General features: G+C 38.0%; 2 protein-coding genes across 2 annotated transcripts in view; both read left to right on the top strand.

The window, feature by feature from the left end:
- KERA (keratocan) overlaps positions 1-1,695 on the top strand; it is a 6,306-nt gene extending 4,611 nt beyond the window's left edge. The window contains exon 2 of the mRNA XM_009987295.2: positions 1,523-1,695. Coding sequence (XP_009985597.1) covers positions 1,523-1,695 — 173 coding nt within the window. The remainder of the gene's footprint in view (positions 1-1,522) is intronic.
- A 31,881-nt stretch (positions 1,696-33,576) lies between these two features.
- On the top strand, positions 33,577-55,587 carry EPYC (epiphycan). The gene is made up of 6 exons (XM_086610364.1): positions 33,577-33,744; positions 47,824-47,977; positions 50,674-50,832; positions 52,438-52,640; positions 53,785-53,880; positions 55,417-55,587. The coding sequence occupies exons 1-6, from the start codon at positions 33,577-33,579 to the stop codon at positions 55,585-55,587; spliced, it is 951 nt and encodes a 316-aa protein (XP_086466490.1).
- The last annotated feature ends 16,502 nt before the right edge of the window (positions 55,588-72,089 follow it).

Here is a 72,089-nt window from a genome sequence, read left to right as displayed (position 1 = left end):
TAGAACACACAGGAAGCCATCTTGTCCCCTAAGGACAGTAGTACTCTTTGAAACCCTATGTGACCTGAAAGGTAGATATTTTCTGCCACATAGTGTTGATTCACTTGTAAAACTTTAATAACTGCTTTCATAATGAAACTTGACTCTCAAGCTTACTGCTTCATAGCTTCACACATAAAAATAAGTTGCAGCTTGTTTCTTCCAAGAATATCAAATGCTTTACAAACATTAATCAAATTTTGCATCACAGGCAAAAGCGTTTTGATATTATGGATATGATAAAAGTTTTAGGCCTTGGCCAACTTGATATGTTTATCTAGTTTCCATGAGAAAGATAAAGTCCCTTTTCAAGACGTTGAAAACATCTGGGCAGTTTTTTTAAAAATGGAATCATAGGATTTTTTTTCTCATCATAATGTTTAGCCAATTTTGGGCATTGTAATCAAAAGACGTGCATATTATCATTGCTAAGTATAAGGGGAGAAAAAATTTGGTAGAAATCTTTTTTTTTTCCTATTTCTGGGCTGCTCAAAAGATTGTGCTCAAAAAAAAATGGTACGCACACATTCTCCATTCAGCCACTTTTTGCAAGTGTTCTGGGGCCAACAAGATCCTCAAGCAGTAAGACCAATCAATAAATACCAAAATTTGGTCAAAGGAATTTGACATCTTTGATAAACAAACACCACTTCAGTGTTTTCTGGACTAAGGCCATTTTGAGGCTTAAATAGGGCAGCGGCAGCCTCACTATTCAACAGTTGAAGACAAGATATGGAAATAATTTTAGCCAGGTGACAATGTAGAGGTAATTTAGGGGACACAATGTAAAGGACCCAAACTATTCAACTCTTATGAAAATGGGTGATGATTTAAGCTATAGTTTTAAATTTTATCTCAACTGAAACAAGCTATTTCTGATTTATAAAGAATTTTAAGGACTTGTTTTTTTTCAGGTTAGGAAGAAAAATATTCCATTGCAGAAGTTATATTCTTGCAATTAAACCCAACTATACTGAAGAATTTGAGAAAACAACAAAGCATAGACGTTAAAAGTGGCAGACATGATACAAAATTCTTCTCTGATTCAATACTGTTATCTTTCTGAATGCAAGATCATTGGGGAACATAATCAGCTAAAACCAATGTATTGCCATTGCAGTAAGTTGTTCAAAATCCATCAGCATTAACCTTGTTCTGCTCTCTTGGAGTGTAAAGAGCTATTTAACCAGTAGTTTTCCAAGTTAATTTCTTCTCTAAGGTAAAATTATGCGTCTAGTGGCCTTTATTCATAATTGCAGCACATTAAATACATGATTTGCTGATCTAGATTACATTAAGATGCTTTTTGCTTGATCAAAAAAGCAGTTAATTGTTAATTAAGCATTTTCCAAGTCTGATAAGAGCAAGGGACTCCCCCCCAAATATCAGTGGAAACCTATTTTATTTGTTTTCTAAATTAATTTAATCATCTCCATGAAAATTTCCCATGGAAATTACCTAACATGTTGATCTACATTTTCAGGTGTCAATGGTACTCAAATATGCCCAGTCTCAATTGCTGTAGCAGAAGATTATGGTTTTTATGGCAACATTCCTCGCCTTCGCTACCTTCGCCTGGATGGAAATGAAATTCAGCCTCCAATTCCATTGGACGTTATGATATGTTTCCGACTACTTCAAGCTGTTGTAATATAAAGATATTGCAGTGTTACTGTGAGAGTGCTAAGATACAAGTTTTGCTGGAATGAAACTTGTTCTAACTCATAAATCAAGAAGTAACAGCTTTATTTTGACTTTAATTTTTTCTTTGCTTGCATCTTTTCTACATCTGAAAAGATCGTTCCTCTTTCAAAAGAGATTTTGGATGGACGTGAAACACGTGCTTAACACTTTACCTGAAAATTCCTAATGCGAATATATTGAAAATTATCTGTGTAAGATCTGAAATATTCCAAAGCAAATTCTTGCTTACTCCATCTTCCTTGTCAAATGCTACAATGTCTATCCTGCTAACATCTTTGCTACAGACCAATTATATTTCCTTATTTTGTTACATAGTAGCTAACATAAAGACTTTAGGTGCACTTGGATAAACATGTATGCTAGAAAAATCATGAGTTGCATGACTACTAGTTATTAGAACTGCTCCACTGTCTTTTTAAGACAGTGACTAATGGCGAAAAACCACTTAACATGTAAATAGCTCATAAATTGCTGTCATCCTTTGAAGACTGATACTTTTAGGGCATGAAGCATATGAGGCTCAGGATCCAAAGCGATATACTGAATACATATTGTTGTATGGATTCATTCAGTGTACGATTTCAGAATTGGAATACATTGATCCAACTCAAATCCAGGCACAAGGGAACATGAGATGAAATCTTGATCTATCAAAGTGCCAATTTTCCACTGTTTCGCTCTTCAGTATTCCATTTCTTGTTTTGGCACCATTTCTTTCTGTAGCTTTGGGATAGTCATTGAATATTTGGTCCATTTTAGTTTCCATAGAGACACAACCAAGAACAGTAATGATTACATGTTTCACAGACTAAGTACTCCACAAAAATTGGAATGGCTAGTTAATATAATGATCATAAATAGAAAATTAAGAAATTAATACATCCCCCTTCCAATTATTTACTGAACTAGACAAACATTTGCATAGAAATCATATCAGTTTAAGCAAATGCAATCGACTCAGAGCGGTATTTAGATATCTGCTGACTCACACACACACACACAATAACACTGAATTTTAAAAAAGTCCAGATATTTAGAACACAGCACATTCACAATTCACTAACAAGGGAGATATAAGCGGGCATCTTTTCATGAAATCTGGTTGCTTTTTTTCTATTTTTATAAGATAATATTGGCATTTCAATACACAACTTGAATATTAGAGTCAACTATTCATTGGGGGATTATGACATTTTTATCTCTAAAAGCCAGCTCAACAGACTATCCATCAGTCATATTTAGTCTTCTTGTATTTGTAGATAGAAGCAATTAGTTACTTTTTGATGTCTTGCCTCTATTTCCAATCTTTTAAGACTGGCCTCAGTAACAAGCATTTGAAGACTATGCATGTGCTATAATTTTTTCTTTGAAGATGAAATATTTTCTTAAAAGTAGATTTTTAAAAGGGTTGAGAACTCCAATTTCTAACATTTAATCTCTTTTTATCTGAAAATCAGGCCTTATTCTGCTCAAGTGCACTTGCAAAAATAACTCAGTATAGAAATACAGTACAGAAATAACCCATTCAGAAATCCTATCACAAAAACCTTTATTTTTATGGTTCTTTTTATGTGATTGATGAGAAACTTCTGCCCTTCTAGCAAAAATATTTTCTGTACCTCTGCATTCACTCTATATGAAAAAATATAGATTTAAAAAGTCTCTATGTATGCATGTTTACTTATGTTCTTTACTCAGTAATAGCATAGTAATTTATTTTTTTTTTGGAAAAAAAGTGACAATACTACTAATTAAATTATGACAATGATTATGCACTTATATTTGGAAATTAATTTCTACTTTAAAAACCAACAAATATACATACTCCAAAGTGAATATTCACAGGCATATATGCCCATTATTAACATTATTTGCAGCTCTAACTGTTCCTATAGCAAAGCATCTCGATATTCCAGCCAAAAATTATGACATTCTTAGGCACTATATATATATATTAAAAAAAAAAAGAAAAGACTAACCCTTCCCCAAAGAGGTATCAAGCTAATATATGATAAGGGATGATATGTAAATTCATATAGGGACACTGGGGCTTCAAGGTACTCCATTTTGTGATGAAATCAGAGACATATAATCTGATGAAATAACTTTTTACAGTTATTTTCCACCAGTTGGCGTGATATCAATAGATTTTTCCAATCTACTGTACAGTGGGAAGACTTACAAATTACTTCATCAAAGGTCAGCACTATCTCATGGAACAATCTTTGGATACATGCAGATCAATGCTCAAGACTTGTCTCTGTCATAACCCAGTTAACCTGAGTGAAGATAAAAATTCTTGATACATCCTTGGACAAACAGTTATTGGGCTGAAGAGCTGATGCTGCCAAGTGCTCTGTGTTCTACACCTTTGATGCAACTTGCTGATTCCACATCCGGGAACAGTTTCATAAAAAAAAATTCTAAATATCTTCATTTAGGCTAATTTATCCCATCTTGATTCCCTTTTTCAGAACCAGCAGTATGAAGTAGCATGAAAAATAGTTATATACTGTAGTGACCTTCACAAGATAAATCAACCCTGGTTGGGGACTGAGGATCTTTACTGCATGCATGTCTCTATTTGCAACAGTCTTCATGTTCTTAAATATTCGGGGAAAGTTGGCAAAATTTCCCCTCAGATTACAATAACAGGCCTAAATTGCAGTATTGCGTGGATCTAAACAATGTAGGCTTTCAGCCACACCTCATCCAATCCATTCGTTATGCCAGAAGACTATAAAGGAAAATGTAAAACATAATGTCCTTTTCCCTACGAAGAGGGTCCCTAAAACAATGTCAAAAAACATCACTGTGTTTGAAAGTCTGATGTTAATTCTTCATAATCCAAGATTAGTCTAAGACTCCCCACTGATATTTCCTGATTCATAAAAAGTCGCGTTCTCTTCCACCGCGAGGAGGGAGGAACGGACCTGTCTGAACCCACAGCTGCCTTCATAAAGCTGACGCTTGTTTCACTTGATTGTCAGAGCACAACGCAAACAGTTTTGAATGGAATATCGTGTACAGAAACAAAGACATTTGCAAGTATGAGAAGTTGAGTACAAAGCAGGTCACCTTAAGCACACCGCAGTTGTCGTCAATCGCTAACCAAACCACAAACACCTACTGCTTTGCCAGAAATGCTTGTTATCTATGAGTTAATTTTGAAATGATGGTAGTTAACACAGATGTACTATCACCTCAGCCCAGGGTACAGGCAGCTGCTCTGTAAAGAAAAGCATTAAAGCAAAGTGAGATTCTCAAGAACTGAGAAGCACCCAGGCATTTTTGCCATGTCTGCCAGCTTGACTGGAGGCTGCATGCTGGATCTATCAAAAGACTGCTTGGTTTTATAATGCAGCTGGCTCCACAGGAAGAAAGTCCTTTATAGATGCTGGCAGCACAGTTAAAAATTCAGCCATGTGCATGAGACTCCCTGCTCTATACTCTGACATTTTCTGTTTCTTTCTCAATATTCCAAGGAGTTTGCCACCGCTTTCTTCAAAATTTTTAACGAAAACCACCACCACAACAATCATCTGCAGAAATGCCGGTGAATGCAGCAGCTCGTATGACGCTTGAAGGAAGAAACACAAAACACTAATAGGTAAAAATCTGGAAGACAACTAGAAATCCAATTTGCATGTTTGCAATTAATAACTCCAACACATATGACTGAGGGATTTTCATTCACCTTTGTTGCACCCAAATAGTTTCCAATGTTTGCCACAAATACTTACTGTCATTTTTCCAGCCTAGAAAAAAGTATTTGCTGATATTATATTGCAGCTACCTTTGTTAGCTGTCTGGAATCAGATTACTGTAACATCTAAACTGCTGTTAGTTGTTGAACAGCTAATATCCCACTTCTGCCATGTGTGGCAGACAACCTTTGTGATTACTGAAGTCAGCAAGTGAACATCCTCCGCTTGACTGAAAGTCTCCTCCATAATTGCATATTCTTCCCTAGAATTGCTTACTCATTTAAACATATAGGGTGGCTATACAAGGCACTGCACTGCGCAATGATACTCAGGAGCAGTGCTAACCACTTCAGATCAAGCATCTGAAGCAGTATGCATCATTTGCATCATGGTCTGCCTTATCTAATTTACCTTCTTCTGCATCAGTTGAGGTAATATTGCTTCTAATCCTGAGCTTGCTCTGTCAGTCCTAGTTCAAACCCTTCCCAATACAGTTCTTTCTCACACTCCCTGCACTGTTGCCAGTGGTCTGGGTATTCTTCTTACTGTTTTTGTCTTGGTTTCCAAACCATATGCATTTGATCAACCTATCTGCCCATCAGCTTGATTTAGTTTTGTTTCTTCAGTGTTTTTCAGCTTAAGCACGTTTACGCACGCTGCACTAATGGCCGTTCTGATTTCATCTGCATCTGGTTTTCTCCAGGGGAAGCACCGGCCAGGCTGACACACACATATGGCAGCAGAGCAGCGTGCCCATCTGCTCACAGCCTTCACACCTCCTCCTACACACCTGCACAGGCCCAGGCTGATGCTGTCACCTAGCCTATATGGTATACCTGGAAATCTCTTTTCCAAGGCTTCCCCTCCCCATCCTCAGTCTTTTTTTTTTGGTAGGAAAATTAGTGAAGAAACTGGAATCACATCTTCCACAAACAAAAGGTGTTCCTGATTAGGGGTTGGTGCGATGAAAGTTACATATGGAATCAGAAGCTCTCAGTGAAGCTAGGCTTTTTCTATAAATCATTTATTCATTCACAGTTTTTATGAATTATTAGCAAATTCAGAAAAAATATGCAAATAGGTTCAACCACAGGAAAAAAAAAGTATTTAAAACAGTGTTCATGCTTCTTATTTAATAATCCTGTAGCTAAGACATCCATGTAGCACGAGATGCCCTTCTCCAGGTAATGGAACCCTAGAATTTGACTGAAATCATGTTCCAACTACTAGGAAGCCTATTTCAAGGAGGGTAATCCCCTTGTGATACTCTGCTTTGTTTCAGGACTTGAAATAATCACTGATTCTCTATCCTGGCATTGAGGACAGCCTTCATGGTATTATAGGATCTAGGCTCAAATCCCTGTCTAAATCAGAAGCAGAGTGAATTGGAGTGTAGATTTTTTTTCTCTGAAGAGGCTGTTCAGAGCACCAGACTAGAGGTTCACTCTCTTCTTTGAATCCTAAGATTTGTTTCTTTTAATGACTGGAACTGCTTCAAATGAAAAAGAATGATAGCAACTCTTCCCAGCACTGCTCAACCAGCAGAATAGGCAGGAGTTACACTCAAAACCTCTTCTCTGAGAAAGCTGCCAGGCACAGGGTCCCCAAGTTCCCTGTCTCTGAATTACTGGCTAAATGGAGAAGTGAAAGCTGTTGGTGAAGACTTTCTCTGAAGGTCATGTTGTTTTGTGCTTTTAAAAAGCTAGTCATTTATGTGTTTGTTTTTGTTTGATGCAAGTCCTTTAACATTCAATTTAAAATACAACATATGAGCATGGTGTGAGGTTTATTTTCCATTTCAATAAGAAAAGAAGATGAAACTATTTAATTCTTAGTCAAATAAACATAAATATTTTTCTATTTGTCTGACCATCAAACAAACAGAAAAGCCAATTTTCTGTCCTTCAGCTAAGACTTCCATGCTTTCCTTTTTTCCTCCATTGTTTTTTTTTACATTTGCATTCTGTCTGGGATCACGTAATAGACTTATCAGGTATTGAAGAATATTGAGAATGATTTCAGCTGCAATATTACGCATGGTGCTTACTTTCCTCAAACCATTAATAAGATTTGTGCCTGTATTTTCCTACTTTTGTGAGCTCTGTGTATAAACCTATTTTGTACTGTTTCAGCCACAGTTATCGTTAATGTTTGTGCAAGATGCCTGTGCAGGAAATACAGCACTTCCAGGGATTCAAGGTTTTCTGTGGTGCCTACTTTCCTCATATAGAGACATCCACTGCCTATCTCCTGAAACTCTCCTGGGGCTTATTCCTGGTAGTTTAATACTGCCTCAATACTGGGATTTTCCCTAATGTTGGTACTGTGAAGGATGGAGCAGGATGAGTCCCATTGCTGCTGGGCTGCTTCTAAGACGGGCCATTTGGGCTGATGGAGGAATGACAGCCTGTGGGCCTTGTGTCTGAGCAGCTGAAGCAGGTGACCAGCAGCTCAGGCTTATGAAGAGGTTGGACTGAGTGGTAGGAATCGAGGCAAGAAAGGAGTTCAACAATTAAGTGAAAACTATTTTATCACCAACTTGCAGAGCAGAAAATCATCCAGTGCAAGACAGACGGTGATGAAGACGTAACTGGGGGAAACTGTCGGACTTGCAAGTATGTGCAAATACTTGGATAGATGAGAAACAGAGCGAGAGGCAACAACTAGCTCTGTCTGGCTGAGCATCAACAATGATGAAACAAGCCTCTATTTAATCATAGAATCATAGAATTGTTAGGGTTGGAAGCGACCTTAAAGATCATCTAGTTCCTACTCCCCTGCCATGGACAGGGACACCCTCCACTACACCAGGTTGCCCAAAGCCTATCCAACATGGCCTTGAACACTTCCAGGGATGGGACATCTACAACTTCTCTGGGCAACTTTTTCCAGTGCCTCGCTACCCTCAGAGTGAAAAATTTCTTCCTTAGATCCAATCTAAATCTGCCCTCTTTCAGTTTAAATCCATTGCCCCTTGTCCTACCACTACATGTCCTTGTAAAAAGTCCCTCTCCAGCTTTCCTGTAGGCCGCCTTTAAGTACTGGAAGGCTGCAATAAGATCACCCCGGAGCCTTCTCTTCTCCAGGCTGAACAGCTCCAACTCTCTCAGCCTGTCTTCATTGCAGAGGTGCTCCAGCCCTCAGATCATCTTCATGGCCCTCCTCTGGACCTGCTCCAGCAGCTCCATGTCCTTCTTGTGTTGGGGACTCCAGAGCTGAATGCAGTATTCCAAGTGGGGTCTCACGAGTGCAGAGTAGAGGGGCAGAATCACTTCCCTCAGCCTGCTGGCCACACTCCTTTTGATGCAGCCCAGGATACGGTTGCCTTTCCGGGCTGCAAGTGCACATTGCCGGCTCATGTTGAGCTTCTCATCCACCAGCACTCCCAAGTCCTTTTCCTCAGGGCTGCTCTCAATCCATTCTCCACCCAGCCTGTACTTGTGCTTGGGATTGCCCCGACCCACGTGCAGGACCTTGCGCTTGGCCTTGTTGAACTTCATGAGGTTCTCACAGGCCCACCTCTCCAGCCTGTCAAGGTCCCTCTAGATGGCATCCCTGCCCTCCAGTGTGTCCACAACACCACAGAGCTTGGTGTCATCTGCAAACTTTCTAAGTGTGCACTTGATCTCACTCTCCATGTCGCCAACAATGTTGAATAGCACTGGCCCCAGTACTGACTCCTGAGGAACACCACTCGTCACTGGCCTCCACTTGGACATTAAACCATTGGCCACAACTCTTTCAGTGTGACCATCCAGCCAATTCCAATTACATCCTTATTTTCCATGTGCCTTAGTATAGTCGCCAGGAGGATCTGCTCCATGATCTTGCCGGGCACAGAAATGAGACTGACTGGCCTGTAGTTCCCTAGGTCTTCTTTTTTTTCCCCTTTTGAAAGATGGGGGCTATGTTTCCCTTTTTCCAGTTAGTGGTAACTTCATCAGACTGCCACGACTTCTGAAATATAATGGATAGTGGCTTAACAACTTCATCTGCCAGTTCCCTCAGGACCCACAGATGCACCTCATCAGGTCCCATGGACTTGTCCACCTTCAGGTTCTTTAGATTTCTAAAATTTGTTTTGGGCTTGGAGTATCCTAATACTGACTGAAATCCAAAAGCCCACCTGATGCATTCTGCTTGACACATTAGACCTCTGTAACAATTCTATCAAATTTAGAAAAAAAAACTCCTAAAAAACTCCTATACTAAATCCTTGGTATATCAGACATGCTTTTTGTCAGCAGTTATACAGAACTGTTCCCTGAAATACATTCTTTTACAGCAGACCTTAACTTTAAATGTGTCAAGAGGAAATTAGGAGGCAAGTCCACAGCCAAATCTGTATCAATGTCAGCACACAGTCCCCTTTAGGTGGGAGCTGCATGCACTCTGGAGGGCAAATATAGGTGTCAAGTAATTGCCTCACTCCTTCTCATGTGAAGTAGCCATTCTCTCACAAGTAGCCATCCACAGAGTGAACTATCTGAACGTTCATGAACTACCTGGAGAAAAGACATCCTGGTTCTTGCACTTCCATTCCTGCAAAGGAATCTGGAGGCTGGATGAGGAACAAAAGGAAGGAAGGATTCTGATTTGACTGAGGAAATCTTCAAGTAAGCCCATGGTGATGGGAGACATGAGCCAGTCTCTTAGAGTGGGATGTCTAAACAAAATAAGGGGGAAAAAAAGGCAATCTAAAACCAGAGGATTCTTTTTAATTAATTTTTGGATTTTAAGCATTCATAGGGTTTATAAAATTATTCTTTATCCATGTGCATTTCACTGTTTTTTAACCAACGCTAAATTCTCCATAGTCAGTGACTTGAGGAACAGAATTTTAACATCGTCACTGCCTGAGCCTCCCCTGGTTCAGTGCCATTTGCCACTGAGTCCGTGTAATGATCTGCCACAGATACTCCTTGAGTCATGCTAGCTCAACTCATCGGTGCAGACAGGAGAGAGATCTTTGGAAACCTATGGATGAAGCATGGGCAGCTTGCTGCTAAGGCATAAAACCAGAAGGACTTCAGAGAGAAGAAACAGGAGAGTTTTGAAAGCTGAAATGAAAACTTTTTTTCCCCCCTAAACTGACTCTTTTGATTGCACTGACTGACTTAACGTTTTCAGAGTTTCCTGATAATGTGTAATGATTTGTCCCTTCTTGTCTACCTTGTCAGAGATAAACAGTAGGTTGGTGACATGCATGGATATGTAACTATTTTTTTTCCATATTGACCACTTTGATCCGGTCTAAACAGTCATCAGTCAGCTCTTCCAAGTCTCCAGAAACTGTTTAAACATAGCAGTTCAGGCTCAGATCAGCAGTTATAAGTGCTGCTGAAAGCTCATGTAAACATACTCTGTTTCAAAAAAAAAAAGCTGTTACTGTTTTCAGGGAGAATGTCAAATACTCCTACAGTTTTCATTAACTTTTCCTCATTTCAGAAACCATTTCCATAACAGTTCTGATGAATTCATGCACCTTATTTAAAAGAAAATAAACTTTGAACAAGCATATCTTATCATTAGCAGACAATTCAAAATGTTTCTTATAAAACTTTTCACATTGATCTGCTAGAAGACACATTTCAGATTGAATATTTGCATCCCATTGAAGTGAAAACACTTAAAATTTCTAAATTGTCCATGTTCTCTGTGTGTGTAGAGACACATATTTTAAGACTGTTTTCAAATTCAAAAAAAAACCTGAAGAACTGGCAATCGCCTGAGCTTGTGACTGCAGTCTACTTGCTTGCTGAGAATGGAAATTCCTATTCTTTCAAGAGAGTAAGCCCTCAGATCCAAGCCTCCTAACTTATTTAAAGATGAGTGGGACATGCTGAAGCTTTGTGCTTTCTACAGCTGAAAAAAAGCTGAAAGCACTGAAAATTAGCTAGCTTGTACAGCCCTTGACCAGGAACAGGTGGTGCTTCCTCCTCTGCATCACAAGATCATGGAGTTATGCTGCCAGTTGTTGCTGAACTGTGAGCAGATACAGGGTGGAAAGGGAAGTGCTGTGATAAAGCCTGGTCATACGAACAAATGGGAAATCAGTTAAGAGATTACAGCCAAAGTGGCCATGGATGGTATTCTTTACTTGGAAAGGTATGTAGCTTTTGCCACATTGATGGTCTTTTGTACTTAAAAAAAATGCCCTTTGACAGTAATTTAATTGTGGAAAAACTGCCTGCTTAGGGAGAATTCTTACAGATCTCAAAGATCCATGCAGGAGCTTCAGCTGTAGTTGGTATCAATTTTACACAGTACTTCCAGACAAATAAAAAGGTTTTTGCTGAAGACAATATCTGGCCAAGGAACAGAATAACTGTATTTGTCATATGTTGTGTTGTTGCTCACCAGCCTGGGCTGCAGCACCAAGGACGCTGTTGCATCTTCCACAGCTGGGAAGAAATGGCCTGCCTCTTGTAGGCAGGATTGATACCTTGAGTTAATTAGTTAACTCAGTCCAGCTGGCTAATAAAGATTGGATGCCATAATTCCCCTTTTTTGTTTTACCAAAGGTTTTTTCACAAAGGCTTTAAGGTGAGCAGAGACCCAGTCCATTCATCCAACTCCAGCACACTTCCCTCCCACAAATACCACATCAGGGCTTGCAGCTTTACCTTCTTCTCCAAAGGACTCTCACTCAGGCTCCCAGCTCCAGCTCTTTCAGCTCAGGCTCTCAGCTGCAGCAAGGGAGTTAGGGCTTCTCAGGGTCTCACCAATGTATCACATCGGGGTCACCAGTTATTACTCACCAGCCTAGGCTGCAGCACCAAGGACACTGTTGCATCTTCCACAGCCAGGAGGAAATGGCCTGCCTCTTGTAGGCAGGGTCGGTACCTTGAGTTAATTAGTTAACTCAGTCCAGCTGGCTAATAATGATTGGATGCCATATCGTGTCACCAAGATAACCATTTGAATGGGGGGATAAAAGAGGAAGAAGGAAAATAAGGCTAACTTGGAAAAGAAGGAAGCTTGAGAGATGCCTTTTTGGGCATCCCTTTGCATGAGAGTAAAAGGAGGGGAAGGACACACAAAAAGTTCAGATGCTTTTTGGGAGAAAAACTGAGAGCCTGGAAGCTTGGAAACTACTGGGCCACAATGCCTCTTGCGCAGTACTGTGGTCTTTCCTAAAACCTGAGACTTATAATGCCTCAGCTTAGTCTAGCGTTACTTCTTTTGGGAACTGGCAGGACAGAAACAGCTAATAGTAAGTGTTTAATATTTGTAATGCTGTCTAAAGTGCTGTGATTAATACGTAATCCAACATTTGAGCCCTGTCCAAACACAAGGAAACTGTGCCGATGTGAAACACCCATGAGCTTTCTTCAGATCATACATTACTATATTCTGTGCACAGTTTCATGCTGATGTGGACTTGCCTTTTAGAATGAATTCCAGAAGGAATATGGTAATATGCCACGACCATGATTTTCATTAAAGATTTGTTGGAAACCACATGAAGAGGCAATGTCAGCCGGCAAATCAACTCTGCAGTGTTCTCAGGCTTAACCTTTATCCTGCAAACCATATGCTTCTCCATGTGTTTAGTTTCCTCAGCTAATATTTCAGACACTGGCTGATGTAAGATCCATGGTCTACTAATTTTCAGTGGCACTCTAACTTGTTAGTTTTTTCAGAAGTGCTATGGCCCCTTAAATACTTTCAGGTGTTGAATCATAGCTCAAAGGTACTACAAGCTCAAAAGCAAGATTTTGCTGCTTACTAGCCTCCACTTACCATTATGCAATGTAAAAGTCCTCATATTTTCTAGCAATACCAGAAAAAAGAGTGTCCATGTTGAAGGAGAAAAGTCAACATTGGATGATTCTAAAAACAATGTTTAAAGAAGTTCTAAGTACAGTCTCAACACTGATCCATGATAAAATCTTTGACATCTCTACTCTTGTAAACAGGATGGCTTTGTAAATTCATCTTATTAATGACAGATAGATAACTGAATACTTAATCTTGACTAATATGGACCAAATTCAAATTTAAATTCAGATTGCAGAACATCAGAAATCCAAATCGTAGGATTTTTTTCACTGGAGAACAGGTTACCTTTCTAGATAAACATTTTTCAGCCTTTTTTTTTTTGTTTTAAATGGCAGATATACATCTGATCTTACATTCTTTGGGGTTCCAGGAATCTAAGAGTGAATTGCTTATTACATGGGTAAATTGGGTTACTTTGGTCCCAAATGGATTCCGTTCAACAAATTGACAGTGAAAGCAGCAGCACTGTTTTGAAATGGTCTTGACAGTAATAACAACAAAATTCAGCTGTTCCCTCACCCTGGACTATAAAGTCAGTGAAGAAGTCGTTCCCAGACGGTGAGGGTGACCTTATGGACTCCTATTAAAAGATTAAGGGAAAAGAAAGGGGTAAAAGGAAAATTCTGAGAATTTCCCTAAGTCTTTATCTGCTTTAACCATATCTAGAACAGTGCAAAAAAAGATTAATTTTGAAGGCTGAATTTTAGTGACAAACAGGAGGGAAAGTTGAGAAGCAAGGACTCAATAGCTCTTGCATCAAACTCCCCTACCCACAGTATTGCTTTTTGGCTCAACCTTAGCAGAACAGAATTTTTATTTCAATACATAATGTAGTTAAGGAAAATAAAAAGGTTGTTCTGGATTATGCACTCCCTCTCCACATCTACATATCTTCTTGCCAGAATCCCACAGTGGTAGGGTTGTTGTTTGTGTGAATAGCACATGATTGAGTGATATGTCTGCTCATTTCAGTATGTTATTTTCCAATTAAATATATGTGTAGCACACAAAAGAAACCTACTGCATACACATAACACACAGGGTAGAGGAAGAGGCACAAGAGTGAAAAAAAGATATTATGACATGAAGACATTCATGAAACTGGTTTCAGTTAGAGAAAAATGAAGCTTTTAGCCATAATCAATGCTTCAAGCTATTCCGGAAATAATCCGAGAGAAATGAAATGAGTTGAGGTACATGAAAGCGTCTGAGTTTGCAATAGTAACAGCTGTGTCTGGAGAACCTGGGGAAGGGGGATGTTGTTCAAATATGTCTGGTTTAAATGGCGTTTTCAATTCAAGCATATATTTCTGTTTATTAAAACAAAGAAAAAAATCCAGGGCTAAGAATACAGAACAAACACCATGTGATCTTCAATAAACAGCCTTAAAGACTATGCAATTAGTGCAAGAATTGAATGCCAAAAATACATTGTGATTCCATGAAACGTACCCTTAAGGATTTGTGAAAAAGAATAGATATTCTAGGACCTGTGCCCATTTATCCCATTCTGTTCCACATGAAAGAAATTATATTAAATCAACTGAATATCTGGAAAGAATTAAATCATCATCTCTCATTGGCAAGCATAAAGGAAAAATTCACAAGAAAGCACAGTTTTATATAATAAAAGTTCTCATGTTTCATGGAATTAAAGGGAAAAAAATAACTGCCAAAGGGAAAGTTTTGTTGCCTTTGGTTATTCTTCTTCTCAGACAATATATTATGGACTTCTCCTCTGCTCCTTTTTATAATCTTTATTCAATGATCTAAAGTTGCAGGCATAGTGCCCAGCGTTACTTAAATGAAAGCATTTCAAACTCTATCGCAGAAAGTCCTACAGGAACAAACTTTTCTCTCTAGCAGCTGATACGGTGACAGTCATTGGCACTACACAGTAGCAACCGAAACAGATCGGTCTCCTCAGCAGGATTCTTTTTAATGATAGAAATGTCTGGCTTTTTACTGCCCTTGGGTTGTGTTTAAAGTAGCATGTGGGCCAAAATCTGCCTTTGTTAATGGTGTTTCAGAGGTGTAAATGAAAGGAAGGTCTTTCTCCACCAGCCCAAGCTCACCATGGGCTCCAAACAATTTACCTCAGAGATGGCTTTAGTTCAGTAACGGAGTTTTACAAGTCACGTTGCACTGTTCTTTAATTTATGTTTAGTTTTGGCAAATCATGCTTGTGTATTAGCTATCATTAAACCACCATAAAACATTCAGGGCTCAACTTCCGTTTAATCTGCACTCTGATGTGAAAATCTGATTAATTTCACCAGCTGGGGCTGTGTCCCTCAGACTTTACTAAGGAGAAGACATAAACTATGAATACTAGAGATTACAAATGAGATGCATACTTATATGCCTGAATAACAGAGATAAACTGAAATTTCTATTTTTCTTCCAGAAAATGATCGTATGAGCAACTGGTGGTTTAATATCTTATTTATGGATTTAGCAGCAACAACCATTCCTGGGTGTCATCTTACATGTCAGGTCATTCTTCAGTAGGCCCTTCCTTCATTCTTTTCCATGCCCTGCTGATCTCTCATTGCTCATTTTCCTTAGACAAGTCAGTTTATTCACACTACTTGATCTTTAACCTTTGTGGTGAGGATTCCCCCAATCTCCTGCTGAAGGCTATATTAAAGAAACTAAAATTTTGAATGGGAAAACAAGGAGCTTACTTCTTTTCTTCTGTCATTCTCCACAATGCTATCTATGTGTCTTCCTTACTGCTATTAATTTCTCCCACACTCTTCTTTTGGACACCTCCTTCTTCCTGCTGTGGTCTGAATTTTGTCACTACATGCTATACATATATATATCCTATGCCTGAACTGTTATTCCTATGCATGGCTTTATCAGTATTTTTATAAAGCTCAGTTATCAGGATCTCTTACTTCTGGTCTCTGGTACAGCAATTCCTGTTTTTTTTCCTTCTCTCTCCTCACATACACTTCATACATTAAAAATGTACAGTTTCAAATCATCTTTCTTGCCTATCATTTTGACCATATTGGGCTATATCTGAACATTTCCACCTACTCCCTTTCCCAACTGATGAAATTCAAGCTTCTGATCTTCATGTAGGACTTGTTCATTTGGAGCAAAAATCCTAGGTACTTGCTATCACATAATCCAATTCATACATTTCTGTGATTTTATAATAAAAAAACCAAAGGTTTTTCACCATCACTGGATAGTTGTTCCAGAATATATTGCTCTTATAGTTAGAAAACTTTTAAGTTCCCATCTGAATTTATATGTGGCTGATGTAGGCCCTTTTGCCGTGGTGCCAGCAGATTATTTTTTTTCTGGTTACTTACAGTGGACCAACTGACTACCAAAAGCAAAACAACTGTGGCCACCTGGGCAAACAGCACTATAATCACCACATTGCTCATCAAAGGACAGAAACAGAAAGAAAGCACCATTTATACAATGAAATTTAACACTGTTTTCCATGTGCTTGGATGGAGAATTTTTGTCTGCACCAGAGCTGGAGTAATTCCCTCAGTCTAAAACTGGATGAATCTGGATTAATCTGTGTTTCCTGACTTCGGGAAATTTGCACAAGCTGAATCTTCCTCATGAATGATTCCCTCATACATTCATCGACAGAGCTTAGTGTGAAAACAGGAACATTAGCAATCTTGAAACACCACTAAGACACACTACATCTGCAGTTACTTTGAACCCTAAAATTTTCCTTTTCCCTTCCTTGTCTCATCCAGTCCTTGTGTATTTTCCCAATGCTTGCTTAGATCCAGTGCTTAAGTTTTGGTTTGTCTCTTCTATCCAGAAGAGATGATATACAGTAGTGAAATTGCACTCAACAAAGATTTTTACCTGTAATTTACCTATATTGGCTGTGCTAAATAAAAGATCTTTCATCAGCTAAGTTTGATCCAGTTTCTGTTAATGGCAGCACAGAGATGACAGAGCTCACAGAGTAGAGACTACATGGTAACTTGTTGCAGATGGTGAGATGAGCAAATGCTGATTGCAGTTTAATTTTAAGCAGTGAGAGTCAATGACACGCTGTGCAGTCAAGGAAGAAAAACAAAGCAACAAACCCCCCTAAAAGACAATCCTGCAAATCAGATGTTTTAAGGTAATTTGATTACACTGTCTTTAGGTTCTGTGAAGCTACCAGGATTTGTCTCTGTGTGTGTGTGTGTGTATGCATAAATTAGAAAAACAGTTTTGGAAAATGCCACATACATTTCAAATAGAATCTGAAAAGCAATGTTTTATTACTTCAGTTCAACAAAAAATAATGACACAGTATTAATTCAGGTATTTTTCTTGGACACGTGCCTTTAAAAATATGACTAATGTCTGACTTGTAAAATGGTAGAGAAATTCATGTCACTCTTCAACCAATGATAATTTCTTTTATTGTCATGCTAATAGCAATCTGCACTTTTGCTGACCTGCTATCTGGGTTGATATTTTTTACAAGCTAATATTTTTTTAAAGATGTTTTCCAAATGTTTAATTGATAGAAATGGAGGTCTGGCTAACATTGTATTTCATTCTTATTTGCAGTCACATTATTTTAGATAAATAGATAAAACACCGTGGTAATTCTAACAGCTAAAGAAAATTATTATTTTTCCTTAAATCCTACGAAAAAAATCTAGATTCTCACATTCTTTGTGCATTAGTGTCTCAAAGGACATGTTCCCAAGTCTACTCAGAAAAGAAACAGTTTAAAGCAGAAATTCCAAACAAATAAACAGAAATATTGGCTGAAGGATGGTGTGTCTCTCATTTACAGTGCCAGAGGTCCTGGAGTCAGGCTGTGGTTAGTCATGGCACAGACCATCTGTCTGTCTCACTCTGTGTGACTGGCTCGGCACTTCTGCCCCGCGTTCCCTGATGGCAGAATCCATCTCCCATGCTCCCTGCTGAGCACCATAATTCCTCTGGTACCTCTCAGCTGTGGTGGGATCATCTAACAGGTCCCATATGCTCTCAGATACTCTACTGAGAAATAAATTTTTGGTTTTAGCCTGGTCGCTCCCCCATCAGATGACCTAGTGCTGGTGTAGATATAATCACTCAAGCCACCTGCATACATCTGTGAAGTAGAATAGTCTTTCCTCTGTCACATGAAATAACCTGTGAATGCTGTCTTTTACTAGGAAGATTAGTAAGGAGGGCTACTAAAGCTGGTGCACCTTCTCCTTTTCCCCTCTTTCCACTCCCTGGCACCATAAGTCATCCTGTGGGCCATGGTGGTGAAGCTGCTCCCCTCCTCTACAGCTTGTCTGAAACTCTTGGTGCTATTCTTGTCACTGCAGAGCAAGCCTGGACCATGGTCCTTCTTTTTTTTTTTTTTTTAGTCAAATATTTCTAAGTCTGAAACTGCTAGTTAACAGAAAAGAAAACTTCCCATAGAAAGGAGACTGTTATGAAAAAAAAAAAAAGACTTTTTCTGAAAAACCCCCAACAACTTACTCTATGAAAACATGTAATTTCAAAAAAAACATTCCCATTTTACTAGAGTAATGGGAAGAAAATAAACTGTAGACAGTCAGTTGTACTGGCAATAGCAAACCTGCTGCAGTTCAGCTCACCTCTGGATATAGTGAAAGATCTGTTTCGCTACAATCATTTTCAACTATCACCTGCAGCTCTGTTTTACAGTGTATATACTTCAATTAAACTAATTAGACAAAGAATCTGCTTTGCAGACCTGCATATTTTGAAAATCCAAAATATATGGTTAAAATTTTAATATTTTATAAAATCCTATGAAATATATTCCAATACTATATACATTATATTCCTGGGTTTTGCAACAGGATAACAATGTTTTTTTTAAAAAATATTAAAGTAACTTTTAGGATGGAAAACTTTTTTTTTTTTTGGAAAACATCTGTAAAAATAGGGGAGAGAAAGGGATCTATTCTACTGTTTGTATCCCAGCTTTATAATCAGCGTTTTTCTAATTTTTTTCTTCTGGAGAAGATACTCATGTATTCAGTCCTTGATTCCATAAGAGATTAATAGCATTAATATATTTCCTCAATATCAGACCTGACCAATGTAGGTTAATGTCAGTAGAGCTTCTCTTGAAATTAATGTCCTCAGAAGCACTAACTTGGCTACTGCTAGCAGAAACAATCAAAAGGAGACAATGCATAAATGCCATTGAAAGATGCGATTGATATTATGATGTCATAAATGCCAACTGCATGCCTCACACACTGGTACCTGAGCAAATTATGATAGTGACTGGTTTATACACTGCACTAATAATTCCTAGATTATGTTTTGCAGACTGGAGTAATTATAACTTCTTTGGATCACTGTGGGTGAGAATGACTTGCTACTGAGTTGTACTGACATTGCAAAATTTAAGATAACACAAGTAAATAACATTAATGCATTTTGTAAAATATTCAATGGAAACAGAAATCATTTTTTTTGGTTACAACTGTAAGATAACATGAAAGCATTCAAATTCAAACAATAGTGCTATCCTCTTTACAAGGATTTTTTGAACATTTTGGAAGTGTATGTAGAGAGTATAAACCGCTGCAATATATGTAAATATAAAACGTAAACCTAAGAACACACATACTATTCCATATTCATATCATAGGAAACTGGGTAAAATTTACGGTGACAAGAAAAACAACTTTAATTCATGACCTCAATATCAGATTTACTCAGGATATTGAGGACATTGACTCTCACTATGCTACATAAAATCTTTTACAGTCTCTATCCATAAAATAAGTATAGCATAATAATCCTCACCAATTCTTTTGAATAAATGGGTATGTCAACACACAATATACAATACAAAGCCTGTGCTGTAGTGAATTCCAAATCCCTGTCTTATTGAGCCTTGTTTCTGGTTTATTTTTCCATCCCAAGCAAAACATCATACATCTTCTAGCGATAAATGTGATAACCCAGCTCTGAACTGTACTTGTTTAGCTAAGCAAAAACACTCTGAAGTTTTCCCTCTCTGGGGCCAGGAACTGCATTTTCCTGAAAGGGTCTAACACCACCAGTCCACAGGCTGGGCTGGAACAGCAGACAATAGCTCTGGATGTTAATAAAAACCGTTCTGTGACACCACATGCATGCACACTCAGCAGTGCTATCTTATGTTTAACTATGACTAAAGAAAGAAGAGAGATTTCTTTCCCAACTCCTTCTCAAAACTGATGCAAATTATACCTCTTAAACAGCAAACTGTAAATTTGGTTTTAGAAGAATGTGAGTGGAATATAACCCAAGTATGTGAGTCTGAACCTCTGACTACTGTCTTTGGCCCCAGTGGGAATTCCCGTGACTGCGTTCATTAACGAGCTACAGTATAACGTGCATATATCTGTATTGTACACACATAACTGATGGACCAATGAAGCACAAAATGCACATTTGTTTGTACCCAATTAATTTCAAAAGTGTGAAAGGATTAGTAACAAGGTAGAAAAAATCTGACCCATTACGATTTCTTTGGCAAATCTTCAGAAAATACAGCTCTCCATCTCTCTTCTGCACGTTTACACAGAACAAGGAAAAATATTATCTTACGTACTAACCTCAATTTAGATTATATTTCAGTGTTACCTGTCAGTTGTGTCCAAACCGAAATTACTAATTATCTTGAGAAAAATATACATTCTTAAGACTTTTGAATCAAATAAAAAGAAGTGCAAGGAATATAAATATGAAAGTTATTTCAGGCTTGTTTTATCATAGTTTGAATAATCAGAGGTCTGATTTTCCAAGTGCTTTTCTAAGCTAACCATATGGCTTATTCATACATAATATATAGTAATAATCTGACAAGCTTTTCATCTGCTTGAAAATTTATGACATACAAAAAGAGCAAACAGCACACTGTGATTGATTTAACTTATGGGCTGCTGATACAAACAAATGTTATAGAGATAAAATTGGAAATGTATTTAAGGAGGATCTTTGAATTTTACAGGAAAGTCATGACAGCAAATCTGGCTAAAGATGATTAAAAGTAATAGCTTTTGGATCATACTAATAGTTTGCAAGAAAGTTTAATAATTTCAGAAGCAGATATTGCAGGTTCTAAATCATCCTTTCCAAAAGAAAAGTGAGGGACATCCATTTCTGTTGTAACTATGAATTTGTTATTTGGTTTTACTGTAAATGTACATGGTCCCTGTTAAAGTTAATGCTTTATTCTTAACTAAGATATTTCAGATATACTGAATGAAATGATGAATCAGAGTCTAAATAGATATGCACTTTATCTATCCAAGAAAACAATATTCTGAGTGCTCGTTTAGAAAAGTATAATAGTTATATAGTTACATAGTTATATAGTTATATAGTTATATAGTTATATAGTTATATAGTTATATAGTAAACCAGACTGCATGAAAATATTCTGAGATTTTACTGTTAGTGATATATATTAACCAAATCCAGCATGCATCTAACATTTTAAATAGGCGTGGGGTTGTGTTTTTTTTTTTTTTCTTTTTTTTTTTGGTTATATTTTTTTCGGGAAGATCAAAAAAAAAGGTAGTACAAGAAAGTGACAATTAGTATTTGAATGACAGCAGAAAAGTCTTATATTACGAGATCTGACACTTTAATCAGCCTAAATCAACCATGGAAGTAAAAGGTGACAATAAAAGTAACTTTAAAGGGAAAGAATAACAGCTTCTAAGGGTATGTGAATTGAAAGGGAATTTGCCATTGAGAACTGAAAATCAGGCAAACTGAGGTGAGAAATAAGACACTTTAGTTGATCCATATGTGATGGGTTTTTAGTTATTTCAGTGACTCATTAAAAAGCTTTTTTTCTTCCTTCCATTCTCTGTTTTTGCAGAATTAATTAAACCTAAACAAGACTTTACTAGTAAAAACAATTTTACCTATCTCATATTTTCTGTTTAACTCGCTTTCTCCTCCTGTTTATGGTGATTTGCACAAGGGATGGAACAGTTGGAGCACTCTAAATCCTTCTTTTGTACTTTGTTTAACTTTGATGAGCAAAATGGAAATGCTAATCCCTTCTGCAGACACATGATTTCCTTCCTTTCTCTTTCTCTCTGAGACATTTGTTTTTCTGTTCTCCAGCCTTTGTTCCCTAGTCCCAGAGAGGTTCATATGATGCACTCCTTCTCCCAATTTCCTAGGGTGAACGAGCTTCCACAATCCAGCAATTCATGAAATGCAAGCGATATCGAGACAGGCAAGGGATGTATCAAAGCAGCTTCCTACCTCTCCATCCTTTCACTATGCCTTTAGAACAAACAAACAGAAAGAAGAGTTGGGGTATTCAGTATCTCAGAAGGAAACACTCTAAAATACTGGCCTGAATTTTAGCCTTGAAATTGATTGTAGCCCACTACAATGATTGCAGGATTTCACATTGTGGTTTCTCTTTGTTTAATATAATTCTGACTGTGTATTTAAAATTAGAAAATAAATCATAAATAATGATTCAGCAAGTACTAACATCACACACCAAGAAAAAGCTCAGAAAAACCTTTGTTTGGACAAGAAGCAGACTCTGTTACAGTATATAATATTCATGAAAATGTTGGAGGATTCTAGCATTAAAAGCCTGAGTGAAGTAGGATGTCAAACAAGACAGATCCAGGTGCAAAAAGGGAAAACTCTTTGCTATGCACCTTAGTAAAGTTCTTCATGAACATTCAGTGGACATAGTTCAGAGTGCTAAATAATACTTTTATTTAGAAAACTTTAAACTATCCAATTGGATTAGATTGAGGTACATATATGAAGGTTAGAGAGTATTGGTTGAAAAATCATATTTTAAACTCTAAAATAAAATGTTTACAAATTCACAACTATAGGTGTCTTCCCAAATAGTTTAGAATGTCTGTAGAAGGAGTTACATCTACCTTGTGGTCTCTTCTCCATAGTGAAGTCAAGGAAAACAAGCATTTGTTGTGAACATTTTATTAATAAAGAGCTCATGTGTGCCACCAAATAATCTGAAATCTGACCTTTATAGTTTATAGTCATTTATGAAGGAGAAAATATTCAAAAATTAAATAGTATATATAAATCAGTAACCAAAGTGAACCCAATGTATAACATTTTATTACTTCAACTATGAAGAGTAAGATGATTAATTTACAGTCATATCTGCTATCATCAAGATGTCTGGATCACTGTTCCAGACAGCCCTTGGATACCATGTTGCCATTCATCCTCAAAGTCCAGCACAAGCCAGACACAGCCATCACAACGCCACCAGTAGCCATGACCAGAGTTGGAGGTGGAGGGAAAATGGGGGGAACACACCGTCACAGTATATGAAAAATAAACTACATATTAAACAGGGCTTTTAGGGAAACAATACAAATTTGCTTTTTCTAGAAATGATCCTTGCATAGGTTTGAATATATAAGGAATCTGTCAAAAATATAAATTTTAAAGTTTAAAACCAATGTCACTGAGGTGACGTTCTCATAACAACTTTATTCAGAGTAGATGGCTCTTGCACCTGCTTTTGTGAGCCTATCTTATAGTCTTTGGCTTACACCCAGTGCTTCATACCAATTCAATCTGACTATTTTTTCCTGTCTTCTTTATTAAGTGTCCCACGTTTGCTTCCTCATACTAACATTAATTTTAACAAGCTAATACTAACATTCACATGTTAATATTACTTGCAGTTTGGTGCTGGCACATAACATATCTTGAGAAATGAATACTTACAGACCTTCTATATATGACCAAAACACAATTGTCCCCATCACATAATGCAAGTGACCCCATTTTGTTCTTCTGACAGATGCTGTTCTGGTCACAGAATGTGGAAAAGAGTTGGAGAAAACACAATGAGTCTATTTAAGAGACTGTGTAGCCCAAGCAGCTGAACTTCCTGTCACCAGGACTGGAACACTCATGTATTTCCACTTCCTTGAATAGTCTGGTCCCTAGCCCAGGAGAAGGTGATCTTTCATTTTGTTACTATTGTTTTGTATAAAAACACATCAACGTTTTCACTTATTGCTCTTACTCTGTAGTTTCAGATTGAGAGTATCTTTTAGCCAGGTTCAAAGTAGAAACAATTACATGAATGACCCATTTGGGGACTCCCTTGTCATCCCTTCCAAAGCTGGATATTATCTTGCTCTTCTTGTTAAAAATCAGCACTAGAACTTTACAGAATGGACATAGCAGACTAAAGATCTGTACTTCTGTTCAGGCTGGCAGATCAAGAGGGAAATTTGGTACCATACACAACTCTTTTGAGCTTCAGATAGGATTTTTCATTTTATGGCAAAGCTAATGTTTTCCCCACACATTTTTTTCTTATCACAAGTTCCTGGGGATGAATCTGTGAGGCTCAAAAGAAAACAAAGCAAAGAAAAAATCATATTTATATCAAGTGGATGTTGACAGTCTGAATCAAAGTCCCAGTGCTTTATAATCAAGATTTTGGAATAACAATAGGACGACCCTGAGGCTTTGGCACTGAGTTCAAGAACACAGTTAGGAGTCATTGCATCTCCAAGAACTGAGAGAACTGAAATGGAAACAAAGCCCTCTCAAAAAAAACCAAGGGAATAAATTAATTCATTTAGCACTGCCAACAATTATACAATGGGAATGCAGCCTAGCTAGGAATGTGTTAGGCAATGACCACAGCTGGATATGCTTCAAACTGAAGTCATGCTCCAAAAACCACTGAATGCAAAGGAACTCTCCATTAACTTTAGCGAGCTTTTAATCAAGCCCAAGTTAGTAAGTCAGACAGTAAGATTTAGAGACAACTGAGGAAGTTTGCAAGACAATAACTTTACACAAGGCCAGAGGATCTGGAAAAAACCCAAGTGTCAGTGAAGGGACTAATTAGAGGACATAAAAAGCTCACTCCCAAACATCCTTTAGTCAGACTCAGGAATTTCATTATCTTCTGTGATAACAGGATTCAGAAAGCACAAGGCAGTGATCTGAATCAGCTCCTAGCTCAAGCACAGATTTTCTGTGAGCTTTTTTAAATGCTTGTCTTTCTGCTCAGCAGCACCACAAGGGCTATAAGTACTCTTTCTTTTTAACAGCACAATATTCTCAAACCGCTTAAATGTTAGGTCTCTTGGGTTTCTAGCTAGTCTAGGGTTCCTAGCATCAGCACTTCTAGCATCCGAGCCGGAACAAAATGCCAACATTAATTCCAGCATCAACTAAGGCATATGCTCTACAGATACACCACTCAATCTCAAAGTTCTGGTTCCCTAAAGCATAAATTGAGACAAACAGAAATATTTTGTTTGTTTGACCCTTATCGGCAAAATTTGTGTTCCATATGAAACATTATGTTCATAAGTTTGTAAAATGCTTTATATAAAATATATCATTTTTCAGATAAGTTTCCATAGCTCTAACAAAAAAAAAATAGAAGGAGTTTTAACATTTGTAAAGTTAACAGTTGCCTTCGATTAATTTTACTTGCTTACTGTTTCTGGAAAAAAAGACCAGCAAAGCATATTGTAGTCTGACAGGAATACAGTAAGTCACTAAAATCAAGATTAGGTTAAGATTCAGAGTCAAAGTGGTTTGAACTTCATTGATCTTAATAAAACAAAAAAAATCCAAACCTACAGACCAAAAGACACAAAAGTTTCAGGCCCTAGGTCACCGTATATCTAAATCAACTTAGTTGTAGAAGAATGTAGAAAAAAACATTACTATAGATATGAAGAATTTGTTGTAGATAAGAATCTTCCTTCAATAAAAATACAAGGTTGTGGTCTTTTGTACAAGGGAAATCAATGAACATTGAACCTGCCTAGAAAGAGTATGTTTTGTAAATGAAGAAGACATATTGGGAGCAAGGATTTAGTAGAGTAAATCTTAAAAGACCAAGCACAGCAGCAAATAAAATACTTAAAAATCAAATAATGTTAATTACTTCAGCACGCGGAGCAGCATAAAATTTACCAGTACCAGTAAGAAGGTGAAACAATGCTTTTTGCTGCAGGAGAGACAGCTATTTGCTCTTTTTTTGCCAAGAAGGAGCATATCTAGGCAGTGAAAGCAACTAGATCACTAACTTAAGGAATAAATTGAGGCCAAAGCTACTGACCTGAAGAAAAAGAATAGCAACAGGACACAGTAGTGTGGTGCTCCCACTCTACTTATTGCCCTGATTCTTCATGGAAGAAGCAGCTTTTACAGTGGGAAGGGACTGTGAATAAGGAGATTAAAAATATCTGATTTAATGATTCAAGACCTCTGTTTTCATAGAAGTAAATAATCCTGAACCTTCCTTAGAAAGAAGTCTGTCATCCAGGAACAATCACAGTATTGCAAGGCACTGCAGACTTGCTTCAATTACGAAAACAGTAAATGATACCTATTGCCTGTTGATACGTCCTAAAACGTCCTACTCACTACTATCTGTTAACAGAGCTGTTGCTCTTCTACCCTTTGTCCTATCTGTCTGCCAAACCCTTTCAAATGTCTTGGATTCGCTAGGCTAGCACTAGAAGCTTGATGCTGGACTTTCAAATTATTGAGAGCTGGCTTTAAATTATTAGGATGCTTTCAGTGCCTCATAAAATTTTGACCTTCTAGCATTGCTTTATTGGAATTTCTTTTGTGTCAAAATTACATAAAGCAAAGGGAATTTCTTAGCACATTGGAATCTTCCACAAGAATCTTATTTTCCTCCATAGCTAAGGAATGGGTTCTGCCTTTTCCTACCTGTTAATATAGGACATTGACAGCATTAGGAGACATATTTCATTGAAGAGTTGGAGGGATGATGAAAAAGTCCAGAGGAATGGTTATATGTTGTACAAAATACCAGTAATATAAAAGTAAGCACATAATTAAATAGGAACTTAAAATAACCTCAAGCACAGCCTTGGCTGCAGTGACCATGAAATGGTGGAGTTCAAGATCCTTAGGGCAGCAAGGAGGATGCACAGCAAGCTCGGTGCCCTGGTCTACAGGAGAGCAGATTTCAGCCTCTTCAGGGATATGCTTGGTAGAGTACCAGGGAATAAAGCCCTGGAGGGAAGATGGGCCCAAGAACGCTGGTTGATATTCAAAGATCATCTCCTCCAAGCTCAGGAGCAATGCATCCCAACAAAGAGAAATCTGTGCAGAAATGCCAGGAGGCTTGTGTGGATGAACAAGAAGCTCCTGGACAAACTCAAACACAAAAAAGAAGCCTACAGAAGGTGGAAGCAAGGACAGGTAGCCTGGGAGGAATATAGAGACATTGTCTGAGCAACCAGGGATCAGTTCAGGAAAGATAAAGCCCTGATACAATTAAATCTGGCCAGGGACATCAAAGGGAACAAGAAAAATGGGAGAGCTGGTCACCCAGGATATGGAGAAGGCTGAGGTTCTCAATGACTTCTTTGCCTCAGCCTTCACTGGCAGGTGCTCTTGCCGCACTGCCCAAGTGATGGAAAGCAAAGGCAGGGACTGGGAGAATGAAGAACCACTCGCTGTAGGAGAGGATGAGGTTCAAGACCATCTGAAGAACCTGAAGATGCATAAGTTCATGAGACCTGAAGAGATGCATCCGTGAGTCCTGAAGGAACTGGCAGATGAAGTTGCTAAGCCACTACCCATCATATTTGAGAAGTTGTGGCAGTCCAGTGAAGTTCTCACCAACTGGAAAAGGGGAAACATAGCCCCTATCCTTAAAAAGGGGAAAAAAAGAAGGCCCTAGGAACTACAGGCCAGTCAGTCTCATCTCTGTGAGATGCGATGTGATTGGTCACAGCCAACACAGCTTCACTAAGGGCAAATCATGCCTGACAAATTCAGTGGGCTTCTACAATGGTGTTACAGCTTTGGTGGATAAGGGAAGAGCAACTGACATCATCTGCCTGGACTTATCCAAAGCATTTGACACTATCCCACACAACATCCTTGTCTAAATTAGACAGATGAACCACTCGGTGGATAAGGAATTGGCTGGATGGTTGCACTCAAAGAGTTGTGGTCAACAGTTTGATGTCAATGGAGGCCGGTGGCAAGTACCACTCCTCAGGGGTCCGTGTTGGGTCCAGTGCTGTTTAACATCTTTGTTGGCGACATAAGACAGTGAGATTGAGTGCACCCTCAGCAAGTGTGCTGATGACACCAAGCTGTGTGGCGTGGTCGACATGCTGGAGGGAAGAGATGTCATCCAGAATGAGCTTGACAGGCTTGAGGGGTGGGCCTGTGTGAACCTCATAAGCTCAACAAGGCCAAGAGCAAGGTCCTGCACGTGGGTTGAGGCACTCCCAAGCACAAATACAGGCTGGGCAGAGAACGGATTGAGAGCAGCCCCGTGAAGAAGGACTTGGAGTGCTGATTGATGAGAAGCTCAACATGACTCGGCAATATTCACTTGCAGCCCAGAAAGGCAACCGTATCCTGGGCTGTATCAAAAGAAGCGTGGCCAGCAGGTCGAGGGAGGTGACTCTGCCCCTCTACTATGTTCTCATGAGACCCCACCTGGAATACTGCATTCAGCTCTGGAGTCCCCAACACAAGAAGGACATGGAGCTACTGGAGCGAGTCCAGAGGATGGCCACGAAGGTGATCCGAGGGCTGGAGCACCTCTGCTATGAAGACAGGCTGAGAGAGTTGGAGCTGTTCAGCCTGGTGAAGAGAAGGCTCCGGGGTGATCTTATTGCAGCCTTCCAGTACTTAAAGGGGGCCTACAGGAAAGCTGGAGAGGGACTTTTTACAAGGGTGTGTAGTGATAGGATTAGGGATAATGGCCTTAAACTGAAAGAGGGTAGATTTCGATTAGATCTAAGGAAGAAATTCTTCACTCTGAGGATAGTGAGGCACTGGAACAAGTTGCCCAGAGGAGCTGTGGATGCCCCATCCCTGTAAGTGTTCAAGGCCAGGTTGGATGAGGCTCTGAGCAACCTGATCTAGTTGAAGGTATCCATGCTCGTGGCAGGGGGTTTGGAACTAGATGATCTTTAAGGTCTCTTTTAACTCAAATCATTCTATGATTCTATGATAAAGAAAATACCATCAATAAGGAAAAGAGATAGCTTTTCTTCTTCAAACTTTGTAAAATCTATTTCTGGTGTAATAACGTGCATGATGCTATTGTGTATGCCTTTCATTTGCAGCATATTATCACAGTTCATATCTTGTAAGGAATTAATATTTCACCTTCAGAGGGAAAACGTACTGGAAAGAGTAGATCCTATGAATATTGCCTCATAAGTACTTACAGAAAAGTAAAGGGAAAAAAAGTACCTCTAAATACATACCAGATATTACGTACAGCAAATGCAAATCGATTAGATACATATAATTGATTAGATCACATCAATGAGCTCCAAAATAGAAATGTTACGTTGTCGTGGGTTAGGCTGAGTCCGGCATCCAAACCCACGCAGCTCTCCTAGTCCAGTAAAATGGAGAGGAGAGAAAAATGTAATAAAAGAGCTGAGGATCGAGACAGGAACAGAGGAGCACCCACCAACCACGGTCCCGGGCAAAAGAGGCTTTTTTTCTTAATGCAAAACTATTTATTAACAGCTACCTAGAAAGAGAAAAGCACACAAAAACGATTACTTAAGAGAATAACGAGAAAACAAGGCCAGGTCTTAAAAACAACACCACTCCCCCCCCACCTTTGCCTCTTCTTCCCAGCTCTACCTCCTCCCCCCAGCGGCGCAGGGGGGCAGGGAATGGGGGAGTGCAGGTCAGTTCATTCCAAGTTGTTACTGCCGCTTCTCTTAAAGGAAAAGGAGTCCTTACACCATTGTCCCTTGCTCCAGTGGATCCCCTACTCACGGCGAAAGCGTGAATCCTGCCCGCTGGGGGGCAAATCCTTACCCCATCGGATTTGCCCCAAGTGCGGGCTTTACCAGTCCTGGGCTTTTAAGGAGCTGTAGCCACTCGCTCTGGCGTGGGTCATCAACAAACTTTAAATGTGCTCCGGCGTGGGTCGTCATGTCGACCTTAAATGCGTCTCCGTACAGACTCTGAATGCGTAAAATGCGTAAAATGCGTAAATGTGTCTCTACCTGTGCCCATGATTCACAATAGTCTCAGGCTCAGGCATCTCTTCCCGACGTGGGTCATCCACTGGTTGCGAGTGGGTCTCTGCTTGCTCCACCGAGGACTTGTTTGAAAAAGGGGCTGCTGCTGGCAAGGGGACTCAGCCGCGGCACACGTTGTTCCGTTCCATCTTCACTGACCTCTTATGTGTGTGGCCGTTTCTCTTAGATTTCAGTCCTGTCTGGGTGAACTCGGCCCGGTGGGCGCCCCGGCAGCGGGGCTCTCCCCGAGTTCCCCAAGCGGCTCCGCCGCCGCCATCCTCGACGGAGCGGGCCCGGCCCGGCCCAGGCCGCCGGCCCGGCCGGGAGCCGGGAGCGGGGGCCGTGCTCCCCTCCCGTCTCCTTGCTCCTGGGCACCTGCACACACCTTTCCGGTTCCTTTGTCCGACGTAAATAGGGCAATTCGCAGAGGCGCCGATTGGCTCAAGCCCCGAGGGGGACGGGAGTCCGGTCTGATGGGCAGCTTCTGCCACCCGGACCTCCCCCCCCCCACTTCAAACCATAACATACATATAGGAAAAATATTCATATATAGAATCATAGAACCATAGAATCATAGAATGGTTAGGGTTGGAAGGGATCTCAAAGATCATCTAGTTCCAACTCCCCTGCCATGGGCAGGGACACCCTCCGCTACACCAGGTTGCTCAAAGCCTCATCCAACCTGGCCTTCAACACTTCCTGGGATGGGGCATCCACAACTTCTCTGGGCAACCTGTTCCGGTGCCTCACCACCCTCAGAGTGAAGAATATATAATCCATTTTGCTTAAGTGTTATTTTAGATGTTGAAAACTTTGCATTTCTAAATTATCAGGACACCCGAAAGATTGTTTCCAGAATGTAATTGGGAAATGTTACAGGTATCTTGGTAGGAGCAGTAAGAAATTCAAGGGGAAGGGGTAAAAAGCTGTGATGTGAAATAAATGCCATTGGTTTACAATCAGCCTTTGTTTGACCTTGCTAAAATTCAATTCAGCATATCAAATATAAAGGTGTTTGAAGTCTGAGAAACTCCCTGGGCTGAGGTCTTCAGTTGAGGGCAGAAGCTGTACCACCTCCCACAGCCCCAGAATGCCACTGCCATTGGTCAGGGTCTAATACCACTGGCTCTGCATTCTGAGTAATTCCATCTCATTTGAAAGATTGGAAGCTAGAGGTAAGTTTTGGTACTTCTCTCTTAGAACAGTTAATTGGATTTTTAATTCTGGAAATATTTTTATAATATTTGTTTTATTTTATCATGCATAATACTAATTCAAAGGCTTCAGGCTGAGGAGACTATTTATTTTTTCCTGGATATGTCTTAGTTTCTTCCTGTGAGAGGACTACATAATCTTCATCAAAATATTTGATCTTAGAACTGCTGCAGATGCCAATATCATTACACTGTGTTCCAATATGTTACACATAAGGGGAGTACAGAGACACGCAAACTCTGCAACTTAGTGCAGATACTACAGTCATAGGTGAATTTTTTTTTTTCACAGAGATTATCATTATATTTGTTGGTTTTGTCTATCTATATCTATACAAAATACTTATTAAGCCCTATATCCTTTAAAACCCCTTTTATTTCTAGGCAATGTGAAATGAAAGCTATTTTGAATAATGAGTAATTTTTTATTTAGGAGTTGTTTATTCAGAGGAAAAATTACATCAGATATGTTAGTTTTACATTTTGGGTTAATAGATAACATACTTCATAGCTGAATCATTTAGGATAAATGACATGCAAAAGACAAGCAAGACCAAAATCAGTCCTGTTAAAAATAGGCTGCAGAAAATATAAGACAGAGAAAAAAAACAAGCTCAGTATACTTTAGTTTATTTCAGAGATTGGTTAAATTTATTTTATTTTATTTTATTTTATTTTATTTTATTTTATTTTATTTATTTTTTTCGTAACGAAGCAGAAAACCTTTAGTAATATTGGAAGCAAACATTGAAAGGTGCAGTTCAACTAAGTCTTCTCAAAGACAAGCCCAAGCGACTCAAGCTTCTCCCAGCAGCAGCTGAAAAGTCTTTTTGAATAAAGCAAATGAGGGAAAAATGAGTGCCTTGTGTTGCTGACCATCCCCAGAGGAATTTCATATCCTCTTGCCTAAACTAGCTTCATAAAGACCTCTTTTCATGAAGCTAAAATTCGTCTTGTTGCTCAGTGCACACATCCAAAAAAATGTCTCATGTATTTCTTATGCTTAATCTATATTAAGTAGCTACAGTTTAAAAACGAAATATTTAAGTGTGTGCATTATGGCATCACATCAGGAGTACAATTTATTACTTATATATTGCTTATTATCACTGTACTTTCAGTTAAATTAGTGGGAGCTGTAGCTAAATCAAGGTGTAAGTCAAGAATGCTGTACAGAACCTTGTGTCAAGCATGTTATATGATAAACGTGAATACAACACTTACAAGGAACAGGGAATGCATAAACACTAATATTCAAGCCTAGCATGAATTTTCTATTATTTTACTAAAATATGGAACTTTTAAATGGGTGATAATTGGATTTTACAATTCTATTCCCCAAGGAGAACAGCTGACTGTACTATGCGATCATTTCCCACTACTTTAGAAGTGGTGCTGATGGAATAATGAAGGAATGCAGAGTACTGTCACAGTGCTATGGAGGACACAAGCTACTACGTATTTTATTCTCCAGACCTTTCAGAAGTGGTGGTCCAAATACGTCAAATGATTCAACCCATTAAAATTATAATTTGTCAAAACTACTACTGGGTGAAAAGTGTTTTGATTATGCACATCCTGAGACAACAAAAGAGAAAGTCCTAATGTTTTCTAATCTTTTTTTTTTATAGTGGAGGAGAAAGAAAAAATTACATTGTTGTACATTTCAAAAGAATATTTATTGTGATAGACACAAATAATATAGTAGTTTAGCTTGTGGCTAGTTTCTCAAAGTTCTTCTCTAATGGTGCAGTGGAAATAGGTGAAGTTAGATGAGAGGGGAAGAAGTTGAATATTTCACCTTTTCAGGAACTTTCTCATTAAGGTCAGTTTATTTTTATACAAATAAAACTCAATAGGTCTTTCCTAAATTATCTAAATGTTAATACGGCCAAAGTAGTCTTCAGAAATTCTCAGATCCAGGGATTCTTCATGAAGCAAAACAGAATAAAGCACTGAGTCATTATGAATAAATACTAGTTATCCATCAGAAATATTGTTGCATACATATAGGTACTGTACTTGTGAGACTAAATTTTCATAGATTCCTAGCAATACCAGATTACCTACATTTTGCCCATTTTCTTCTCTTTCAGAAAAGAAAGCAGAATGCAGACCTTTGTAAATATTTTTCTGGGATTTTTTATCTTCGAGTCTGTTGGAGCCGCACCAATCATTGATACTGTAATTTATGATTCTGAGTTCTATGACATACCGCTAGGAGAGCTGCCTCACCCGTTTGGCTATGATGAAAATGAGAAGTCTGATCAATTAGAGGTAATCAGAACTTGTATTTTATCTTTCCAAAATGCACAAATGCAGTGGCTACTGATGAGTTTTTGTTGGCCATGAAACGTTCATCAGACAAATCTACGCATGTGGTTGCTATTGCATTTGGTTGATCAACAGTTTTCTGTGCTAATAACACACTGTAGTTCATTCGCATTTTCCCTAATCTACAAATGTGGCCAAAATATTTCCTGATTTTTTTTTTTTTTGTGGTAATCTTTGAGAGCAGGGAAAATCTACCATGCTTCTCTCAGATCTCCTTGCACTGACGTAAGTTCTGTAGGAGATTGTCCTGGTGATTTATCTGTCTGGCTGAGGCACGGAGGCAGTTGAGATAGGACATCCAGTATTCTCCATTAAATAAAGTTGTTGAATGCTGTTTCCTGGGATTAGTTCTCATAATAATATGTATGTTCAATACAAGGATTTCAGCCTATAAACGCAAGTGGTTTCAATTTCTGTTAGGAAAGTGGTTGGAAGGAAGTAAAAAAGAAAAGGGAAAGTACTTGAATTGAAAATCAGGAAAGTAAGAAAAATTACTGAAGAGAAACTGTGGAAATTCTATTATGGGATTGAGATAGTAAGATGTGTTGTCTGTACAAGCAAGAGAGTCCATTTGTTGACCTAAATGCCTCCTTACCCTCCTACATTCCTGTATATCTCTACATTACTAAAAGGCTACATTAATTTTAATCTCACTCTGTTTCTCAGACATGGGCACAGCTTCCCTGAAGGTGATATATGCACTGTATGATTCAGGGCTGAAAATTATAGAAGTGAAAAATACATCATTTAAATAATAATAATATTTTTGCTATTGCACATATTTTAGTACTTTTTCACATAGCTACATAATTCATGAAAGTGATTCATGACGGCAGCAGGAGGGACAGGAACTAGTCTTTCATCAAGGTGAGATCAAAATTGGATAGCAGCCTTAAAATCAGAGGACAGAGGCAATTTAAGAATAAAAATATCTCAAAACCAGAGAACTGAAGAGATAAAAATCATCTCAAAACTTGAACTAAGGTCAGAACCTTACACTTTGGAGGAAATACATTTTCTCATCCTAGAAGGACTAAGAAGAACTTTGCTCTAAATAAATTATTTTGCCTTTTTCCTGCTTCCCTGTGCCAGGCAGATTCAAAGCTCTTCACACACCCATGAGCTTGAGCTTTCTTCCCTGATAAAATCAACCCTACTCTTAGTCCCTGGATACTTGTGCTCTCTCTATTTTACATTGACTAATAAGTCACAGTTCCTGCTTTTCTTTGCTCTTAAAAATGAAGCCTTTATCAGTCCTACAGAAACAACTTCCTTCCCTGAAATGGGAGAGGCTATTTTGTATGTGCCTCACCACAAAGATTTTCTAATTCAAAATAGATTTCTTAGTAATGCATTGAATGGTAGGTGCGACTCTCCTGTGCTGTGCTCTGTCTGTGAGGTCCTATGACACTGAAGCGTGGTGGCCTCTTTCCAAGTTTCTGAGTGAAGGATAGAGACAAGGCAAGGCTCCTGTGGTTCTTTTCCAGCTGAAATGAAATTCAGGATGATCAATATTTTACGCAACAAGATTCAGCAGGTCCTACCATAGACCTTTTTCTTTAGGGAAGCACGGAATAGGCAGAGCCGAAAAAGTCTTTTCATTTTCTCTTGCAAACTTCTTTTCCAGAGCAAGATTGCCTCTCATTACTGAGCTCTTCAGATAGCTTTCTTAAAATTCACCAAGTGAAGGTCATCCATCATAGCAGTTGAAAGGAATGTTACTTTGCATATGGATGGACCTCCCTGTGAGAGCCTTTTTTTTCCTAGATGTTTAGCCAAAATTTTTTTTGCTTACATTCCTCTTACCGTGTACCACCCAAAAAAACCCCTAAGTATTAATGATTCCCCTAAACTCAGGAGAGATCAGAGTGGTCAGTGCTGTAGAAATCAAGCAGCTTTTATAAACATGCATGTCAGTCTTGCAAGTTATCTTTTAGACACTGAATATTATTGACGTCATTCAAGTTTTAAACAGAATGCATTTGATTTCTTGGTCATGGTTACGACTCCCCTAACTACAGTCCTCTTATCGTAAAGATGTGAACTACACAAGTGGCTCTATGTGTAAAACTCAATATTTATGCAAGGTCACAGGTTAGTTTTTATTATGCATAGCTTAAATGATGAGCAATACCACAGAGACCCAGACAAACAGCAGGCCTTCATTATATCTAGCCTGTGTACAGTAACTCTTTAGTTAGGCCTACATTTCCTTTTAGAGAACTCTGAATCATGTCTTTAGCCTTTTGAAATAGTGGAGAGATAAGGAAATAACATTTTCTGTTGTTGCCATCTTCAATTTCAGATTTTAAAATTCATTTATGTGCAAATATAAATCATTGTTTAACATGTTTTTAGAACTCATTGGAGAAATGCAAACTTTTCCAATGTTGTGCATCCAGCTGATTTTCAGCAGATCCATGAGACTGACTGGTTCTAGGAATTCAGATGTGTTTGGTGTGTTGTTCCTGTTGATTTCAATGGCAACGAGTCAACTGCTCATTTTAAGGAATTAAACTAAAGCACCTATGTCAGTATGTCCTTTCCAGAATGTTACCCATTGAGTACTGTAATCACTTATTCAATTTGTAACCATCAAAATGAGGTAAATAGGGAGGGATACCTCCCACTCGTTCTATCTGGCTAAAATTTGGTGTTGCATCTCAAGAGCATCCTCCAAGACAAGTACGAATCATTCTCTTGGGATATCTATTGTGGTGGGTTGACCTTGGCTGAGTGCCAAGTGTCCATCAAGCCACCTTCTCACTCTCCTTCCTTAGAGGGACAGGGAAAGAATTTAAGATTAAAAACTCACGGGCAGTGAGTTTTTTTATCAAGATAAAGGCAGTTTAATAAAGAAAAGTAAAGGTTGCACATGGAAGAAAGGCAAAGCAAAAAGATTTATTCTCTACTTCCTGTCAGCAGGTGATGTCCAAACACTTCCTGGGAGGGAGGGCCCCAGTACATGTAGTGGTTGCTTTGGAAGACAAGCATCTCGATAACGAAGGCTCCTTCCTGCCCCCTTGTCTCCTTGGTCTTAGATTTATTGCCAAGGATGACGCCATATGGTATGGAATATCTGTTTGGTCAGTTTGGGCCAGTTGTCCTAGCTATGTCCCCTCCCAACCCCTGGCCCACCCCCAATCTACTAGCCTTGGGGTGGGGTGGGGGAGGCCGAGAGACAGCCTTGATGCTGTGCGAGCACTGCTCAGCAGTAGCCAAAACATTCGTGTGTTATCAATACCTTTCTATGAGGATTGCTATGGGGAAAGTTAACTCCATCCCAGTCAGACTCAATACACCTATCTTCCTCAAATAACTTTAGATGGACTCTAGACACCTGTCTCAGGCTTAGAACCAAAATTTCAGCTTAATAAAGTTAATCAAGAGTGACTGAATCAAAGTTCATGACTTCTTTCCCACTTCTCATACTCTGAAAGTATTTTTCCTTGTGAAGCATGTATGCCAAAAATGAAGCGTATGCGTGTATATACACACAAGCTTCATTGACTTGCAAAAATTTTTCTGATAATATTTTATCTAGATAACGGCTGTTGGTATTTTTCCACTTGAAATCTATTTTTCTCATAGATTTGAAAGTAACTTTAAGGTTTGGAAAAGTTATTTAACAATGGAAATCAGAGGTTATCCAGCATTGCCTAGTAACATTAGCAGATCTGTTTCATTTTTTGCATTCTTCTCATTGTATTTAATATGTGTACATGGAATATATTTTTATGCAAAGATTTTGTACAGGGAAACTATTTGTAGCTGTGAATTACTTTAGAGAATTTCTTTGGAGAATTGTACTGGGAGAATCCTCAATCAAAGCTATGCATTGTCATGTATTAGATGGGTCAAATCTGGGCTATAAAATCTGTGGGTTTCAAGTTCCCAGGTTAGTGAGACATGGAAGACTTAGTTGAAGCTTTGCATCCAAAGGGAAATTGTTACTGAAAAAACCTGAAGTGATATATCACACAGAAACAAAATGTGTATAGAGACTTTAGAGGGAACAGTATCAACTCTTTCACAGATAATGGTAAAAAAAGACATATAAAAGAAAAACCTATTACCAAGAAAGAAATTCCAAGCTCCTAAAGGAGAAAGAGATTGCAAAGGAATGTCACTGTAAGGTAGTGTAGCAGTTTTGTGTTGGATTTTTCTTCTGAAACTGAGTTACAACTGAATAAACGTGAGCTGCTGTATCACCCCTTTTCTTCACAGTAAGCTTCAATATTGTTTTCAATGAATATTTCTATCACAATAGGGTCCAGAGGCACCTCTCAAGCTGAGTCTTCATTGTCCCAACTGCTCTGCAAACATACATAAAGACAGAATTCCTTCTTTAAAATGGATACAATCAAGCCAGATGGTCAAAGGCATTCTTGTGTAAGCTTCTTGCTGGTAAAACAGAAGGCTCAGAGTTTTTCCCTCTTTGAAACTAAAACTTTGTTTGGATAGTGTGTGAGAAAAACAAATTCAGCAGAGAGACTCCTATGTATATCAGCTACTAACATCTAATAAAATCATATTGCAAACTTTTGATTGCAGTGCCTGTTAAACATAACCAGTCTATTTTCTCTCAGGTAGGAAAAGCTAAGTTAGAAAAATAAGAAGTGAAAATATAGGGGCATGAGAAAAATATTTTCATTAATAAGAAGCAAGTGAGTTATCCTAGCACCAAATAAGCAGCAAAACAAGGGAGTCGAATACAGGTTGGTCTAGGTCTGTGTTCACAGAAGAGGTGAGCTGGAAAGTACAATCCACAAAATAACCAGAAACAGGCACTGTGAAAGCCTAATATTTGATCCTGCATTAGCTTGTTGAATTTGACTCAAACTGATAATAGGATATTCAGATGCCTGCACAAAGCTTAGAACTTGAGTCACACACACACATTCACTTACATGCTTGTGCACATACACACAAAGCATCTCTGCTGTTGCCATAACACACATGAAGATGGGTCTTGTGCAAGAACTCTCTCGCCATTCTACAGAGTTCAGAAAGACTTACACTGCTGTTTCTGTCTTTGTGACAGGTGTCTGATTAAACAAGAGACTTCAAGGTCGATATGCAATGACATTTCAGAATATGTCATATACATTTTTTAAAATCTCATGAACTGGTACAAGTAATGTAGAATTCAGATAGCTACATAGTTGATAAGTGAATTAAATTTACCATTTGAAGCTTTTTCTCCAAATAGGAAATTTTCTACTTTTTCAGAAAAGCTTTGAGTACAGCTCTTAAATTCACTTGGCTGTTCATAACTTATTCCATATGCTTCTATACAAATGTCTTCACAAAAGGTGAACATTTATGTGGATTAAAAAGTAGTCATGGAATACCTGAGTGATGTTGAAACTATTTTGTCATACAGCAAGAGCAAATACCACAAGATGAAAAGGAAGGATTTGAAATAGAGTGTTAGTTCCTAAGTTCTAGTACAACAATCCAAAAAGAGCTCATCTCACCCACTTAGCTATCTGAAATGTTGTAAATACTAAGTGTACTGGCTAAGACATTCTTAAGCACCTAAAACTCTGATACTGAGCATGCCTTTAGCTACCACGTTAGCTGAACAGACTAATTACATCCTTCCTCATGCCTCAGACTGGGTGAAATTGTCTAAGTAGTTGTCCTGGTCTGAAAACACCTAAATTTTTCCGTCTAGGGCTCATTGCTTATCAGTAACTGTCACAATGTTTGAAATTTCTGTGAGAGAGGTGACAGCTGAAACTCCACAGTGAGACTATACAGACCTTTTACAGTAGATGCTTGCTACCTCGATTTCCCTGGTCACTTAAACTTTTTTTTCCCCTTAGACTTCCAGTTTTGTGGCTTCTTCCAGAAAGAAGTAACGTGCATCATCCTTACTGATGTGGGTTATGAAACAAAGATACAATTATTTTAGAAAATTACCCCAAATTCCTAAATTGTACCTATGGCTATATATTTCTTCTGAACAGTGTCCAGTTAAATAACATGTGCATTTCCGACCCATTTGAAAATCATTTAAGAATCACACTGGAGCCAATTGAAACAGAATCCAGAGCATGGTTTGGTACACAGCTCAGAGCAGGGAATGTTGTGGTTCTGCTCTGAGTCTTCCCTGAGTAATTTCTATCTTTGTTCATGTTTAGTGATTATCTAATGCATAACAATTACCAACAGTAACAATTATTTGAATCATTTGACATTAACAACCCTTTGAAAAAGGTCTCAGGTCTCAGTTCCTTTCATATTAGGCTACATACTCATATTTTCTTCAGCTCATTTTCCGTCTCTTGCCATGAGTTTTGCCTCTTTAGATGTATTCTAGCTTTGTTTCAACATCTCATCCAAACCTTCCTCTGGCCCCCACTTGATGTTTAGGATGTCTTCTGGAACAGAGGTTTTTGGGGTGCTAGCCTCCTTAGGCTAGCAACTTATGTCTCAGCTCTCTTGCTTCTTGGATGAACGGAGAACCAGCACTTTAGTTTTCATCTGAACTGAAATAGAGAAAAAGAGTTGTGTGAATTTAGCAGATGGGTTCTTTGATTTATTTAGGTGCATAAATGCCTCATTCCCTACACAAATAATCTTAAGTGTGAGACAGATAGATCATTAAATTCTTTGGAACATGCACAACTGTAAAATCCTAATGAAATTACTGCCTCAATCCTTAGCTGTGCAATATGTATCAAGCATCTGAGTTAGCTAAGTAAAACTTCACCGAATTTCTTTCCCTAGATTCCTCAATGCAACCTAGTGTCTTGTTAGATGCTTAAAGACTTGGTGGACTGCCCACCAATATCTACATAGCTGTTGTTTTTAATGAGTTGTATCATTTATTTTTTCTCTGTTTCTTTCTTGGGTTTTTTTTTTTAATAATATAGAAATAGTACTGCAGTAATTGTATATATTTGATAGCAGCACAATCCCTATTGTGACATCATAGAAATCCGGGGATTGAAAATTTACTTTGAATGTTATTTCTCAAGAGTAGTTTTGCTTCTGGCTTTCTTTATGGGAGATCTAAGCTTGAACTAGCTTCCAATTTCTATTTTTCAACTTCCACTCCTGACTTAGGTCTTATTAATAAAAGGGGAAATAGTAGCTGTGGATAAAATAGATGCAGCTGTCAATCCTGAACATAGAGTTCAGACCACAAATTCAAGAAAAAGTAGGAAGTACAAAAAATTAATATGTAGGAAAAAAAAGTTCTCACTCATTATTCCTTGTTTGATATTGGTATTCCTTATTTTTAGAGTTGTGCAGCAATGCCTATTGTTATGATGTAGAATGTCCCTCCCAGAGGCAGGAAATCACACCTGTGCCCTGTCCTCAGTACTTTCTTCCTTGCACCATATTAATGTCCTGGGCCTGTCACTAAACAATTGCTCACTGATCTTACATTGACAGGGTATTTCTATACAGCATAACAGTCCACACTGTGAGGACAAACCTAAACTATCAGAAACTCTCTAGTTCTGGAGATACAGCAGCTTCTGAGAACTCTATCACTGCAGGCTACATGCATGTACTGGATTGGATCAAATCAGATGAAACATCTTTGCACTATAAGCTGTAGAAATGAAAGGAAGAGCAGATCTGACACTAGACTTTGACCTTGAGGTCTGGTAAAATATATGGTTGCCTCTATATGGTCTCCTTTACAGTCAAAGGAAGATGAACAGGCACCTCAGAAAGTTCATTCACAACATATGAGTGCTGAACCTCCCTCAGGAAGTGATTCTTCCTCCACTCTCTGCACCAGGAGTGTAAGAAAACTAAGCTACTAAATAGGACACTTAAATTCAATGCCTGAAGTTAAGTGGAGTGAATCTGGTCCTTTTTATTCATGTTTCTAACACTGTTTGGTTGTAATTTGGATTGAAAGCAATGACAGCGCATTTAGGAAAAGCCAGGCTGGTGAACTGGGCAAAACCCCCCCCCTGCATGTTCAGCTCCAGCAGTGCCTGGTCTCCTGGACTGAGTGAGGAACTATGCTTGAGACTCTGAACCCTCCTTTACAGTGAGCTCTGGGTGTCCAACTGAGGCAGCTCCTTACCACAGGTCTGAGAGTTGACAAAGTTTCTGGTAGATACTCTGGTCATCTAAGAGATCTCCAACTTTGGCTGTGTATGTCTACTTTGTGGCTTGGATCAGCAGGAGTTCCTGTGGAAATCTTCATTAAATAGCTGGGACTGGTTTTCAGTCCTTTTGTGCTTCATAATAGTGTGAAAAGCCCTGTTCTGATTTCTAAAACTGCGTATTTCTCTTTGAAATTTTATGTCTTGCGAAACTTCAGCACTGTTCCAAAGAAAAGCATCTGCTGTAGGCTAACTTGGATATTGCCTAGCCCTCAAAGCTGAATGTTAGAAATGAAATCTGTCATTTCAAATATAGTGCTGGAATGAGACTTTAACTTAATTTGTACTCAAGGAAATCAAGATTAGCTCCATTTATATGGACTTTTTTCATTCCCAGACAACAGAATTAGTAAGCAAAATCTCTGTAGCAATGCTGTGCAACATAAATGTTTTTACTCAGCTGAACTCAGACATGGCATAGACACTCTTGATTTTGAGGCAAGAAGCTTTAGGATATTCTATGATCAAGGTGCTAAAAAGACTACTTATCTTTCTAAGACTAATTATAAGAACCACATATATTTTCCAAGGCATAAGCCACAGACAATTTCTAGACAGCTGGGTTACAACTCTAGAGCTCTGTAACTTAAATATTAAGGTTAGTCTGACTGAAGTACGAATGGAAATTTATTCATGTATGTGTGTTGAAGACTCAGCAGAAACAACAATATAACTTAATAAAATTAGAAAGCTTAAAGGGGTAAAAAAATGACCTGCATTGATAATGAAGGACACTGTACCCAACTGCACCAATTCCAGAGTACTGTTCCCAGCAGCAAGACCAAGGAATGTGTTGTTTATGCCAAAATCAAAGGTCCTGCACCCTGATAAAGTTGCAGTGCAGATGACTTCTCCCTAAAGATCCTTCACCCTACCAGCAGCAGACAGGAAATAAGGTTGTATAATACAGTATATACCATTCCTTTCCATCTTATCACCTTCCCTTTCCCCAAGATCTACCTGAGTTTTATTACACTAATTTCTCCACACAACTTATTTGTGTAGCTCTGTACAAGAAAATGACAATCTATCTGAGCTGCAGAATTTGCAGTCTAAGTAGTTATTGCATTAACATGCAATGGCTCACAGATCTATTTATTTTTATAATAGAACAAGAGGAGAAAACAAGACCTTAAATGTAAAATTCAAGAAGAAACAAGCATTGGTCACTTTTGGAAAGGAAAACAAACCCCAAACCTCTACCATAATTAGACATTTTCTTGTAAGCCTTTGGTAGTTCCAGAACAGCTGAGGGGGAAACTAGTTCCTTTTGATGGGTCAGTGTGTGGTACAACTGCCCCTCCAAGTTTATAATGTCTTTTTTTTTAAGTTCTGAACTTTTATTTGTGTTTTCAAGAGTATTTTTTGCAGTAAAAGAAACACTGAAACAGGATACACTTCAGATTCTCCTGTGTATTGAAATTTATGACATGTAATATATCAACTTTGATCCTAAAAGATGTAGACATAAAACAATAGACAAAACATCTGCCACTGGATTTATACCACCTCAGAAGTAAAATGTGGCAACTGATGGCTTCCAGTCTTGCTGGTTAGCTCTTTAAATCTATTTATTTTCTGTATTTTATAAGTTTGCTAGTATTATGTGGGTCCATAATCCTCATATATGTTACTCTTACCTACATTTCTATTCTGTTCCATCTCTACTGACTCCTAGCCCATAGATACTGTTTCTTCTTACTTTTTTTTTCGTAGATCAGCCTCCTGAGCCATTTCTAATCTTAAAAATCTTTTCATTTGTCTTGCCTCCATTTTAAAGTTGAGGAATAGACACGTAAAGAGCCAGTCCTAAAAGAAACATCATCTGTGGTTGCTGGCTGGAGTTTCAGAAGTCTTGTCTCATTCTCTGCTGACTCTGAAAAGACGCTAATATAGACTAGATGCCTAGCCTATGGAAGACCAAATGGATTGACTTTTATCAATGGTATTTTATCACTCATTGATATGTTCAGATTTCTGTACTCTTGACTTTTGTGACTTCCTGGTCAGAAAGTGCCTCTAAATTGGCCATCTGCATCAAGCAGTTTCACTTGTAAATGTAGTCACATTGGATAAATTCAGGAGGGGGGAAAAACAGATACTCCATGCAATCTTAGGAAAGCTATTACTCTGCTTATAGCATGCTCTGTGGCTAATATTCTGCACTGGTATTCTCTAAATCTATTGATTGATTCCAAAGACTAGGACTCTAGAGAAGGGTAACTATTAACCACTTAGTTAGATGGCTAAAAGTAGACAATGTGATTCCCTTTCAGGTTTTTCTTATGCCATGCATTAAATCTGGCTCAGAAGGCTGATTATGATTTGAAGACTTGCAACTATTGCAAAGAGAAACATGCTTTATTGTATTTCTCTACAATATTCTTCCTTCTTTGTGATTTTTCATAAAGAATATTACTTAGAGTAGCACAGGAAGTATGACACCACGCCCAAATCCCCAAAAACCCTATGGAGAACAATATCATTAAGAAATATAGAATCATTTCTGTTTCAATTTTTTAGTAAAGTGCATGTTGCCAAAAATAAACAAACATCTGGAAGATGAAGGATCATTCCGTACAGTATATAGTCCAAAAAACATCTTTGTCTTGTTACAATGTTGCGTGATTTATTAAATATGTAAAAGATAGAAAGCTGCATGGATCAGACGACCGATAATGGGAAACAGACTTTTACCTTTAGGTTACTGGTTCAAGTCCAACCTATGTACAGCAAGCAAACACTGCTCATGCTCTGGGTCTGGTATGTAAAACATATATCTGTGAACTCCTACTCCGTTAGCAGTGTAAAAATGGCAACATTATTAAATTCACTATAATAATTGTTATTTTTTATGACATTCACAACTGGTGAAGGAGACTGAAGAGCTAATGATGCTAACTGCTTGGAACAGTTTCTCTAGAGCCCAGATTTAGCACATTGGAAAGGGAACTATGGGGACACTTTCAACTGTTCGTCTCCAAAATTAGATAATATCGTGTAATAAAAGAGAGAGAGATAACAGGCTAGAGATAGATTTACTAGAAGTTAATATCTCTGCTTTGGTACTCAACAGCTACAGTGATTAATCAACTAAGAACACCTGAGAAAGCATAAAGCAAATCACAAATTCCAACCTATTACGTTCCATAGAACATACCCTCAAATATTCAGAGAAGTGGTAGTCAATGTAGATGACCCAAATCCCGTGACAAATGAAAGGAATGTTATCTTAGGTCCAAAGCCTGTTTACAAATTGTATCTTGAAAATGCGCTTCTCCAGAATACTATTTTCAGTATAACTGTCACAGAAGATGCATACAAAGCCACTAATAGGTCCCAAAATCTCTGGATTCTTTTTTCCCAAAGTTCATGACAGGGACTCTTACCTGATTTCAGCAAAACTAGTGAAGAAGTAGACCACATATGCTAGTACTTTAGTGCAGTACTACCCTGGGTCAATGAAAGTCTGGAATGCATCTCTCCCTCTAGGCTTCCTTCATTCAGAGAACATCTGTCCCATTTCCTTCCTTCCCAAACTCTTCTTTTGATTTGTCCCCAAGTCCATTCCTGGTTAAGCTGTCTTATTGTCAGCATTGCAGATGGGAACATTGTGTATTTGTCTGCACAAAGCCACAAGGTACACCCTTACTCACACTTACACCAACAGGTTACTCAGTCACAGTTCAGCTGAAGTGCATTTTGCTCACCTGATCACCATGCATTTTGCAAAGTTATGATCCTAGTAACTGTATCAGGGCATTTTTACCCATAAACCCTACTCAGTAGTAATAGTATCTATTGCTTATTGGAATACAACTAAGGAATATACAGAGAACCTGAAGCATGTGCAGTCAAAATCTGAGTCTATGAGGTTCAGAGAAGTTCCTGGTTTTTCATTGCTTTCATATTCTCTTCACTCAGTGAAACAAATTGAGGTAAAATCAAATTATTTCTGTGCAAAAGTGATTTTTACATGATTATTTAGATATTCTTAGGCAAGCGAGGATCATAATGTTTAATACTGCTAGTAATGATATGCAGCTACACTGTGAGATCCAGAGAGTCTATTTTGAAGTGTTTTCTTTCAAAATTACAGTAAATAAATATACACATATGAATGTATATAGGTATTTCACCTAAATATAATTAAAATCTATCCTATCCAGGAATAATAAGACAAAAATAACTCTATTTGGTGAGCATTATATAGTTAAGCTAAGAGATTCAAGCAGAAATTAGAATATAGCAAAAGATTTGCTCATGCTTAAGACCTAGATCTCCAGTGTGTTAGTTCCTTTAACTTGTATGGTCTACATAGAAAGCTTAATTTAAAAAATCCTAACCACTCGTCCAGTCTGGATGCAGTCTGCTTTTACCTGTCTTTTACAACTAGAATTTATGAGCACTAGTGTGAGTGATTTCAACAACAGGTTCTCCATAGGGACAGTAAAGCCAGCAGTAAATGGAGGCTGATCTCAAAACAGGAGATGTTTGGTCAGGTGAAAAACTCAAGATTCAATAGTTATGTGGTGGTGTCGTGCTAGAAGATTGCAGTGGAAAAAAAAATTTATTAAAGCATAATTTTAGGCTTCTGTGTCTTTGCACTTGGGATGAAGATACTGTGACAAAATTCCAATTTTTGATCGTGCCTTAAATACAGGCTGAGAAGTATTAACTGCAGCACAGGGGTGCAGCACCCATTGTGGTGGATGTATTACCTAACTTTTAAACAGTATCTCAGATGTGCAAAGCCCTATAAGGACACTGTTTCATTGCTCGGGATTTAAAAAAAACAAAACAGACCAAACCAAAACAAACTTCATTTTTAAAGGAGGTCCTGGGGTGGTCAAACAATATTATTACACATGGGGAAATCAAGATACAGTGGGAAAGTCACTTGCAAAGGTCACACAGCTAGAGTGAATTCTCAGTGTCTGGGTGATTACAGTAAACCTCTCTGCCTCTTTGCAAACGTAGGCCCCTCTGCAACAAGCCTGGTAAGTCTGCAATACTCTTTTTGTGAGGGGTGATATAATGCAAGAAAATTTCTATATCTTCCTTTTTATCCTGAAGTTGTCATATAGCAAAATCAACAGAATGTACCTTTAGAATCAGAGTTAAAACAACAAAACTCACTAGTTTGACATATTATGTGGAGTGAAAAACTAAAACTAAAGTTTCTAGTTCCATGAAAGGATTTGCCAAATTTTATCGTGTTTTTCTAAATCAAGATTTTATCTAACAATTTTATTTATAGTGTTAATTTTTTCGTATGACATAATGTGGCCATTGATGAATGAAGCTAACCAGAGCCTTCCATTATTCAGGTTCAGAAAGAAATTGACAAAAACACTGCCAACATATTCGCAAGTAGTATGTAAACTTAGACTTCAGAATTCTTAAATAATAAGGTTTTTAAATCATATCAGTGTTCTTAAAACAGAGTCTGCACAGCTGCATTGGATTTGGGTTTATGCTGGTACAATTCACAATTTTATGGTCAAATGACTTGCATCTTTTTTATATTTCACAGCAAATTTTCATTTGTCTCACATCAATTTTTATTACAAATCTAATTTAGCTTTGGATAAATGTGGAAAAAGCATTTTATTAGTACATATTCTTGCTAATGAAGTAGATACAGTGTGCATGTCTGTGTGCATACAACAAAACATTTAAAACACTGAGATAATAAGCATATTCATGAGTTGTTTACACATCATCAGAATTCATTACGGCTGCCAAGTGAAACACAGCTCATGCACTAAACCTCAGAACATATACGACCTCTAGTGGGAAAATATGAATAACTGGAAGAGAAACAGCTGCCAGTGGATGTAAGCAATAACATTTCCTGTTCCCTCTTAATTTTCCCTAGGCAGAGATTGGGACAGCACTACCTTCTATAATTCAAGAGAGTTATTCTTCTGCACCATTGACAGAAGAGACTGAGGAGGAAGCATCAACACCAAAATTAATTGATGGGTCTTCAGCACAGGGGTCAGGGGTTCTTGGACCCCAAACTCAAGACGGTTAGTTGGAAAGAGAAACGAGTTTTGCGTGTGTAGCTTTGCTTTTGAGTGAGCTCACTTTGCTTGCTCATGAATGTCTACCTCTCTTGCTGAAGAGGAGATATATAATTTCTGTACCTCTTTATTGTAGAGCGGTATAACATGTCTATCTTGAATGCTTCAAGGTCACATAGGTGCCTAGTCAAAATGTTTCCACACTATTTCATTGTGAAAATGACTGTGGCCAATTAGGATATTTTTTCAAATAGAATTTTATTAACACTTAAAAACTTACAACATTAGGAAAAATTGCTAATGGCTGACAAATGCTACCAGTACTTTTTTATTGACTTAGATTCCAGTATCGTTACCACTTACCCTTACTTTATAATGATTTTTTACATGATTTTTATAAATGCATTCATACAAAACATTATTAAAATATTGAACAATTTTTGACCATGAAAAATAGAAACTATGAAACTTAAGGAAAAGGAACTATTTAGAAATTTTGGGTGAAGCTGATTTTCTATTCTTCTGACTAGCTATAGTGAAATAAGAACTTTCTACATCTCCCAGGGGGATTAAAATTGTAAAACACAAGCTGTCCCTCTCCCACATGAACATGTGATGCTAATAATTGGCATTTGTTAGCAGCTATTCTAACCTCTTGTAGTTGAAGCTCGCTAGAGTTATTCACTGCTGTGATGGGTCTTTGCATTGTATGGCGATGAACATACAACAGGAAAAGCCTATTTTTACTATGCCTAACACTATAACTGAATGTCATAGAAGACAAATGAAATTAAAAAAAAAGAGAGTTACTGCTTCCAAAATTGTGTGTTTAATGAAGAGAAATTACTCATTCCTAGACTTGTTTTTATACATATTACCAGTGAGCCTTTATCATGCAAAAAAATACAGTGATGTCAAAACAAATAAAAATGGAAATGAGAATTTCCCAGGACAGTTTTGAAAAAATCACACAATTTCCTTCAATTTTGAAAGCTGCGGGATGTTGCAAAATATTTCACATAAATATTACGTATTATGAATTCTGTATCTGTTAACATTTTTGAGCACTGAATGCAAACCAACTAGTGCATCAACTAAAGATATGTATGGGAGGCTCAAGGCTGTAACATATCAAATCAGATTTTTTTTATGTCTTTATTTTATTTTCAGCAACATATTTTCCTGTCAGATGTTGCTGCTGCTCTTGGCTTGGTACTGGATAGAAGGCTACGAGGCTCAGGAACATGAAGCCAAGTTCATTTTTCTTGTTGATATCTTTTTGAATCCTTCCCATACCTCTGTCCTTTTCAGTCTACATTAGCCATAGGGGACAAATACCACTCCTCTAAGATCAAAAATAGGACAGAAGGGGAAATTCTCTCCCTCTACTATGTTGCAATATTTTGAAAAATCGTCAGCCATCCTGAACTATAAATTCATTTAGGCCTAGATTTGCTGGAACAGTTTAAGGTGTGACAATTTATTTTTTCCCTGTGTCAGGCTTGCTCCCTGTAGCTAATTTAAAATGCCCTGTGGAGGAAGTTGAGGAAGTATAAAAAGAGTTTCATCTCTCCAGCTATGTTATTCCTGAATGCCCAACTAGAGATTCTCAAATGAAAGTGTACTCTGGTCACTGATTCTTCTTCTTTCACATATTTGGCCCATCATTCAGTTAGCTACCACTGCCTGTTGGTAATTGACACAAATTAAGAAGGCAAATCTCCCATGTAGCTACAATTGATCTGGAGAAAAAAAACTCATCTGCAAGAAAAACATTTTCATACTAATTGATTATGCTACTATTGTATAAAGTAACCAGAACAAACAATCAGCCATCTGCTACAAGAAGGAGGAAAACATGAAACAGGAAAGTATTTATATGGGACTAAAAGCTGAGAAAGAGATATGCTGAATTATACTCTCAATCAAAGAAAAAATGTATCAAAAACTCAATGCACATAGCAACTAATAACTTTTCCTAATGAAAATTACATTCAGACAAACCACTCAGTATCATAATTCTCACACAATTTGAACAGTATCATCAAAAGAAACTTTTGAATTCACTGTATTCATGCAGTTTTATGACTGAGATGAAACGACTTCATTTTTCTTTTTCATGAACTTTTGGTGGTAACCAGTGTTTTGTTTACATGGTCTTCAAGTTACCTTAACTCAGGCTGATAGAGAAATTTTTCATGCTAAATTTATAAATTAGAAAATGTAATTAAAAAACATACAAAAGAAATAAAGATTCTTCTCCATAGCTTTGTAGGAAAATATCCATTTCCTTACAAATTATTCAGATATACTATTTAAAGAACCAAACTTGTGAAATCATAATAAGTTTCAGTCATCAGCTGTTATTTCTCCACCTAGATTAAAGTGCACACTTACCAGCTTTTGGTTTGCTGCTATTACCTAATATTCTATTGTTATAGTCTGAGAAACACTGTCAGAAAAGTAAGTTAAATGACTTTCTAATAGACATAGGTAGAAAAAAAATTAGTTTAAAGCAGAATATAATCAGTTTGTTGTTGCAATTATACGATGTGGTGATCATAACAGAATGGGAGTGAACTTTACAATTCAAAAAGTCTTATCATTATGTGCTTAGGTGAACATTTCATTGTGGTAATTTGCATACAATTTTTGTACATTTTTTTTTGTAACAAAGTGTTTTCTTTTAAATTCTTTGATAGGTCTTCCCACTTGCCTCTTGTGTACATGCCTAGGGACCACGGTCTACTGTGATGATCATGAGCTTGATGCTGTTCCGCCATTGCCTAAGAAAACCATGTATTTCTACTCACGTTACAACAGAATCAGGAAGATCAACAGAAATGACTTCGCTAACTTAAGTACGAATAGTAGTATTGTTGCAATTAGCTTTAATTTTTATTGTTTCTGGCTTACACTAATCTAAGACATAGTGACTCATTTTATGTAATGTTTGATGACAGATTATACACATAAATGCACATATGGAAAAGTGGTTTGCTATTTTTGATTGTAAAGGTCAATACTTCAAATGCAGATTCTTTGCCAAATTTTTGAATTATTAGAAATATCAATGTTCATCTACCTTTTTGCTGTTCTTTGTAATCAGCTTTAGAAAGATAGGAAAAAAACCTCAAATCTCATGGAATATTTGTAGCATATTAGAAAGTACTGTTTTCCTAAACAAGACTAGTTCTCAGGCAGATACACTTTCAAATATTTCCAAAGTATATGTGTGAAAGGAATTTTACCTTTAAATTTACCTTTAAATCTTACCTTTAAATTATATGTTTACTGCAGAATTATCTAGGAAAACTATCAATTCAAAACCATTTGTCACCTAAAACTGGCTAAAATTGGTGGTTTAGGGAGCTTACTTTTTCACATTTTCTACCTGAGAGTCTCAAAGATATCTGATTTCTCAGGAAGTATTAAGCTTATTCTGTTTAGGAATAGGGACTGCTATACACTCATCATATCACTAAATATCAAACCACATTCTTTGTTTTTCACTTTAGATCTAACTTTGTGTAATTAATTTGTATTGATTTCATGATGAGAAGTGTGGAATCAGTGCCAAAAAAGGCTACTACAATAATTTAGGGGAATACAAAGATCCTTTTACGAAGGAAAACTACAAGACTTTGGTTTACTTGAACCAAGGTGAAGGTTGGGAAGGAACACAATTGGTATTTAAGAAAAAAACCCATGGGGAATAAATACTAAAAAGAGAGAAAATTTATTTAGGCCAAAATATACTGCTAGCATAAGAATAAAATAAAATAAAATAAAATAAAATTAAAATAAAATAAAATAAAATAAAATAAAATAAAATAAAATAAAATAAATAAAATAAAATAAAATAAAATAAAATAGCTATGAAAAACATTCTGGGTGGAAAACAGAAGTAAGCTACAAAATAATGCATTTAAAACTAATGCATATTAATGGAGCGATATTTAGACATTATTCTCTTTTGCAAAAGACAAATTTAATTTTCTTTTTTTTGATTGGAAAAAGTGTTTGAGCGTATTTCAGAAAAAGTAAATATATCGAATTTCTTACATATAAGAAAATGTTGAAAATAAAGAAACGTGCAGAGCAAGGTGGTAGAGAAAATGTTTATTTCCCTTTAAATGTTATTTTTCCAAAAGATAACCATCTTAAAAAAACCCAGAACACACAGATATTTTAAAATATTAAGTTTAAAATCTTTCACTGATCGATGTAGGAAGAATGACACAGGCAATTCTAAACAGAACGAGAAGGAGACGTTGGTCTCCTTCAGGAGAACTGTTTAAATACAGATTATTGCATTATATACAGAGAAAGAACTGTCACATTATGGGTCAGGAATGTATCCAATTCAAAACACTTCATCTGTAATTTAAATAACTCATTTGCCTTTTTTAAAACTTTCAGGAAATACATTCTTACATGTTTGTTGTGTCTTATTTCTCTGCCAGACAATTTAAAGAGGATTGACTTGACTGCAAACTTTATATCAGAAATCCATGAAGATGCCTTCCGGAGATTGCCCCAACTTGAGGAGCTGGTGCTCCGTGACAATAGGATACGGCAACTCCCTGAGTTACCGTCTACCTTAACATTCATTGATGTTAGTAAAAACAGACTTGGTCACAGGGGAATACGTAATGAGGCATTTAAAGTAAGTCTGGGTTTGATGGGAAAATCTGTTTTTCCTCTTTCCAAAGGATGTGGTCAGAAGAGCTGCCTAAGTATCCCTCTATAGTCATAAAACTGTTAAGATTGTAGGCACCATGAGTGTGCTCACTGCTGAGCAATCTATGAAGATAAAGTGAGATGTATGAACACTCTCAGCTGGACATGACAACCTTTTTATTGCTCTTTACAAAGATACACACAAGACATGCGATGGCACACTATGTTTATATCCATAAACCAATCACCCACATGACTAGCAAGACTTCAGAAAGCTGCTTGACGTTCTGTTACAAGTAGGCAAGAGGGGAGGACAAAGCTATGGATGCCACTGCTTCAAACTTACTCTGCCATGTATCCACATGGGAACTTCTTATCTGCACTCTCCTGATTTTAGCCATGAAGGAGTCTCAGCCTTTATCTTCCATATTTGCCAAGAACCTTCACCCTGACACCTCAGAGTTCTGTCAGTAGAAATTAAACTAGGACATTACACTCAAAGAAGTAGTTAGGTACCATGATAACTTGTGTGTGCAAAAAGGGAGCAAAATTGAGTATTCTACTGAGCCTTATTGACCTAGTCAAGTTTATATCTTACTATTGTTAATAATTACCAGATGAAGCTGCTTCTTCCACTAAGTGAAAGGAGAAAATGGTTTCCATTTTCAAATGAAACAAGAAATTAATGTTTAGCTTAGGCATTTCTTGTGCAGTTATAATTTGCCTCAATACTAACACACTTCTGCAAAATTGAGTAAGCTTGTCACAAAAGCAAGAAAATGGACAGGATAGGAAGCCTTTCTATATTATGACTGGGTAAGGCAGTATTTTCACTTTAGAACAACATCATTGAAATTACATCTCTAATTATTGTCTCTAGATATTTCAGAGAATATTCTTTTCCTTTATTTTAATCCAAACACCTAATGTTTAACAGTAACAGTTCTCAACCCGTGCAAATGAAAGATCATGACTGTCTTTGAATTTTTACCTTTTCAACCGTATCATGCTAAACCAAAATATGTTAGTATCCAGCAGTGCTCATTGCAGTGATAGATTTCAAATTTACTTGCGAGAGATTTAAAAAAAAGGTCTATAAATTTCTCCTGCCTTTTTCCTTCATCCTCTAGGATCTGCATGAACTGCAGCATCTTTACATCACTGACAATAACTTGGATCACATTCCATTGCCACTCCCTGAAAGTCTCCAAGCTCTTCATCTTCAGGTAGGCTATAAAAGCAATGGTTCTATATATCATGTCCAAATAGTAAGTAAAACTGCAAAGAGTAGCTACTGTCTTGTTCTATTTCTTTTTTTTTAATCCAAATGCGAACTTACTTAACTATTGGAAACATACAGCTAACTAGTGAATGCAGTATTTGAAAGAAGTAAAATTTAGCTCAGCTAAGCATTAATCATTCAAATTCGTAATACAGTGTTTTTCAGGCACAAAATTCTAGATTCATAGTTAGTACAGATTAAAGTTAGGTTCAACAGCTGTCAAGAGCAACATCAGTCTAACAGTTTTCAAAGACAGAAATTGCTCACACTGCTCATACAAATCTTCCAAGAGGAATGCTTTTAGATACCCAAAGAAAGGTGCTTTACATATTGATTGTATCTATACCAGTGCATTTCATTCTCTTAACGAATGTCATTCCCAGTTGCCAGCATTTTTCAGCCAGACTTTTCCCTTTGACTGTGCTGGAGCATCTCATCCATCATCTGCCTGTATTACTGGTTTTTGTATTTGCTTTTACCTATTCCTTTTTTTCTGACTTTTTTCTTTTAACCTTTTCCATCTCTGCTTCTTTCTCTTTATCTCCTCTTGTACCAATGCCCAGTTTTGATTATCAGAAGATATTTTTGTCTATTACACAGTACAGTAAAAAAGCTTTGAACAAATGCGCTGGTGTACTGTACATAATTTGACTCCTATATCTTTAAATAAGTAAATCTATAGAAATGTCTGCCTCCTAGCTGACAACTTTTTTCACCTGCCCATGCCTGTAAATTAAATATTCAGTGTTATATGCTACAGGCCAAAGCTGGCAAGCTGGATTTTTTGCACACCAATTTCTGACTAGCAAAGGAATGGGGAAGGGAAGAATTTTCAGACAGCTCTCATTTTAGGAGATAAACTTTTTAGTCTCAATTTCCGACAATATTGTATTCTACCAATTCATCATGGAAAATTATTCACTTCAAGAACAAAAGCTCAGTGAAGATAAGGTGTATAAGAGTAATTTGCATCAAAGGGATAAAACGTAAAGCATTCTATTTTCCCTATATATATACAGATGTGGGTTAAACTAATGTGAGAGCGCCTGGGGAAAAGAAATTTGTCGAAGATCAAATTGCAGATTTGTGCCTTTGCACACTGAAATATGTCAAGCTGTCAGGATGATAATAATGATTCTGTGGTTCTTGGACTGGCCTATGCTAGCTCTAATTTGCGTTAATGAGACTCTTCAACATGATCCCAGAGAGGGAAATGTTTTATACTTCTACCAGGATCCTACTGCAAAGCCTGCCTCTGATACATGATTGAGTCACTCAGTTTTAAAGCTTTGCACTGGCCAAGAAATTTTCCCCTGCTTGGGATATTTCTCTGTTGATGGCTTGCAGCTACAATCTGGACCCTTGGGTTCAAACAAGTATCTCTCTAGGCACTGAAAATACATCCATAAATTATTCATCAAACAGCAAAAAATTGCTCTCAAGGAATTATTCTCACAGGGTTTTTTTTAATTATTTTTAGAACAACAACATTCAAGAGATGCATGAAGACACTTTCTGCAAAATGAAAGATTTTACTTATGTACGCAGGGCTCTTGAAGACATCAGACTGGATGGTAATCCCATTAACCTGAGCAAAACACCTTATGCATACATGTGTCTACCCCGTTTGCCAGTTGGTAACCTCATCTAAGCTTTGACAGAAGCCAATACTGCCATATGCTATAAGCATCTTTAAAGGCAAATTATTAACTCAGTGCTACACTAAGCAAGATGTATTTTTTCAAACTCATTAACTTGGGAAATATTTCTATTAATAATGAAATTGATTACAGAAATACAAAGAATAATATGAAATACTAAAAGACAACTCCATTATTTACCTAACTGTAAGTTGTATAGCAATATCAAGAAAAACATTTTACTACAAAAACTGTACTGAAGGCAATAAAAGACCTATTTAAAAGCAAAATTTTATGCTGAATTATTCAGATCTAATGTATGAATTCTAAAGTTGAATGATTTTGTATGTCAAAATCTAATTATAACATAGTAAATAAAGAAATAAAAATAAAATGTGTACATAATTGAATATTTATCCCCTTTTCATTTAATTAAATATTTTTATCTCAGAAAGACATCAAGTTTTCTACTTCTTTCCTTAAATGTCTTTTCATTTTGGGAAAGTACTAGCAGTATTCCAAAAAGTATGTTTTCTTTAGCAAACAGAATATTTTCTGGTATCAATAGCAAAATACAGAGATTAAACTTGTATCAAATTACCCCCCAAACACCGTAAACTATTTGTTTATATTAATAATAATTTGCAGTAATAATTAGTCTCTGTAATGCAGATGAGGCCCAAATTGGTCTTTTATATCTCTGTTAAACTTGTCTGCCAGATTATCTGGCTAAAAAAATCTCGTGTAGAACAGCCTATTTGAGAAATATTGAACTTTATTCTGCATAGGAACTGAAAAACAATTCCCCTTGACGTATTTCCACAGTCACACAAAATATTGCAGTTCAGTATACTAAGGATCAGAATTCAGAGACTCAATTCACAAATACCCTTGTGGAGCCGTGGCTCAGTTTCTAATAATTTGAAACAATTTCACTGAGCTTTTCTGCTTTACTGTTTAAGAGCCTTAAACTTTAAATCTGTCAAAGATTAGGAAGCTCCCTCCCTTTGGGTGGTTTAAACAACTCTTCTCCTTTTATGGAGGAGCTTTCACATGTTTTCCTAGGGCGAAAGCCTCCAGAAAAGATCTACTAGATACAACACAGGCACTTGTTTATTCTGTTCTACAGTGACAAGCAGCAAATAACATCTGCATATCTTCAGCGATAAAGATTTGATGAAAGACTTCAGGAAAAAAAAATCCCCATAAAACATAACAAATCCTTCGACTTACACAAATTGTTTAATATCAAAGTTCCCTTTCATCTAGCTGAACATACATGCTCATTTAAAGCGTTAAGTGCAGCTGACTTGCTAAATTTCTGTCGGGCCAGGCAATGGAAACTCTCTTCAGAGAGATCACATTCTTCACCCTCATCACCACTTTCTGCAAGAGAACACACTGGGAACATGGATAGCAGGTTTGTACGCAACAACCTCAGACAGGCTAAAATCAGAGTTGAGGAAACACAGCAGGCTACAACAACTTAAAGAGGACCTATAGGAAAGCTGGAGAGGGACTTTTTAAAAGGGCATATAGTGATAGGACAAGGGGCAATGGATTTAAACTGAAAGAGGGCAGATTTAGATTAGATCTAAGGAAGAAATTCTTCATTCTGAGGGTGGTGAGACACTGGAACAGATTGTCCAGAGAAGTTGTAGATGCCCCATCCCTGGAAGTGTTCAAGGCCAGATTGAATGAGGCTTTGGGCAGCCTGGTGTAGTGGAGGGTGTCCCTGTCCATGACAGGGGGATTGGAACTAGATGATCTTTGAGGTCCCTTCCAACCCAAACCGTTCTATGATTCTGTGATTCTATGATTGTGTATTTATGACCATATGTCTACCAATTTAGCTGTCTTACTAGAAATATAGATAGGTAAAACAAATAAAACAAAAACAAAACCATAATAGCTGGACTCTTCACTTCTGTTTAAAATCATTTTTCTTTGTTTTCAGATACTTATACAGAACAAATCATAGAACAACAGCTGTCTTCATTTTAGCGTTTCCTTCCAAAGACAACTTGTTCTCAGATGCATGCTCTTAGAGCTGAGACAATATTTCCTCTTGCACTGTCCAGTTCCCTTTTGTCTAATATTAACTGAAAGGTCAATGATCTTAAAAAAAAAAACAACCTCCCAAGCTATGGACTTTGTTTCAGGCCTAAAATCTGAACCTATGTGACAGTGTTTAGCAGTCAAAGGAACGATGTGCAATACATCCTTAAATACGCAGAATCTACAGTGCTTTATTCTGTAGCCATTTTGTCCTGCCTTTGGGACTCAGCTTCCCCGTCCTAGCTTTATATTGTTCAGTTAATTAAATGAAAACTAATATTGAGAATGAAAAACATTAATTGTTCTGTTGAGAAGTGTTTTCTTTGAAATCTCTGTCTCTGTCAGTGCGCTGCACTGATTGTGGACACTATCTCCAGATGGTTATGATCTCTTAAGGTGCATATAGATTATTTTCTAAGTACCACCCAGAGCTTGCACCCACTATCACTCTCTCTGTATTTGCATTGCTTGGGCATATGCTTGTGTTCAGACACAAGCTTTAGGCAGGTTTTGGGGCACATTTTGAAAAACAACCATGATTCTGTGTTGGGTTTAAATGTCTACGCACTCGTCTCCCCGATATACAGAAAGATGGAACATTACCTAATCTACACCCTGCAATATTAACACATCTTTCGGAGCTCTCACACATGTGGCAAGTGCCACGCAAGCAAGCTTATTCCTAAGAGAGTCCTAATGTTGCAGTGTAAATTTATCTCCAAAGACTTCCAAAGAGAACTAGCTAGTCAAGTTCACATGGTTAACATAGACGCAGACATTGCGTTAAACTCCAGTTCAAGTAAAATATTTTCCCAGTGCCTAGCACATAAGAAGAAGTTCTCAGAACTGGCTGTAACCATGTAGTTAGCCCAATACTATCACATAAATTGAGCAAACAGTCAGAAAACAGCTGATCCTGAGAACATATTAAAAAAAAATAGTCTGTCTATTGCAACATTTTATGGTAATGAACATGAATATGAGATTCATACAGACAACAGACATTTTCATACCCAGATGTGCTTCAGTACCTATGAAACGTACGTATGAATGTCAGCCTCCACTGATTACTTCACACCCTGATTGTGGAGCTCTTTCCCCTCCAGCAGCAAAAGAATTCCTAGATTTGAATTAGTGACCTGCCTACCAAGGGAGAGAAAATGGATAAATAGCTTTTAAAGGGTCACAGGATATAGATACAATGCAATAGAGGGAACTGTGTTGCCAAAGAACTTCTGAGAACTAAGTAAGGGATGGTGCTGGGAGGAAGGAGGTGAGGCGAGGCAGGGACATGATACGGAGTGACATGATGAAGTAAGAGAGGAAGAAAGCAGGATTGAGAGAAAGAGGTTGTTCTTATTCTCTTCTCTCTTGCTGAAAAGCAGAGGCAAAGCAGCAAAATCCCAGAACTCTTATTCTCTAGCTGCATTTATTTTTATGCTGAAGAGATTCTAGCCATTTCTTTCCATTCACACCTCACCATCACCAGCTCTTCATGTTCTCAGTGGAGCACATGTGCTCTGGGGAAGGTAAAAACTCAAGGGTTGAAGAGGGAAGTGAGGAAGAGTGCTAAAGCCCCTTTCACAGTCACTGCAGGAGGTTGCATCAGTCCCTGAGCTCTTGTGCAGAGGTCAAGCACCATGCCACAGTGATGGATTTGTTGCCCATACCACATCCGTTTCAGGGAAGATGCATATCACTTGGAAAGGGCAATCCTTGATAATCATGATGAATATGGTGCACCTCAATTATATAAAGGAATGTGGGTGTTCAGATATCTGGCCCTCAATGTGGTGCGTACCTGCAATTTGAAGACTGTTATGCAAGCTACTCTCAGATCAAGGACAGTGAGGAAAGGGCATGTTGCAAAAAATGTGGAAATTACTGTGGTAGATAAAAATCAACTATTGTACTCTATAAGTCAAAAAATACTCAATGAAATATAATCTCTCTAAACTCTGCCTTGGAGGAAATCTCCAAAACCACAGGCCAGAGCTCAATTTCTTGTATACTGGTCAGCTATAATAATCTAACGCAGATCTTATCCAGTTGTGGAAATCTAGCCAGGAAGTTCACAGTTTCTCTGTATATGTTTTTCTTTATCTGTGGTTTCTCTGAACTTCACTCTTTGTTCCATGTTACAAACCATGTGTCTCATGGAACTCAGCTGTGATGCTCAGGTGCAGATCTGCTTCTTGTGAACAGACCTCCTGAAGCCTGCTGCCCAATTCCATTCTTCAGAGGTTTGGAAGAGGTGGTCAGCATGAAGAGTACATATACTACCTTCTCCGCTACTTTGCCTGAGCCTTAGTTTCTCTTCCTCTGCAGTATCCTGCAATGGCACTGTCAAACATAAAGTCTAAGCCTGCGCTTTGTCTTTCAAGCAATCTCTCAACTTCCCCGTTCAAGCACCTGCCAAGCGCATGCCTGTGTTAAGGAAAAGAAATGTTCTGACATCTGGAAATGTGTGATACAGGCAAAAAGTCAATGTGAAATTTCACCAAAAGAAGAAGTTGTACCAAAACTGCACCAAAGGAGAAGCAGACAAAAACTCCTACACTGTGTTCTTTCGTCAGCAATGTCATGCCTGGCATACACCAGAAATAGAGAGTGCTAGAGCTGCAGAAACTAGATGATTCTATTCTTACTGGCTTGTTTCCCATGACTGTGAAGACTCCTCGGGAATATTATCAAGGCCATGAGCTGTCATTTTCCACTGACTTTTGTGAGACAAAAGCCTTTAGAAATCTACTCGAGTTATCTTCACACTACTTTCACAAAGTGCATGTGAATGATTTTAGCAAAAGACAGATAAAGCCAGAACAACTAAGTATCTTGAAAAACTGTAATGAAAAAACTAAGTATTGGAGACTGTGCCTAGTCCTGTGCCCATACTATAAGTCTCTGCTTCCTAGGTAAAATAAACAAACAAACCTCCATTAATAAGAACAATATTCTGGTGCAAGTTCACAAGGCCAAGCTTACTCACTATATTCTCAAAAATAGTAATCTCTTGTTCTCTGCCACTGAGTCTACCACCTTTCACCATTCATGTTATTGGCATCTGCAAGAACAGTATCCTTGCTCTTATTTGGTTGCATTTAAAAATTATGTTCACATGAGTTTCTGCAATTATTTCAAGAGTGATGTAGATGAGATTCAGGGTTCTCATTTACTAATAGTAGGTAAAAGGGTGTGTGTCCAGTGGGTTTCAAAAAGTAAGGAAGTCAGAAGGACACAATAAAGGGAGAGAATCTTATTTCTCTGTAGTTGAAAACGCAAAAACTTCTCTCAGCAACTGAATCAGGAAGAATTTTTTAGGAGCAAACCCAGATGTATATCACCCTAACATTTAGTAAATACTTCAAAATTAATTCGTCGGATACAAAGGGGTACATTTTCAACACAGGAAAACAGGTGTACTGCTTTAATTTAAATTCTCTGCCCCCCAGACTGAAAAGCATATATATCCTTTGTATACAGAGTCTAAGTACCTGAGTGACAAACAAAAGGTGTTAGATTTGCAGATAGTTCACTTTGTCAAATATTCACTACTGGGGCAAGAATCTGGAAAGTCCATTAAGAATAAAGAACTGAATTAAAAAAGAAAACAAACCCTAAACCCCAAACCCAAATAAATGGTGATTACCAGCTTTTCTGTAGCCAAGATCTACCTGAAGAAATTTGCTTTGCTTTGCTGAATTCAGTTCCCAGTCTCTCTGCCTTGATCCTTTGTGCACTATTCTACTCTTATAACACAGAATTTGGGTGCCTGCAGAAACCATGTGCAATGTTTGACTCGCTGGCTCCAGAGTAGGGACACCAAATGAGATGTCTGATCTCTTCCACGCTGCAGGACCTTAGTGCCTGGAACATAACCAAAACAGTTGCAACTCCCACCAGTTGGTTACTATGACACAGTGAATGCGGCATCAAATCTTCAGACTTGCCTTATCCTGTTTTCCAGGTTGTGGAATGGTATTTTCACTTATTCTGAATCCACAGTCTGAAAACCTATGTTCTGCTTTGAATTCCATAACTGTCCACACCTTACACTACCCTTATAGCATGACAGTGTTATCAGGGGTAACGCAGCTGATGCTCTTCCCAGTTCAGAAAACAGTTCAGGGGTTAGCACTGATAACGTCAAGTTTACATGTTTGAGTCATGTATGGGTCAATCTGCTGCTGCTTTCCACCACTTCTGTCTGGACATGCAGCAAAGTCCTGGAAGTGGATAGACCCCTGTGTCTTCAGGGATGATTTCTGCAAGTCCCTCTCTGCTAGGAAGTCCACACTCTTAGAAAAGCTCTGTTAGTGCATCACAAAAGTAAAACCAGTGCTGGTTTTAAAATAAAAAGATTGCTGTTACATTTTATAGACAATTCAGTGCAGCAGTCGTGTGTTTGACATCTTTTGATAACGTCTGCTGGGACTGTCGCAGGAGGAATGAAGAACTCGTAAATCATTTCTTGGCCTGAGGGACTGAACTGTGCTGGGAGGACTTCAGGTGTCTGAAACAGTAGAGCTATGTTACCCTTGTGCTCCTCTCAGTAAATCCTGTCAACCTCGTCTTTTTGCAGAGATGTAGCTGTTTCTGCTGCTAGTGTCTAGAGCCAGGAGGATACAGAGTTGTCTCAGTAGTACAATCTACTGATCAGTGCAAATGTGTCTTCAGCCACAGGACTCAGCTTGGGAGACCTATGAGAATCTTAACTGTTCATCACTGTGCAATTACTTTAAGTTACAGGGAGTTCATGTTAAACATCTAATTTCTATCAAAGAACTCATCTGAAAGGAAATCCATGCAGACACGTTCTGCAGAAAGGCTGAAGCTGTCAGTGTTCAACAAGAAGGTACGTAATGACATAAAAACCCATCAAACTGATCATTCTGAGTATTAAACTACTTTTACATGTTTAAAAGACTTTTCCTTGACATACTGAAGATGGAGCGACAATATAGTTTGGAAAAAGTTGTATTTGTTTAGTCAATACGTCTCTCCATAAGCACCTTTGATACCTCACTCAAAATTGGTCGCAGATATGGGAATGCTGAATGGACTGCTAAGGAAATATTTCTTTTGATATGGGAAGACCCTGAAGTACTATATTCTGACCAGGACGTAAAGAATGACTGCAGAACTTGCTGTAGTTAGCATGATAAGTTAATGATGTCACCAGACTGCCACTTTATACATTGAGTTGGAGATCATAAACTGTATCTGGAATAACAGCCACTTTGATTAAGCAAAGACTAGGAATCTTCCTCTTTTTTCCTTTTTTTTTCTTCTTTTTTTCATTCCTCTGTGGAGCTGATCTCGGTAACTGTCAAGATTCATAAGCAAAAACTATACCTATCTCTAGAAAAAGGGGTAAGAGATTTTTCTTTTACTAACGTGCATCACCAGTTAATCATTTTATGGACTACTGCTGCCATCGTGTGTTGAGAAATAGTAACGATCTCATACTAAAGCCTAACATTAAGGGTGGACGTGATTTTGCGTTTGGTAAACGTAATCCTACACGCATTTTTTTCCTTTCATCTTTAATAAAGGCTGAAGAAATGGGAAACTCTTTCAAGGGAAAATCAAAGGAACATTGGGTGGATTTGTAGGGTTTTTTTATATCAATCTAGAAAATAAAAAAAGGAAAATATTTTTGTATGGAATATTTCAAACAAATATTTTATACTTTTAAAAACATTTCACTATTTTTCTTATTTCATATTTAAATAAATAGACTAGAAATACCATCAGAACAATTTACATCTTAGGATATAATACTATAAAGATTCTCTAACTATAAAGTATGAAAATTAAGAGTCCTTGATGACATCTCTCAGCAAAAGATGGACACAAAGTCTGATCTAAATGTGGATTAACATCACTTACTATGAAAACATACGCCTGATCTGACAGTATCAGTGAATGGAGAGGGGGGCTAAAACAATAAATCCCCACTTCTTCCTAGCTACACAAGCCTTGTGAACTTCCACAGGGACAAACACAGCCACAAAAAAAACCCGCCCTTATCTTTGTGTGGTGAGAATGAGGGCATATCACCTGTTTTTCCATAAATAAGTGTATTGTATAGCACCTGTCTTCAACCTAGCTGTCTTTTATAAAGACAAAGCAGACATATTTATTTATTTATTCTGTACCCCAGGAAGCCAAGAAAAGGGACGCTACAAATAGCACCTGGTGTGATGTAAGTATGGTATGTATAGAAAATGAATCTTGAGACGGGCCTGCTATCCATCTTGCTACCTGTCACAATAAAAAGAAAGGGACTAATTTCAGCAGGTGACGTAAAGGACTGGATGCAGGATTTTGAGCCAGGAGAGCGAGAAAGGCTTCTTGGCGGTGCTGACTTCCTGTGAGAGCTTGTGACAGTTACTTAGCCCCTCCGCATCTTCTTCTGCCACATGGCCAGAATAACATTCGCTCACTTCTACAAGGTGCTTTGAGGCAAGCAAAAGTTAGGACTGAGTAACGCTGAAGCCAGACGTGGTCTGGAGTCTGGTCTTGTGCGGGAGAATGGGTCCTGTCCCCGCTGCTGACCCAGGCTGATGTCACAAACATCCCCATGTCACAAACGCTCTCCGCGGGTTCCACCGGGCAGGTGGCACAGCAGTCTGCCACTTCGTGCCTGATCTACTCCAGGTGAAGATCCTTCTTGGGACAGCAGGGTTTCAGCTTGGGGCGGGTGAGTTGCAAGGCTCCTCGCAGGCCTCCCGGATAACCATGCCGCATGGGAAGAGGGATACTGTCCCCGCTGCAGAGCCAGACCCCAGCAGGAGAGTAGACCAGTCCTGTCACTGCCGAGCCAGATGTGCCACACTGCCAGCCGCAGCCGACCCTGGGCAGCACAAAGAGGCAGATCCAGGCGAGGGCAGCAGCCACAGGCAATGGCCACAGCAGCAGGCGCAGGCGGACGTCATGCCCTCCTTGCTCCAGTGGCACAGCAGGGCTGGAAGGGGCAGAAGACAACGGCAGCAAAGGCGGCACAGGGGAAAAAACAGACACAACCAGCTAGGGCAACAGCAGACAGACCTCGTGGACCAGGAACCCTGCGTGTCTCCCTCGAACAACGGTGAGAGGTGGGGTGGCCAGCGCAGGTCTCGCGTGCGTGGATCACAGCACGAGCAGCCTGGGCAGGCATGCTGGAGGGGTCATGCCAGGAGGAGAACTCAGGAACAACAACAAGGTGCTGAGCCCCTCCACCAAGACCCAGAAGGCTGGCAGAGTGGTGATGGCGAAGAGGTAATGCTGTGCTGGAAAGTGAAGAGGCGCTGGTGGAGGCCGAGCTTGCGCATGCTGTCAGCGATACTGAAAGAGGCAAGCGTGCGCCTCCGCCCCATGAACATGGCAGGATGGTGCCTGCCGGGGATGTCCGCACCCCGCCACACCAGCCAGTACATCAGGGACCAGTATGAGGACACGTGGAGAAACAAAGAGGAAGAGGCAGCATTGGTGTCCGGTGAAAGCAGTAGCTACAGCCGTGATGATGAGGATGAGGATTTCTCTCTCATGACTCCTCTTTCTTCCTCAACCCAGAAGAGCACACAGCCTCCCTGCCAAGACTAGAAGTACCAAGATGATATCTACTGTGAAACCTGAATCTGAGTGACAGCACAAGGGAAGCATCTGACTTGTAAAATCATCAGCTATTAAAAGCAGGCTTAATATTCAGCTCCCTAAATAAATATGTATCTGCACTTCTAACTCTGCTGCCTAGTGATTCGCATACACTGAGATAGGTCTGGCAGGATAAGAACCGGAAAAACAAGAAGGTTAGCATTGCACATGATAAAGCAATCAAAACTGCTACCCCAGAGATTTATCTTTCGCAGACCCTGTGTTCCCCTCAGGTACATAGTCTCATTCAGCAAGTCTTTTATGTACATTACTATGTTCTACTGAAAACAGAAGGCCGTGTTAGATGATTAAAACCAAAAACTTCCAATATATATTTCAGCACACATTAGAATGGAGGCTTTTTTTTGGGCATTAGAAAAAAGAAAAAGTACTTGTTAGATAAATACACTTTTTGATGTAAAAAGATATTACAACATGGCTAAAGTGTGTATATGCATATATATAGGTAAGCAAAATAACCGTAGATCAAAAATAGGAGAAAAGAACAAAAAGTCCCATTTGGGCCACAGGAGTCCAGTCACAGACCATGCACCTTGACCTGTCGTGAATGCTCATATCATTTTCCTTTTACCAAAGGTAGAGAAGAGAAACAGGCTTGGTGATATGCTTTAGCTTTACTTTTCAAGGTGACTGAAAATACATCCATGGGAACTATCACAAATATACTAGTATTTCTATTGAAGGTAAAAGAATCATATATGTCTACTAGCCATCATAAGAGAGAAGTAGTAGTCAAAAACTCGTCTTAAGAAGTTGCTTAACAGAGAATGATGCTGATGTGGGCTAGGGATTTAAAAGGGGGAGGAGGAAAAATGTAGTTAGTGAGAAAGGCTGTGTCTCTGACCTTTATATTTGTGGACAGTCAAAGATAAAATAAGGTGACATAAGCCTTTTCTAACTTTGGTCTAAGTTGATACAAGGTCTAAAACTCCACTAATTATAGAAGTATTCAGTTTTTCATGTTTCTAGTGAAACAACCCACTGAAAACCAAAAAGAGGCATACAATTTTGCTAGAGATGTCAATATGCTTTCTGTGTAAAACAATTGTATTTAAGTATATAGTTGCATATATAAGTATATATATTTAAATTTCTTGAATACTTTACGTAGAATTAAGTGGCCATGTAGATCTCTGGATCTATTTTTTCCCTTTGGGTTCTTTTCTTCAACTAATTGTTTAAAAATCCTGAATGCTCTTACTGAAGTTCACCTTTAAATCTCATAACTCTTTAACACTTTTTGCTCTTCTTCCTTCGCATTCTGCTTCACCGCTAGTTAATAGGAACCCTCTAAAAACATTAGAACTTGAGTATTTAGCAGTACGCGAATCTCTTATTTGGCAGAAATCCTCATTTTTAGCTCCCATATCTTGACATAGTCCATGAGATGATATCATGGACTGTAATGAGGTAGGGTGGCGTGCAGAGAGAGGCAGTAAAGCAAGAAGGATCTGAAATGCCATAAACCAACCAGCAGAAACTGCTACTTCGTGTTAGACTTTTCAAACTCTTATTTGAGAATCACGTTACTAAATTTATTCCTAAATCATTTAATTTTCAATCATTTTAGTGCCTGTAAGAATGATTTGAAACTTTACTAATCATGAAGAAAACAATTTGAATAAGTGTAAGGTTTATAGTCTCATAGTATTCTCCTTTGGTGTACTTCTACCTTCGAAAGGCAATAAAAGTTTGATAAACTCTGGTATCCAGTGATAGGATGCATAGGAATAGTTCAAAGCTGCACCAAGGGAGGTTCAGACTGGACATTATGAAGCTTTTCTTTACTGAGAGGGTAGTCAAATATTGGAACAGGCTTCCTAGAGGGGTGGTCAATGCCACAAGCCTGCCAGTGTTTAAGTGGCATTTGGAGAATGCCATGAATAACATGCTTTAACATTTGGTCAGCCCTAAAGTGGTCAAGCAGTTGGACTAGATGATTGTTGTAGGTCCCTTCCAACTGAAATATTCTATTCTATTCTATTCTATTCTATTCTATTCTATTCTATTCTATTCTATTCTATTCTATTCTATTGTTGGAAAGTTAAGAAGAACTGGAGTGTTACAAAACCAGAAAACAGTTTCCCCAAAAGCATTTCAAATTTATTTCTCAAGTAATTCACATTCTGATTCAGAATGTTTTTATTCAAATCTTCTTAATTGTTTTTAAATCATAAGATTAAGATAAAAATCTTTCTCTTCTTTTATGGATAAGGAAAGATTTGTCTGATTTTATTTTTGTTTTAAATAACTTTCCCTGTCAAGATGGTTTGTAAGACTGCCTGAGATTAAAAGAGGAAAATGTTTTTCTTCTTTCTCCCTCTTAATTAACTTTTAGTTGTATGTAAGAGCGAATCTGTGTGGAGAAATACTTCAGCAACATTGCAAACGACACAATGCTAGCAATCACTCAAAAATTGACACTTTGGTCAAACTAAGTATTCTATTAACTCAATCTGTGCTGTATTCTTGGAGTACTTATTTTGATGCAAATTTCAGTTCCAATGTGCTTAAAAATATTTGGTTTATTAAAAATCACAGAAGAAAACTGTTCATTTTTCCAATAGAAAAGAGAAGTCTAGAGATTTTGGTGTGTAAGAAAGTATCATAGCTGACATGATGTTTGGAGTAAGCATATTAGCTACATGTTTCTGCTAAAATGAGTAGTGATGTAGCATAATGCTGATTTTATTACTTATTGTATCTTCATTGACTTAATTTTGGAAATTAACAGGAAATTCAGACTTTATTGTTTTATACTGGGAGTTTTTGTATGTTTGTTTGATTTTTTTGTTTTTCTTACTTACACAGACCAGTAGTATTATAGGATCATGGTTTAGCAAAGAGTTCATAACGTTACCATAAAAGAGTGGAATTGATATTTCAAGCAATATGAAGCAATATTCAAAATTCAGAAAAAAAAAAAAAGGCTTCTTTAATTAATAGTTCTTTGGTCATTGATATAACAGTGTCCTATGAAGCTGTAATTACTTATTCCTTGTCTCTGATATTATTGTACACCACAGTAAGCACAAAATATTTATCATTTTGCTACACAATTGAACTAGTTCGAATGTATCACAGTGTATTTTCCTTATTCACAATCTACAAGTTGTTTGTAATTTGCTTGACTTCAATAATGGACCATTGACACTGTATTGCTCAGGTCTTGCCATGTGGGAGGCTGTTTTAAAAGATCCTGACATTTGAGTTCAGTTACAAAGTTGAAAAGCCTTTCTTCAGAACTACTTCTGCCATTATTTACATTAAAAAATCTTTCACAAATATTTGTGATCTGCCAATAAAACTTTTTAAAGCCTAACTTTTAAATCTGTTTCACCTATTTCATCTGCTTTCTTGATATAATTGGAAAAGGCAACCCTGTGGTACTGCTCAATAATAAAGTAGAGCATGGTTTAAATATTGAATTTCTGTCTAAAATGATTCTAGGGGAAAAAAGCTTACTGCATTTTTAATAGTTTTATCTTCTGACAAAAGAAACTGCAGTTGTTAGATGAGTGCTGTCCTTGAATAACATTTTATCTCAAGAGCACAAGGAAAATTTTGGGTTTTAATTTACTGGTGTGGATAGGAGAAAGAAAACAAGTTAGAAAGCTGAAGATGTTCTTACAACAGTAAAAAACCTTGGCGCATTCTGCTAAAGGGATTATCTATAATAGTGTCCCAAGAGGATATGAGCCAAACATAGGGAACTTGCAGTGAAAAATAGTAGCTGAGAGAAAATATCAGCTGATTGTTTTTTTTAAATGTGGGCTAATACAGTGAAATAGTTTGCTCTAAAGTGGTCTCACAGGTAAGAGGCTGAAGCAACACTAATTTTATGGCAACATTTTGAATTGGTCTTGTTTATCAAACTACATTTTGTATTTTAGATAAGTTCTCCAGACAACCAGTATCTAATAATTTCAAACTGACGTGTAAATACTTTCAAATATGTGACACATCAACAGAATAAGAATGTGAATTGTTTATGTATAAGGATAACATTTCTTAGTGCCTCCCAAAATACACACTTCCTAAAACACGAATTTATTGTGAACTGTGTCTGAATAAGTATTTCTAATGACATCTAAAGGTACAAGAAGATCAGTTCTGTGTCGACATTTACATTAAAAAGCTCATTACATAAAAATCTAAATCACTAATATTTTTACTGTACATAATTAAATATATACTTAATTTGGTAAATGAGGTCAGCAGGGGATTGCTATGAATGACATTAGTGGCACTCCATAAACCTGACAATATCTCCTTATTGTACATCAATGAAGCAGCAAGGCTATTTTTACTATTTCTTATTTCCAGTGGTGCTGGAAAACAAAGTCTTATTTTTCATTTACTGAATGTGACATTGACAGAACTAGTTATGACCTTCTGCTCCTCCCAGGCAGTGCATCACACAAGCAGCACAGCACAGTGGCTTCTCTTCCTTTCCATGGTCTCATGTGCCAGAGACAAAAGATCAGACTGATTAGCGTTTCATCTTAGGTATTACATGCAAACAGTGACCAAAAATACGCTGAGAACAACATTGCAGCCACTAGTTTAGAATATTACCTTGAGAGATAAGATACCTGGATTTCTATCCATGCTCCAGTGTGCAATTTATGGTACTGCAAAGTTATATAGAGTCAAGAGAATGGATTAAGGTCACACTGAAGAATGAACACTCAGGTCTCCTGAATCCTAAGTAGGTACTGAAATCACTGAGCTATTAAATAGTGAGGGAACAGTAGGATCCTCACCTTCAGAAACTTTAAGAATCTCCTCTTTGAATCTTTGCAGTGTAACCATGTTAAAAATTGAGATCACACTGTCTCCAAGATAGTGTTGATAACAGATCTATCGATATGAAATAGCTATGACCACATAGCTTATTGACAGTTTCAGAGCAACAGTTAGCTAAATCTTGAGTAAGGCTATTACATCACCAGGGATAACTCAGCTAAGCACTATCTCTCCTTCACAGATGCTTTACTCTACAGCTCTGATGTCACAGTGACTCCTGAAGTCTCTTTGCTGCTGTTGGCCTGATCTCTTGAATATCCCACTGACAAGTGAATGACTTTAGTTGGGTGTGAGGATGGGCGTCTGAAGGACCTTTCAGGTCCCTTGAGAAAACTGCTAAAGAAAATTAAACAACTATTGAGAGGGCTTTTTAAAGAGAAGCTCTGGGATGCACTCATCCTTATTCAACTTTCACGTTAACTCTGATACAAAAATGCTGTTGAGAGAAAGACAAAGCTAGGTCTGGAGACATGGATGCAATAGAGACAGTTCAGTGAAGGGCCAGGAAGAGTGTTAAGAGATTGTAGTATCCAACATATGAGGACTTGCTGAGAGAGACGGGATTGCTCAGCTTGGAGAAGAGAAGGCTGAGGGGGATCTTATTGATGTGTATAAATGCCTAAAGAGGCAGTGAAGAAGACACAGTCGGACTCTTCTCAGTGGTGTCCAGTGAATGGACAAGAACTGGGCACAAATACTGACCACCTCAGAGCGGGTGGTCAAACACTGAGACAGATTGCCCAGTGAGGCTGTGGGGAGTCCCACCTCTGGATCTTCATTACCTGACTGGGCATGGTCCTAGGAAACTTGCTCTGGCAGACCTTGTCCTGAGCAGGAGGGTTTGACTTGGCCACCTCCAAAGGGACCTCTCAACCTCAGACATTGTGTGATTCTGTAAGCGCTTTGCCTTGGCTGTGTTTTTCTCCTTTGGCAACACAAAGTAATTGCTAATCAGTACTCTAATAAACCAGTGATTCTACCAAAAACACAGTTCCACAGCATTAATGATTGCATAATGATACTCCTTTGCATTTACTTTCCTAGTGATCATAAAAGAACTATTTGAAATGCGATAAAATTTCTGCAGGACTTATAGCTTATATGGGAGGTGTGGCTTAGAATATACATCTGAAATGTAAACATTGAACAGTACTTGTAATTGTTTCCAAAGTAAGTCAAATAAATGTAAGAAATCGCAGGATTAAGGATACACTTAAAAGAAATCCAGACAATGTAATAAAAAGTTTTTTGCAAATCAGATGTCCAGATGATTTATGTTCTATTATGCATTGATATTACTACAGAAATACAAAAATGTTACATATTTCAAAATCCATGAGATCTAATCTGGGACTGCAAAGCACTAGACTGATGATCATTCTGTCCTGACTGCTGTTTTTGCTACACCAGAATAAAGATTTGGGCACCTTGCTTTGACAGATATTTAGGAGACGAGGATACAGTATTTGAAAATGATATAGTTGTTTACAAAGACTGCAATTAAATTACTTTCTGACCCCGGCCTTCCCCATCCCAGAACTCTTCATTTATGGTAAGCATATTCTCTAAAGCTAGCCCTGTCTCCCATTTCTGCTTTAGATCCCTTCCTAGTCTTCTCCTCTAATATTCCCAGACTGAGCAGCTGAACGTGTTCCTTGTTCCCACCTCACTCCCATCATAAGCCTTCATCTACACTAGAAAACTAAAATGCTCAAGGACTGTTGTGCAGCTCTCCATACCATTAACATTGAGTTCTGGCATCATTTCGGTCTGAACGAACTAGTGCTCTTCAGTCAATACGTGGAGTATGCATGAGCTGGAGACCACTCAAAGCCAGCAGTCTGGATGTGGCCATCCCATTTGGCATGGGAAGGGATTTGAGCTATATAGAAATAAGCTATGCTGTGTCAGTTGGTTTCAAGGCCAGAGAAGTCCATCTTATCTACTAATACAGATGCAGCTTCAGAGTCTTTGCTACAATCTATAT

This window comes from Tauraco erythrolophus, chromosome 4 (genome assembly GCF_009769465.1).
Source record: "Tauraco erythrolophus isolate bTauEry1 chromosome 4, bTauEry1.pri, whole genome shotgun sequence".
Lineage (NCBI taxonomy): Eukaryota > Metazoa > Chordata > Aves > Musophagiformes > Musophagidae > Tauraco > Tauraco erythrolophus.
This window is presented reverse-complemented; position numbering and strand designations above follow the sequence as displayed.

What these genes read in the sequence shown, in the direction of transcription:
- EPYC (XM_086610364.1), top strand. Translation starts at nt 33,577, where the DNA reads ATGCAGACCTTTGTAAATATTTTTCTGGGATTTTTTATCTTCGAGTCT. An exon ending in AGAAGTCTGATCAATTAGAG is followed by an intron (nt 33,745 to 47,823) that starts GTAATCAGAACT and finishes AATTTTCCCTAG; the next exon opens with GCAGAGATTGGGACAGCACT. An exon ending in TGGACCCCAAACTCAAGACG is followed by an intron (nt 47,978 to 50,673) that starts GTTAGTTGGAAA and finishes ATTCTTTGATAG; the next exon opens with GTCTTCCCACTTGCCTCTTG.